This window comes from Miscanthus floridulus, chromosome 14, assembly GCF_019320115.1.
Source record: "Miscanthus floridulus cultivar M001 chromosome 14, ASM1932011v1, whole genome shotgun sequence".
NCBI classification, from domain to species: Eukaryota; Viridiplantae; Streptophyta; class Magnoliopsida; order Poales; family Poaceae; genus Miscanthus; species Miscanthus floridulus.
This window is the reverse complement of record NC_089593.1, coordinates 89,285,717-89,357,805: the sequence shown is the minus strand read 5'-3', so window position 1 is coordinate 89,357,805 and position 72,089 is coordinate 89,285,717. Positions and strand designations below refer to the sequence as shown.

At 47.2% G+C, this 72,089-nt stretch overlaps 3 protein-coding genes and 1 pseudogene across 5 annotated transcripts in view; 2 read left to right on the top strand and 2 right to left on the bottom strand.

Annotated features, from left to right (window-relative positions):
• Positions 1 to 32,590: 32,590 nt before the first annotated feature.
• LOC136505524 (uncharacterized) lies at positions 32,591 to 33,459 on the top strand. Its single transcript, XM_066500689.1, has 3 exons — positions 32,591 to 32,649; positions 32,748 to 33,183; positions 33,275 to 33,459. The coding sequence occupies exons 1-3, from the start codon at positions 32,604 to 32,606 to the stop codon at positions 33,456 to 33,458; spliced, it is 666 nt and encodes a 221-aa protein (XP_066356786.1). The 5' UTR covers positions 32,591 to 32,603; the 3' UTR covers position 33,459.
• Positions 33,460 to 55,547: 22,088 nt separating this feature from the next.
• LOC136503952 (EPIDERMAL PATTERNING FACTOR-like protein 2) lies at positions 55,548 to 56,164 on the bottom strand. The gene is made up of 2 exons (XM_066498865.1): positions 56,051 to 56,164; positions 55,548 to 55,835 (listed from the first exon to the last, which is right to left on the bottom strand). The coding sequence occupies exons 1-2, from the start codon at positions 56,162 to 56,164 to the stop codon at positions 55,548 to 55,550; spliced, it is 402 nt and encodes a 133-aa protein (XP_066354962.1).
• Positions 56,165 to 66,986: 10,822 nt separating this feature from the next.
• The window catches only part of LOC136502561 (STS14 protein-like), a 5,728-nt pseudogene continuing 625 nt past the window's right edge, over positions 66,987 to 72,089 (bottom strand).
• Positions 70,459 to 72,089, top strand: part of LOC136502560 (transcription factor RAX2-like) — a 3,977-nt gene continuing 2,346 nt past the window's right edge. For 2 of the 3 annotated variants that reach the window (XM_066497821.1, XM_066497819.1), the window contains exon 1: positions 70,479 to 70,574. The gene's annotated coding sequence lies outside the window, so the exon portion shown is untranslated. Of the gene's footprint in view, positions 70,580 to 72,089 lie in introns of all 3 variants that reach the window. The other variant, XM_066497820.1, reaches the window with a different exon arrangement.

The window sequence follows — 72,089 nt, the reverse complement described above, 5'->3', positions numbered from 1 at the left end:
CATCTAACATGTTTGCTACCCCCGACATCAGCATCAAAAGCCTCCACCCGTGGTCTCACCACCTCCTCTCTCATACGATGGGCTTCACCATGGTGGACCCACCGGGTGTAGTCCGGCGTAAATCTATTCTTCATAAGATGTTTACCCATTTCCACCTTGTTTACCCTTCTCCCGTTTCCACATTTGCTGTAGGGACACAAAACTAGGCAATGTCCTTTACCAGCCTTGCCAAATGCACTGTTCAAGAAAGCATCGGTCTTGTTCATCCATTCCATGGTGTAATCACTCTGACTTCTCCAGCCTGTGTACATCCACTGACGGTCATCCATCCTCTAACATATGTATCAGCGAGTAATGTAACCATCAATTGCATCTACATGGTGTTCCTACTGTGTAATAGGTGAGGATAGGTCCTAATCCCACCCGTAGATGCGTATATGAGGTTAGTTCCATGCTCTACTCCTATCTGAGACAGAATTTCGGCAGCACCTCCCCGTTGTTCTCCAGATACACGTCTTGCCAAAGAAGAGTGCGTATCCGGAGAACAACAGGGAGGTGATGCCGAAACTCTATCTCGGACCGGAGCAGACTATGGAAACTAACACATCTATGCATCAGTGGGCTGTCCAAAAAACGTGGACAATTCGAAATAGATACGATCATAGATATGCAAAGATCTGCATACCTCTAACCGTATCTCTTTCAAACGGGAGACGCCTAACTAGGTTATGCGATCTACGACCATGATACGGAAAGAGGGGTTATACCTAGGGTGGCGGCGGAGTCAGGCTAGCGGGGTCATGCTGGGTCGGTGCAGTGGCGAGGCGACGCGGTGCAGGCAGACCAGCACGGCGACGGGAACTCCGACTCAGCTCCGACGGGCTATTCTCTACAAAAATGAAACAAAATGCTATTATTTAAAAAAATCGGCAGAACCTCCTCTGCACGGTGAGGTTTCCAAAACCTGCAAAAAAACAATGGCACGATGGCCGACAAGCACATATGTCTCAAGAGAAGTCATGTAGTTTGGATATCAATCCATGCAGAAGAATATATCCAAGTAGTACCTCTACTTCTACTACTACTTCCACTATTGCTACTACTACTACCACTAGTTCTACTACTACTACCACTATTGCTACTACTACTACCACTAGTTCTACTACTACTACTACTACCACTACTTCTACTACTACTACCACTAGTTCTACTACTACTACTACCACTAGTTCTACTACTACTACCACTACCACTACTTCTAATACTACTACTACACTAGCACTACTACTACAACTAATACCACTACAACTATCACTACCATGACAACAACAAGAGAGAGGGCATACCTGACGGGCGTCGGGGGAAGGGGCGGGTGGCATCAGGGTCGGGGTCGGGGTCAGGGTCGCCGAAGTTGGGAACGGGGTCGTGCACGGGCAGCGTCGGGGCGGGCGGTCCACGGGGCGCGGCCGGGGGCAGGGCTGGCTCCTACTGCTACTCCTCCTCCTCCTCGCCTCCTCCCCCTCCTCCTCCTCCTCCACCCGTCGGCGTTGGCGGGCCAGCGTGGGCGAGCTGGCCACGCTCGGCCACACGCGGGCATGGGGGCGGGGGCTGGCGGGGGCAGGCGTCGGCGCGCGGCGCGGGGAGGGGCTGCGGCGCGCGGCGCGCGGCGCGGGGAAGGGCGTCGGCGCACGGCATCAGCAGCGGCCCGGTGGCTGGCGGGCGTGGGGGCGACCGTGGGCGCGGCGCACGGGAGGGGAGGGCGGTGCGCGGAGCGGGGGCGGGCGGCGGTGCAGGGACGGTCGCGAGCGGTGGCGCGGGGCGGCGTTGGTCGGGAGCGGCGCGCGTGGGGGCTGTCTGTCTGTGTGGCTTGGACTTCCTGGCCGAATTCGCCTAAGTGCCCCCACCCGCCCCTTTGCCGAGCGCCGGATCAGGGAGGCACTCGGCAAAGGTGGCAACTTTGCCGAGTGCCCCGATCCGACCGTCGGCATATATTTTTTTTGAAATACCTTTGCCGAGTGTCCCTGTGAAGGCACTCGACAAAGAGAAAATTTCTAAAAAAATTCAAAAAAACTCTTTGCTGAGCGTCTTATTCTTGCCACTCGGCAAAGACCCCCTTTACCGAGTGCCATGCCCCGGCGCTTGGCAAAGATTTTTTTTGTTTTTGGCCTCCAAATTTTTTGTGCAGCCCTTTTAAAGTACCACGAACTCCTCGTTAGAATTTAGGGATTTTTTGTGGCTTTTTGATATATTTAGTTACTTTATTTCGTTTACTTGAATTTTTTTTTTGAAAAATATAAATTTGAACCGCATATGGTACGAATAATGGAATTTAATGATTCAAAAAATGATAGTCATGTTACTGGGTGTAGTGTGAGGCCGTATCTAGGAACGGACCCAAAATTTCGGACATCTTGTTCACGAAACATGACCGTGAACTTGCGTGCGAAGTGTTTTTAAATTCTATAAAAAGCAAATGAAGTCTGTAAATCATGAAACTTGTTGAGATGTCGTGATATCATATGTTGAGGCTATGATAAAAATTTCAGAAGATTTCGTGCACATTGTTACGTACAATGCTTACAAACCAGGACATCTCTACATGTGACACGTCTCAACAAGTTTCATGATTTTCAGACTTCGTTTGCTTTTTATAGAATTTAAAAACACTTCGCACGCAAGTTCACGGTCATGTTTCGTGAACAAGATGTCTGAAATTTCAGGTCCGTTCCTGAATACGGCCTCACACTACACTCAGTAACATGACTATTATTTTTTAAATCATTAAATTCCATTATTCGTACCGCGTGCAGTTCAAAATTATATTTTTCAAAAAAATTCAAGTAAACGAAATAAAGTAACTAAATATATCAAAAAGCCACAAAAAAATCCTCAAATTCTAACGAGGAGTTTCTGGTACTTTAAATGGGCTGCATAAAAAATTTGGAGGCAAAAAAAAACTTTGTCGAGCGTCGGGGCATGGCACTCGGCAAAGGGGGTCTTTCCCCCTTGCCGAGTGTCAAGAATAAGGCGCTCGACAAAGAGGATTTTTGATTTTTTTAGAAATTTCCTCTTTGGCGAGTGCCTTCACAGAGGCACTCGGCAAAGGTATTTCAAAAAAAATGTAATTTTTTTAATTTCTCCCTTTGCCGAGTGCCGAAGCTGTTAGGCACTCGGCAAAGACATTTCAAAAAAAATATTGAATCTTTGTGGAGCGTCGTGTTAGGGGCACTCGGCAAAGTATTTTTCAAAAAAAAATCTTTGCCGAGTGCCTAAGCAGGCACTCAGCAAAGAAGGACGTGGCCGAACACCGTTACGCGGACAGCCTATGTCGAGTGCCGTGCTTTTGCCGAGAGCCTGGCACTCGGCAAAGAATTCCTTTGCCGAGTGCCCTTCTTTGTCGAGTGTCCGGCACTCGGTAAAAAGTTCTTTGCCGAGTGTAATTTTTTACCGAGTGCGAAACTCGACAAAGAAGGTCTTTGCTGAGTGTCCGATTTTTTACGCTCGGCAAAACAGTTGGCAGTGGCTAGCCCCCGCCGCACTTGCATGTCCAGCTGAGAGGCTTGTAGTTGGAGTGGTCGTCGTAGGACGACGTCGACGGCCGCTGCCGCTGCTCGTGCTGATGAGCCGCCGGCGGCCTCGACCCGACCATGCTCCTCATCATGCTCCCGACACCATCGTCGTCCATGCCCTGCTCTCATGTAACAGCGCTAGGATCTTGAAGCCTAGCTAACCATGGAGTGCGAATAGTAGTAGTCAGTGGTCAGTGAAGGTGTACCTGCTGCGTGATGGCACTGGCGCCTCAAGCATGGCCTCCGGCGTGCGCGGTGGCGAAGAGGAGAAGAAGAGCCAGCCCCAGAGAGAGGACGAAGAGATGGCGTTGGCCCATCCGGACCCGACGGACGGAGGAATGGAAGAAAGGGTGGGTGTGGTGTACTGGTGTGGTAGGCTGCTGGTCCAGGCGGAGGCAGGCGAAGAGGGAGCGAGACGGAGAGCGACCGTGAGAGAGCTCTGCTCAGCTCGCTAGTGCTGCAAAGCAAATCTGCCTGCGCCTACGGAACGGCCTGCACACATCTGCATATAAAGGGATTGATTGATTGAATGGATCCTCTTATGAAAAGAAACGGACAGCTGCAGTGCAGGCTACTAAAGTGGTTGCTGATCTTTTTTTACCTTGCGCTGTGCCTACGGGAACGGCCTGCACACATCTGCATATAAAGTGGTTGCTGATCTTTTTTTACCCTGCGCTGCCACTTCACTGCAGCTACGCACAAGGCCACATTCTGTCTTGCAGTGGCCAGTGCTAGTAGGGTGTGGTCTCCCTAGGTCGATTAATTCAAGGGCAACACGGATTGTTTAAGGCACATTTTGGTTAGGGACACGGTTCTTCAGTTTATTTGTTGATACACACTGCTAATCTAATTTTTGTTTTCAGTTCATTATAAAAGCGTGTCCCTTGGTCGAGGACATCATTGAGATAATTATTTATCCAACATTAGGAGAGAGAAAGTAGAGATGAAATGTCTATTATGCCCTTCACGCTATCTTCTTCCATCTCACTACTCTATCTTCTCTCCTCCCTGGCAACTTGTCGGCGACTAGCAACGGTCGCGTGGCACGAGGCCCTAGCTCAGCCTAGGTGTGGGCACGATGACAACCGCCCGCAACACTCTATCTTGTTGCTTCGCTTGTTCACTACCCCAGTTCTTCACACCACTATCGGTTCAAAACCCTACTTCACTGCCGGATCTTGAATCGACAGTGACATTCCGTAGTAATGGGGGTTTCACGTCACTACCGGTTACTACAAACCTCTAGTGATGTCTCTTTATATGACTGACTGTACTTCACCCGGCGCTGATAGACACTGAAAAACAAAAAAAAAGGAATCCAACAACAGTGCTAGAGCATGCTCGTCCACAAATCGTACAAGAAACAATTTATTAGCAACTACAAATTGTGACAGCTTCCTGGCTAGAAGCCCTATCCACGTCGGCTCCATTGCTCTCCACCGTTTGATCTTGAATCCTACGGCCCCGATTGTTTGAAGCCAATTCTTGTCTGGAGCGGCTTCTTCTCGTTCTCTCTGGCTTATTTGTCTTCTCCACTGCTTCTCCGGCTTCTCGTCCGAATCCAGAGAGACAAATATAGACTCAGCTTCCACTTCTCCTTCCAGATTCTTCTCCCAACTTCCTCTCTCCCTCACCCGTCGGTCTCACCCTCTCCCACTCGATCCCCACGCGGACAGGGCTGCGACGGCTGGCGCGGGCGGCCACGACGGCTGCGTCCGGCCTCCTCCTCCTCCTCTCACCCTCGCGTCGCACTGTGCTGGCCATGCCCGCACCGCTGGCTCACAGCGCAGCGGCACCCCAAGGCTGCGGTGCAGCACCGCTCGTGGGTGCCGGCGATGCCCGTCGCTGGCCACGGCGCGGCGCGAGCGGCCACGCTGGTGGCCGCCGGCGTGGCTGCGCCCCGGCGATGCCTCCTCACTCTGCTCCACTTGTGTTCATGTGCTACAGGAAACCCTAGCTGCCTGCCTGTGCTGGAGGTCGCGGCCACCCAGCGCCGACCCCATCCCTGGCGGTGGTGCCCTGCTCCCGCATGGAGACGCTTGCCGACGACAGCGGCTGCGGCTGCGTGGACGACGAGGTAAACTCCCAACTCCCCTCTCTCTTGCCACTCTCTATCTTGATGAACCTCATATCTTACAGCATAGACCTTGCTTGTGCAAATATGGCCCAGGGAAAAAGGTCCAGGGAGTTTGGCTCTACCAAATATGCCTCCATTTTTTTAGCACAAGTTAATACATGATTTCATTTGTTCTGCCTGATCTATGCGACCGTTTTGAGTGCCTCATCTATGTGACTATTTTTAATGCGTGGTCAGGGGTTGTGCTAAATCTCCATTCTTTGGAAACCAATTGGCCTGCAGGTATACATATATGTTTAGCCTTGCTAGAATATGTCCACTTATTGCTGCATGTTAACTCTACCTATTACATTTTTTGGGGGGGATTTTTATACTATACACACTACTAACGAGCTTGCCATGTGAAGAAAAGCTTAAAAAAAGATTGGTTCATAGTAAATTGCCATCCTGTCTGCGGGTTACTCCTTGCATGTCCATCTTCTAAGAGAAAAGCCTCAGATTATTGTTGGCAGGTACCTGGAAGATCCTATCAGCATTTTCAAGTTTTGGGGGGTAAATACAGGCCGGTTGCACAGATGGTGTGGCTATCATTCTATACAATGGTGTACATCAAAGGTTAGTGCGAATGATGGTTCGTTTAACTCCGGTTGCTAATTTCTACTATGTAGTCCCAGAATTTTATAGACCTCTGCCTTCACCAGAACCAGGAAGAAGTGATTCGATCCCTCTCGCCGTTCAAAGATAGAGCCTTGCATTCCTGAATTTGGTAACGTGTACTGTTCTCTCATACAATTAAATACTCATTCTCTGTTCTTTTCAGTTTGCCGATAGCTTCAGCAAATTAATCCTCTGTTTTCTAGGGCATACCAGATGACGCTAATGCTTAATAAACAAATAATTATCGTGACCTAACTTCTTCACGATGAGATTATAAGTGGGTTTGTTCAGGTATCCCTTTATACATTATCAATACAATGCTTTATTCATGTGTTTAAGTAAACAATATCAATACAATGCTTTATCGTGACCTAGGCCTTTTTGTCTCTTTACAATGATTTAAGTAAACAATATTAATTTCATAGGTATGCTTCCTTACTATTCCTGTGTTTGGTTCTTGGTATTTTCTTAAATAATTTGTGATTTGAAGAGTAGGCCTACATTTCAATTGCCTTGTACAGTTGGCTTCTCCAATATACGAGCTTATGTGCATCTTAGAATAGTTTGGGCACAACCTTCTATAGGATTGCTGTGTCCCTGTGCGTTCAAAGGTTCAGGATGTGTTGTGCTTCTCTTACTGCTCCAGGTTGTTTGTGAAGTCATGAAATCTAGCAAAGGTACCAAGCCAAGGATAGCTCACGCAGATCAACCGTTTCGAGGTCAGACAGTTCCATTGCACATACAAATGTTTGGTTTCAGTTTCCTCTATTCCAGCATTCTCCCTGTATGTCCATAAGAGATCCTGAGTTGTTTTCGGTTTGCCTTATTGACAATATCAAAAATGAACTCTCAACAAATGTTACTTCATCCATGTCAGCTCCTCATGTACCAAACGCTACTTCATCTCCTATTCTGCCATCACGGCAGTCTATTGGATGGCGGCTTATGTTGCCTTCAGGTCATTCAGGTACCTTTGTCTACAGATATATTAGCTCAATAGCAAACATGCACAGCTTGTATTCTGTCACTACACTGTGAATAGCAAAGGACAAAGCTACCATGACGGTTTGTTCAAAAAACACATGAATGGCAGCACTCTTGTTTATTATGTGTTTTTAGTTCCAAGTCATGATGACTGCGTCTGATACTCTGTTTTAATTAGATCTATTCTAGGCTGAAGTTGATTTTCTTCGAAATCTTCGGCTTCCCAATTTGGTCATGCCCCCTGTGTAAGTAACAAGAAGACAAGGTACCCACCTAGCTAACTGCCGTGACTGAAGATGTCTCTTCATTTTTTTTTCTCAAATACTCCATTTTTGCTTGTTCATTAATCTGGTGCCTCAAAAGCGCATAAAAAATACTGTCAAAGACAGGAGATTTCAGCACCTCCTATTGGTTATCAAGAATTTGTGCTGGCTCGCCGCTTCTAAATAGCCGCCGATTTGTTTGGATTTGTAGTTTGATTAAAAACATATGTGACAAGCAATGAAATTCACCACATCATAAAAGATATAGTCACTTTAGTCACAGATGCTTAATCTGTCTATGGTCTGACATTCATCATATGTCATGTATGCAAATTCTAAAAAACTATAGCACCACATGAGTTGATTTTTATGATCTTGCCACCTGCAAAGGTGTATGGGTTAAACAATGTTGCCCATTTGATCAGTTGATACTTTAGAGTTTCAGACCATGTGATGTATTATGAATATCTTTTACATTACAGTTTCCTTTTATTTTGTGCTTTGCCACTTAAATTTGATGCCTATGTGGTTTCACATATTTAAAGAGGGATGGAGCCCTGGCATGAGAGGAGGTAGCTTTGAGGCTGAGCAATAGCAAATGCTTTTGAATTTCAGGCCATGTGATTTAGGCTGAATATCTTTACATTATAGTTTCCTTTAATTTTTGTGCTTTGCCATTTAAATTTGATGCCTCTGTCGTTTCACATATTTACAGAGGGATGGGAACCATGGCATCAGAGAAGATGGCTTTGAGACAGAGGAAGAGCATCCGTCCATCTGAGGAGAACAGGAGCAGCAAAACTGAAGTGGAATAGGAGGGATGCACTACCTAATTCTGTACTGCCTAGATGTGGTATTAGCTAGCCTGAACTTGAAATACAGGTTTGTGTTATCACAGTTTTTGGAAACCTCACTAAATCCATTCTTTTCTGATCTCGGTCTGTGCAGTCTCACAAACCTGATAAACATCACAATCTTGCTAACGTAACTTCTTTCAAACTGTATAATTCATGGTTCTTAACCTGCTGAAATAAATTCTTGCCTTGTCTTGGGGATATGTCTATGTCAATGAGTGCATCATCACTGTCTGACTAGGTCAATTCATGGAACCATCATAGTAAGAATGTCCTATTCTAATTTCCATGTTTTATTTTATGAGCCATTAATCTTTTGCACTAGAAATCTGCAAGTGTGCAGATGGGAAACACTTTCCATCGGAGGATTCTCAACGAGCAGCACTGCATCACTACTCAACTACAAGGTCATTTCTTCCGCGTTATAGTTTATCCTGTTGTGCACCATGCTAAATATAAAAAAGGGTGTCATACTCCGAATTTATCAAATTGGGCGTATCCATCGCTCTTTCTCATTTGGGTACATGAGAAATCATGCTACATAAACAATCATATCCGATTTCTCCTTGCTAGGCATGAATTTGGGAACAACCTTAGTTCTTTTGGTTCTTAAGAGTTGTTTTTAGTAGATTAAACCATATACAGCTATAGACCAATTGACCTCTTTTATCTCGCTACATAATATGTTTCGATAGGGTAATAAAATGAGGAGGGGACGCTGCCGTTTGTGTAGGGGTAGGGCTATGTGGATGATGCCCTGCACCTGCATGCTGCAACCGTAATTTCGTCAGAGTTTGTCATTGGGCTACCTTCCCTCCTTTTGGTGTAGCCATTTCTAGGTAGCCAACTAACTAAAATTGGTACGGAAATGAAGTCTACTCATGTTAATCACGTATTAGCACGTGTCTTAGCTATAATGAAATATGGAATTAGCTTCTGTAGTGTTTCTGCAGTATATCAATTAGCACAAATGCCTTGTATTTGTTATATTGATAATATTGCTGCCTCTTGTTTCATCTTCATATGTGTTCAGAATTTTCTTTGCCGATAACTGTGGTGTTTGTTGAATAATCTACTGTTTCCTTGTGAGAACACACAGCAGGGGAAGACGGTGCCAAAAAGGCTCTCTGCATTGGTACTATAGCTGCTGCAGAAGGCAGGCGCCAAACGGCTCACCTACCGCACTGTAGCCACAGCAGGGACAGGAGCAGAAGTCAGTCCTGCTGTGTTATCTAGTCACTGTTACAGCATGGCAACTATACTAGGTCTAGATAAATAGAGTTGTATAAATAGTTTACCACTGCAACTCAGTAAAGAGAGTTCAGATTTACCATCTCCTATATAGGGTTCCAGCCAACGCTGGTGCTTCTACTGTGTGTGTATGCTCTGTCCTCCCTCTCTTCTTCTACCTCTGACCATAGTGTGGTCGGACAACGTCTGTCGTGCTCTGCCATGGTCAGCAAGACTGGTGAGTGGTCGACTCACCTGAGCCAGTGATCCTATGGGCTAACAAGTGGTATAGGAGCCGTACAAGCACCGTCGCCGGAATAACCGCTAGCAATGACGGACGGTTCGGAGATGGGCGACAACAGTGGCACTGCTGTGGCTGCCCAACCACGATAGGAGGTCGTTGTTCGCATGGTGCGGGAGGTCAGCGGCACCAGTTGGCCGACGCTGACTCGCACCAACTATGGAGAGTGGTTGGTGACTATGAAGGTCAAGCTCAGAGCCTGACGGCTCTGGAATGCTGTTGACAAGGGCACCGAGAATGAAGAAGATGACATGTCAGCATTGGAAGCTATCCTTGCTACTGTACCGGTGGAGTATAGGGAGCCATTGGGGGCGAAAAGCTCTGCTAAGGAGGCATGGGAGGCTATTGCAGCGATGCGCGTCAGTTTCGACCACGCAAAGAAGGCGACGGCCCAGCTTCTGAAGCAGGAGTACGCCAACCTCAAGTTCAAGGATGGTGAAATGGTGGAGGATTTCTCCCTCCGCCTGCAGATGCTCATCTACAAGCTGAAGAGCCACGGCGTCACCATTGACGAAGAGGAGGCGGTCTCCAAGTACCTCCACTCACTACCGGACACGGCCGATTTGTCGAGTGCAAAACGCTTTGCCGAGGGCTTTATGTCGGGCACTCGGCAAAGGCAATCTTTGCCGAGAGCCAGACCCAGAGGCACTCGGCAAAGATAGGCCATCGGCAAATATGCCTTTGTCGAGAGCGGCCATTGGCAAAAAAATCTTTGCCGAGTGCCGGGCACTCGGCAAAATTTGGCCGTCGGCAAAGGTGGCCGGCGTGATGGCGGCCACCTACCGTCAGCCTTTGCCGAGTGCCCCGACGTTAGGCTCTCGGCAAAGGGTTTTTTTATTTTTTTATTTTTAAAAATTCTTTGCCAAGTGCCCTATGACCTGGCACTCGGCAAAGGCTTCTTTGCCGAGTGCCAAGGTTGGCACTCGGCAAATTATTTTTTTTGTTTTTTTGGCCCATTTTTTTCTGGGGTCTTGCTACAGTAATTAAAACTCCATTTCAAAATTTGGGACAATTTTGAGTTTTTTACTATATTTCCTTAATTATTTTTGTTTCGTTGAATTTTTCTGACTATTTCAAATTTGAATTGCATGTACATGAAATAATGGAAAATTTGAGAAGCAATATGAAACACATGTGGAGATGTCTGGCTTTTAGGCATCCAACGTCACAACTTGCTTTATACTTTCTCAATTTTTTACCATGGCCTCCATAATGAAATAATGACCAAATTCCATTATTTCATGTACATGCAGTTCAAATTTGAAAGTCAGAAAAATTCAACGAAACAAAAATAATTAAGGAAATATAGTAAAAAAACTCAAAATTGTCCCAAATTTTGAAATGGAGTTTTAATTACTGTAGCAAGGCCCCAGAAAAAAATGGGGCCAAAAAAACAAAAAAAATTAATTTGCCGAGTGCCAACCTTGGCACTCGCAAAGAAGCCTTTGCCGAGTGCCAGGTCACAGGGCACTCGGCAAAGAATTTTTTTTAAAAAAAATAAGAAACCCTTTGCTGAGTGCCGCTGGGTCCGGCACTCGGCAAATCTTTTAACCTAAAGGCCCAGAACAGGCCGGCCCAACCCCACCACCTCCTCACTCCTCTCCCACCCGCCCCCGCGTCCCTGCCGTGCCACCGCCGCCCCCGGTCGCCTGCGCCGCCTCCGTCGTCGTCCCTCTCCGGTGAGGTCCTGCCGGGCCTGCCTCGGCGCCCCCATCCTGCGCCCCCCGCCCCTGTCCCGGCGGCGCTCGCCCCGGCGCCCTGCTGGCGCTCCCGCCTAGCCCTGGCGGCCCAGCGCCCCCGCCCCGGTGGCCCCGCGCCCGCGCCCCGGGTCCCCGGCCGTCGCCCCGAGGTCGCCGACGCCCCGGGCTCCGAGCTCCCCGGGGACAGCAACCCGGCCGGCCCCGAGCTCCACTGGCCCTGCCGTGCCCTGCGGCCAGCCAGCAGAGGGAGAAGGAGAGGAGGAAGAGGAAGAAAGAGAAGGGGAGGAGGAAGAAGAGGAAGAAAGAGAAGGGGGAGGAGGAAGAAGAGGAAGGTGCCGACCCGACCGCCCGTCGATCCTCGTGCCGTTCTGACCGCCTGTTGATCCTCGTGCTGCTACGGTCATCCCCGCCATCGTCACCGGCCCTCGCTCTTGCCGTTCTTGCCGCCAAGGTAAGCCCTACCCTTGTAGGGTCAGTAGTAGTAGTAGTTAGTAGTAGTTAGTTGTAGTGTTAGTAGTAGTAGTTAGTAGTGTTAGTTGTAGTAGTTAGTAGTGTTAGTTGTAGGGTTAGTAGTAGTAGTAGTTAGTAAATAGTAGTAGTTAGTAAGTAGTAGTGGTTAGTAGTATTAGTTAGTAGTGTTAGTTGTAGGGTTAGTAGTAGTAGTAGTTAGTAAATAGTAGTAGTTAGTAAGTAGTAGTGGTTAGTAGTAGTAGTTGTTAGTAGTTAAGTAGTTGTTAGTAGTAGTGTTAGTAGTAGTTGTAGGGTTAGTAGTAATTGTTGTTGTACTACTTCAATACTTTCATCTGCATGGAAAGAGAACTAAAGTACATGGCCCCTATTGATATATTGGTGGTTGTTGGCCTTCGTGCCCATGTTTGGTATATATGTGGTTGTTGGCCTTTGTGCCATATTTTTTGTAGGTTTTGGGAACCTCCCCGTGCAGGGGAGGTGCTGCCGAAATTTTGAGTCGACACTAACCATTTTTGCCCTTTTTTGCAGGAGGACCTGTGGAAGGGACTCGGCGACCCCGATCGTCTTCGTCGGCGCTGCGGGTCTTCCTGCACCGCGTCGACTCGCCACTGCACCGACTCTCCACCGCCCCGCTACCCTGACCTCACCGGTACCCTAGGTATACCCCCTCTATCCATATGTGGTCTTTGGTCGTGTAACCTAGTTAGGTGTCTCCCGTCCGAAAGAGATATGGTTGGAGGTATGCAGATCTTTGTATATCTACGACCGTATCTGTTTCGGATTGTCCACGTTTTTTGGACAGCCCGCGGATGCGTAGATGGGTTAGTTTCCATGGTTCGCTTCGGTCCGAGATGGTGTTTCGGCATTATCCCCTGTTGTTCTCTGGATACACACTCTCCCTTACAAGACGTGTATCGGGAGAACAGTGGGGAGGTGCTACCGAAATTCTGTCTCGGATAGGAGCAGAGCAAGGAAACTAACCTCATCTATGCATCCGTGGGTGGGATTAGGACCTATCCTCACCTATTAGAGAGTAGGGACACCACGTAGATGCAATTGATGGTCACCTGTGGAGATGTTATATATGCTAGAGGATGGAGGACCATCAGTGGATGTACACGGGCCGGACAAGTCAGGGTGATGTCAGCATTGAATGGATGAACAAGACTGATCGTTTCTTGAAGCGTGCATTTGGCAAGGCCGCTAGATACCCAAAAATGACTGTGTCCCTACAGCAAGTGTGGTAACAGGAGAATGCAAAACCAGGAAGTCATGGGTATACATCTGCACAAGAATGGGTTTACGCCGAACTACACCCGGTGGGTCCACCATGGTGAAGCCGATTGTATGAGAGAGGAGGTGGTGAGACCACGCGTCGGGGCTTTCGATGCTGATGCCAGGGTAGCAGACATGGTAGATGATGTTCACCAAGCATAGTTTGCTGAAGGGCATGAGGAGGCAGAGATGCAGATAGCTGTAGATGCGTTCAAGTACATGATGGACTCAGCGGCGAAACCCCTTCACGCTCATTCTGAGGTCTCTCAGCTGGATGCCATTAGTCGCTTGATGGGGTTGAAGTCTAATTTGAACATGAGTCGAGAAGGCTTCGATAAGGTGTTGGCCGTGGTTGGCACCCTGCTTCCAAAGGACCACATGTTGCCGAAGACCATGTACGAGGCACAGAAGCTCCTTAAAGCACTGAAGATGCTGTATGAGCAGATACATGCTTGTCCGAATGGGTGTGTCCTATTTCATGAAGAACACAAGGAGGCAAATAACTAGTCCGAAGTGTAAAGCTTCAGGTTCCTGGAGGTAGAGTCTGGTGATGGTGGTGGCCAGAAGAGGCAGCTTAAGATACCCGCCCGAGTCTTACTGGCACCTTCCCTTCGTGCCGAGGCTTCAAAGGCTATTCATGACCGAGGAAACCGTGAAACTAGATGACTGTGGCACAAGAATGGCAAATGGTACAATCCTAAAAGATGGTACATCCATCTGATGGTGAAGCATGGACCTAGCTTTAATGACAAACATCGTCTAAAATCCGATGAGGCTCATAATGTACGTGTCGCGCTGGCAACAGATGGGTTCAATCCTTATGGCATGATGGCCGCCCCTTACACATGTTGGCCCATGTTTGTTATCCCCCTCAATCTCCCCCCTGGCGTCGCCTTTCAACGACATAACATGATCTTGACTGTTGATAATTCCTAGGACACCCGGGGAAGAATATGGGTGTGTTCATGGAGCCTGTGATTGATGAATTGATCAAAGCTTGGAATGAAGGGGTATGGACATACGACCGAGCTACAAAGCAAAGCTTCAAAATGTATGTCTGGTACCAATACTCCATGCATGACTTCCTGGCGTATGGGTTATTCAGCGCCTGGTGTGTTCAGGGGAAGTTCCCATGCCCAATATGCCAGGAAGCTGTGAGGTTCATTTGGTTGAAGAAGGGTGGCAAGTATTCATCGTCCGATCAACATCGTCAATTCCTAGATTCCAACCATCCATTCCGACAAGACACCAAGAACTTTAGGAAAGGTGTCGCAGTCACGGACCCTAGACCGCACTTGAAGACTGGTGCCAAGGTTCATGCTCAGATAGATGCTCTCGTGCCCAATGAAGAAGATGGTTTTGTGGGATATGGTGAGCAACACATGTGGACTCATAAGTCCGGCTTGATGAGGCTCCCCTATTTCGATGACCTCCTACTGCCCCATAACATTGATGTAATACACACTGAAAAGAATATCGCCGAGGCACTTTGGGAAACACTCATGGACACTGACAAGTCTAAGGACAACCCTAAGGCTAGAGTGGACCTTGGCGACGTTGTGCGATAGACCACATCAAGAGATGTGGCCTCCTGCAAACGGCAAGAACTTGGAAAAGGCCTAAGGCCGATTTCATCTTGAAACCCGAACAAAGGAGGGAAGTACTATGATGGATCAAGGCGTTAATGTTCCCTGATGGGTATGCAGCGAACCTAAGCAGGGGAGTGAACTTAGGCACTATGCGAGTCAACAGGATGAAAAGTCATGACTACCACGTATGGATTGAGCGGCTTCTTCCGGCGATGGTACGAGGCTATGTTCTGAGCATGTCTGGCTAGTGCTTGCAGAGTTGAGCTATTTCTTCCGCCAGCTTTGTGCCAAGGAGCTATCTCGGACCGTGGTTGCAAACTTGGAGAAAGTCGCACCTGAGTTGCTTTGTAAGTTGGAGAAGATCTTTCCACCCGGCTTCTTCTTGTCGATGCAGCATTTGATTGTGCACCTCCCGTATGAGGCACATATGGGGGGGCCCGTGCAGGCCCTGTTGGTGCTATCCAATCGAGAGATGTCTGAAGGCCGTTCGCAAAAAATGTAGAAATAAAGCCAAAATTGAGGCTTCCATTGCAGAGGCTTCCATTCTGGAGGAGGTGACAAACTTCACACAGCTATACTACACAACGAACCTTCCTAGCGTGCATAATCCACTCCCTCGCTACAATGCTGATGAGAATGAATCCAACCTCAGCCTTTTCCAAGGGCAACTCGGAAGCGCAAGTGGATCGACCAATAAGAGGTTGGATAATGAAGAGTGGCGCAGTATCATGCTATATGTGTTGCAGAACCTAACCGAGGTGAAAGCCATTCATTGAGTAAGTTCTCAATGAACTTGTTTCAATACGTCGTCACTATTCTGCATCCAACTGATTCTTTCTTATTTGCATAGGGAATTTATTCGTGTATCTTGGCATCAACCAAGGGGTCCTACCCCATGGCAAACCGATACCCTTCTTTCACAGGGTCTGGGAGCAGGGAGGCTTGATTTCATTTCTTGGTTCAAAACAAAGGTATTATCTAATTTACCTCGTACCTAGTTCGAGATTTTCGAGTTTCACGTACTTAGTTCGGCAATCTTTCATTCTTGCGCTTGCAGGCCCAAACCGATGCAACTATGAGTAAGGAGTTGAGACAGGTTGCAAATGGCTTCGACAATAAGGTGAAAGCTTATTCAGGTTATGATGTGAATGGATATCGCTTTCACACAGCAAGCTACTGAGCGAGCTCGGCCCATCGAAAAAACCACAAACAGCGGAGTTTGTACTCCCGGCACTGATGGACTCGAGTATCATGGCATAATCGAAGAAATCTATGAACTTTCATTTTATGGTTCGAAACCTCTTCGTCTTGTCATGTTCAAATGCCACTGGTTCAATCCTCGACTAATCGAAATGGAGCCCTAATATTGGTCAAGTCGAGATTCGACAAGATTCCAGTCTATCAAGGAAAAGATGTCTTTATTGTGGCTCACCAGGCTAGTGCAGGTTTATTATTTGCCATACACGTGCCAAGGCAACAAGGCTCTTAAGGGTTGGGCTATTGTGCACTAGGTATCGCCACATGGTAGACTAGCTGTCCCAAACAATGAAGATTACAACTTCAACCCAAACACATATGAAGGAGAGTTCTATCAAGAAGATGGGCTACTAGGGAGGTTGGTGATAGACTTAACCAAGGCAATCGGAATGGAAGTAGACAATGAAAGGGTCGATGACGAGGAAGAAGGAGATGAGGTGCAAAATGCCAAGGACATAGAAATGCTTGAGCGATTACATTTAGACGATGACGATGAAGGCAACATTGAACCTTCGGACAGTGTTGTTTATTTGGACAATTTTGATAGTGATGACGAGACATATGATCCAGATAATCCCAATAATGATGGTTACTTCTAATACATGTAATACTATGTTATTTTGTAATCGTGTTTTGTTTATTTATTTAGCATCTATTTTTAACACATGTACTAATATGTCATGTTTGTTTCTTTTTAATTGCAGGTGATTGAACAAAGATGGCGGGTAGTCGTGTGCCAAGGAACGTGAACTCGAGGTTCATGAGGGCATGCGATGCAGATCCGGATGCAGAAGAAGGGTCGTCGGACGGGAGGTGGCAGAGGGCCAGGAGCAGCGGTAGCGGCAGCGGTAGCAAGAGGGGCTGGCCTCCTCTAGTTAGGCTGCGTGACGTGCCAGAGGAGGAGGGCCGTACCCTAGACTCCTCAGACGAGGAGGAGCTGGTTCGACAGATGAATGATGAGGGAGATGAGGCACAGCAGGGCAGCGAGGCTAGAGGCACAGCTGGTTCGGACTCCTCTGCTGTGGCTAGGATCTACTTGCGAGGTCCCTCGAAACTCCTTGGGCCTCCGCTTCTTCCCCTACGCCCAGTGATCCGCCCCCAGGGGGACAGGTAAGTAACTTTTGATTTTATCACAGCTACTTCATATAACCTGTTGAAAATTGTTAGAGAAACTAATAATGTTTGTTAATGACTTGTGCAGGCACTGGCTGGTTGTGTCGCCTGGTGACTCATGCAACCCCAACCACATCCTGGGTCTTGTGTGTAGGCACTTTTTCCCTGGCATTGTCACGCACAAGGGGAACACTAAGCCAGCCAAATCATGGGACCACTACAAAGATGCCCCCGACGCATGTGGAGATAATTAGGAGCGGGTGAGGAGAGAGTTCTGGGTAAGTCTCGCTCGCACAACTTTGATCAATACATTGCATTCATTTGACTTTTTTTGACATAATGAATTGATACATTGTGTCTGTCTGCAGACTTTTTTCAGATGTGAAGAGGGACAGGAGGACAGGGCAGAGAAGGTGATGGTGAAAAGTGCCAGGAAATGAATCACCGACATGCACTACGAGGAGCGCCTCACTTGTATCATCAAGTACTACACCACACACCTTGGTGAGAAGATCACCAAGACACAGGCAAGACAGAGGACGCTGACCTAGGAACAGTACCTTAAGGTAAATGAAGAAGAATAATACTGATTCATTTTGAGATTAAGTAGCTTTAATTTGGTCTTCTTACATCTCAAATTCTTTATGACATGTAGACAATTCCATGGTGGTGCGAGTCGTATCGGGACTGCTGGGAGATGATCGTGGACAGGTGGTTCATGGAGGGTTATATCCAGGACCATGAGGCGGGGCGAGAGCAGCGTATGGCAGCGACAGGCCCCACACACCATCAAGGCAGCCGTAGCCTTGGCGCGTACAAGCAAGCATGGGTACGTGAATTTTTAGTATTCTTACGCTCCATTCTGCATGTTTCTTCTAATCATCTTGTTGTCTTTCTCACAGTCGGCGTCACATGGTGGGCAGTCCATCTCCAATTTCATGGCATATGGTCTGGCCCACAAGGGTAAGGCGACGTCTGCTGTCACCTTCACCCCGGATGACCTGCCCGAGTCCTACAACAACCCAAGCGTCCACACCCGCATCAGTTCATACACGTCGGAGGCAAGGTCGGTCCATGGGCCATACTAGGATTCGAGCACCGACGACATCGATGGGACGATGGTCATTAGGCTCGGACAAGGCAAGAAGCATGGGCGGTACTAGATAGGCGATGGCACCCTCAAGCCCAGCGAGATTCCCTCCCTCTCCCAGATCCAAGCACAGACCCCGAGCGGAGGCCCGGCCATACACCAACGGCCGTCCCCTTCACAGCAGCGGGTCGACGCACTCTAGGTTAGTCCCGTTTAACTCTTTGTACATTGATCTTTAAATAACTTAGTTACCTTTGCATTACTAAAACATTCGATTGAAATGTTGCAGGCCGATAACGAGAGGATGGCTTAGGAGCTGCGGGACCTAGCGGCGAGGACTGAGTAGGCCGAGCAAGAAAGACAGGACGAGCGGGCCAAGCAGGAAAGGTAGGCCAAGCAGCTGGCGAAGATTACGACGATCCTGAAGAACTTTGGGCAAATGCACGGTGTAGCTGTGCCGCAGTTCGCTCCACCGTCGCCGCCAGTTATAGCTAGTGCTGTGAGTATGAAACCAAATTGCTTCGACTAGTGCTTTCATTAGATGACCACTCTAACAGATGCAATCTCTTGTCCTTTATGCAGGCTCCATCGGCGGGTTCGAATAACCCATCTCATGCGCAAGCAGGCGACGACACTTTTCCTTCACCAAGCACTCAGTTTCCTCCCCACCGGTAGTTTGTATCTCTTTTTCACCGCTTGATGGACATGTGATGCACTGTGATCAACTATCGACTTGTTTCGATGGATATTGGACCTATTATGCTTGTGATGTCGTGTATGGAGATATTGTGTGATCGACATGTGATATATATGTGGTATTGCCTTTGTGATGAGATGGATGTGATATATATGTGCTATATTGTGTTTGTGATGTCACAAATGTTATATGTATCTCTTATATGCTGTGTGTTGTGAATATAGAATAAAAAAAATTAGCCTCTTTGACGAGTGCCCTGACCCTGGCACTCGGCAGGGCACTCGGCAAAGAAATTACGAAAAAATAAATAAAAAATATTTGCTGAGCGCCGACCTGGCAGGGCACTCGGCAAAGAAATTATTAAAAAAAAAATCTTTGCTGAGTGCCTCCTCGGTAGGGCACTCGGCAAAGAAATTTTGAAAAAAAATTAAAAAATATTTGCCGAGCGCCTCTGACATGGCACTCGGCAAAGCATGTGCTAACGCAACCGGTGCCGTGATGGTCACTTTTCTTTGCCGGAAGATGCACTCGACAAAGGACTTTGCCGAGTGCCCGATAAAAGGCGCTCGGCAAAGAATTCTTTGCCGATGGATTTTTTACCAGAGGCTCTTTGCCGAGTGCTGCCCTCTGCAATGGCTTTGTCGAGGGCAAAGTAGCCTTTGCTGAGTGCATTAGGCACTCAGCAAAGCACCTGAATCTAGTAGTGACTCCGTGCCGACAAAGTACATCTAGATCGCTCTCTCCATAGAGACGATGCTAGACTTGTCCACCCTCACCATTGAGGATGTGACAGGCCGTCTGTGAGCGGTGGACGAGCGCCTAGAGCAGGCGACAGCAACGAAGGACAGTGGCAAACTGCTGTTGACAGAGGAGTGGGCTGCTCGGAGGAACTCTAGGGTAGCCTCCTCCAACCACGGTGGTGATGACAAGCACCGCGGCAAGGCTTCTTTGGAGAAAAAGAAGCAGGTCGACCCCAACGCCTTCCGGCGCTGCGGGAAGACGAGTCATTGGGCACGAGAGTGCCCAAATCACAAGCAGGAGAAGAAGGCTCAAGCTCATCTAGCGCAAGCTGATGATGAGGCCACTTTCCTGATGGCGACGTTCTATGCACTGCACGACGTCGAGGCCGAGGAGAAGGGAGAGGTGACGATGGTGGAAGGACCTAGGAAGGCCCTGAAAGCTGTCAACCTCGACGAACCGTGCGCCCATGTCCACCTCGGACGTGTGGGCGGTGAGCAGGAGCAGCTGTAGTACCTGGACTCTGGTGCCAGCAACCACATGACGAGCTCCAAGACAGCCTTCTCCGAGCTCGACGATGATGTTACCAGTACTATGAAGTTTGGTGATGGCTCAATGGTGGCTATCTGAGGGCGCGACACCATCATCTTCAGGTGCCAGAACGGGGAGCACCGTGCGCTAACGGATGTATATTACATCCCACAGCTGCGTTCAAGCATCATCAGTATTGGTCAGCTAGATGAGCATGGTAGCAAGGTACTGATCAAGGATGCAGTCCTCAGGATTAGGGACCGGGAACAGCAACTCCTTGCCAAGGTGAAGAGGTCCCTGAATCAGTTGTACCTGCTTGACCTGAAGGTAGAGCAGCCGGTGTGCCTGGCGGCAAGGCACACCGAGGAACCGTGGCTGTGGCATGCCCGGTTTGGACATCTCAGCTTTGACGCGCTTGGTCGACTAGAGAAGATGGTCCGAGGGCTACCCCACATCAAGCATAGAGGCGAGCTGTGTGATAGCTGCTCGGCCGGGAAGCAGAGGAGGCTATCGTTTCCAAAGGCGGCCAAGTAACGCATGGAGAATGCTCTCGAGCTCGTCCACGACGACCTCTATGGGCCGATCACACCAGCCACAAACAGTGGTCGGCAGTACTTCCTCCTGCTCATGGATGATTGCAGTCGCTACATGTGGTTGCAACTCCTGATGAGCAAGGACGAAGCAGCGGCGACGATCAAGAAGTTCAAGATGCGTGCGGAGGCTAAAAGCGGCAAGAAGCTCCGCGTGCTGAGGACTGATTGCAGCAGCAAATTCACTTCGGTAGAGTTCGCTGCGTACTATGCGGATCAAGGTGTGGTGCGCCACCACACCGTGCCGTACTCGCCACAACAGAATGGCGTGGTGGAGAGGCGGAACCAGACGATGGTCGGCATGGCTCGATCTATGATGAAGGCCAAAGGCATACCGATAAGGTTCTGGGGTGAGGCATTGACCACGGCCGTGTTCATCCTCAACCGTGCTCTGACCAAGGCCCTGACGCGTAAGACGTTGTTCGAAGCTTGGTATGGGCGCAAGCCGAGCATGTCCTTCCTCCAGACATTCGGCTGCATTGAACAGTACTTTGCTTCCACATATTCTTTCCTAAATAGGACGCACCCCTTTGGGCAAGCATGTATCTGCTCATACGGCATCTTAAGTGCACAAAGGAGTTTCTATGACTCGTGCATGCTCTTTGGCAGAAGGTGACCCTCCGGAAGCAGGCTGCCAATAACTGTCAACATACCATCGAAGGCGTCTCGGCTCAGTCTATACTGGGACTTTAACGCCATTATGCGTCCAATGGTATCCAGTTGAGAAACCTTTGTCTAGCCATGAAGGGGTTTCTGTGCCGCGGCAAACATGTCGTAGAATGCCTTTGTGGTTGCCTCTGGCTCCTCCTCTATACGTCCTTCAGCGAACTGTGCCTCGTGATAGTTATTTAACATGTCTGCTACCCCGACATCAGCATCATAATCCTCGACGCGTGGTATCACCATCTCCTCTCTCACACGATCGGCTTCACCATGGTAGACCCACCAGGTATAGTCTGCCGTAAATCCATTTTTCTAAAGATGTTCCCCCATGACCTTCTATGTTTGTCTTTTCCTATTTGCACATTTGCTGCAGGGACAACAAATTTTACTCGCTCCTTTAGCAGCCACGCCAAATGCTCGTTCCAAGAAAGCATCGGTCTTGTCGATCCATTCATTGGTGACCTAACCCTAACTTACGTGGCCCGTGTACATCCACTCATGGTCCTCCATCCTCTAACATATATAGCGACGAGTAATACAAACATCAATTGCATCTACACGACGTTCCTACTATCTAATAGGTGAGGATAGGTCCTAATCCCACGCGAGGATGCGTATGTGGGGTTAGTTTCCATGCTCTACTCCTATCCGAGATAGAATTTCAGCAGCACTTTCCCGCTGTTCTCCAAATACACGTCCTGCCAGGGAGAGTGTGTATTCAGAGAACAACAGGGAGATGATGCTGAAACTCTATCTCGGATCGGAGTAGATCATGGAAACTAACCCCACCTACGCATCCGCGGGCTGTCCAAAAAACATGGACAATTCGAAACAGATATGGTTTTAGATATGGAAATATCTGCATATTTCCAACCGTATCTCTTTCGAATGGGAGACGCCTAACTGGGTTACGTGATCTACGACCATGATATGGAAAGAGGGGTTATACCTAGGGTGGTGGTGGAGTCAGGCTAGCGGGGCGTGGCGGGTCGGTGCAGTGGCGAGGCGACGCGATGCAGGCAGACCCGCAGCAGCGAGGAAGGCGATCAGGGTCGCCGAGGTACTCCGGCTCCGCTCCGACGGGCTCTTCTCTACAAAAAAAGAAACATAAAACTGTCAATACAAAATTTTGGCAGCACCTCCCCAGCACGGTGAGGTTTCCAAAACCTGCAAGAAAACTAACGGCACGATGGCCGACATGCACATATATATGAACGACACGATGGCCGACATGCACAAGATTATATCCAATCACATATGTATAACAATGTCACAACCACTCCTACGACTACCACTACTGCTACTCTACCACTACTACTACTACCGCAACTACTAGTAAAACTACGACGACGACGGTAGGGCATACCTAGTGGGCGTCGTAGGGCGACGGTGGTGAAGGGGCCAGGGCGCCGATGGACAAGGCGACGGCTAGAGCAGTGCCGGGGACGGCACGGGCGGTGGCGGTGTGGGCGTAGGCCGGGGCGGCGGCGGGGCTAGCGCCTCCTTCTTCTTCCTCCTTCCTCCTTCCTCCTCCTCCTTCTCTTCCTCCTCTCCTCCTCTCCTCCTCCTCTTCCTCTCTTTCTCCTCCTCCTTCGACGGCGCGGCGCGGGCGGGGCTGGCACGGCAGCGCGAGTGGGGGAGGCAGCGCGGGGATGGCAGCGGTGCTGGCGCGGGCGTGTGTGTGTGCGTGCGTGCGGTGTGTGGGCCGGCTGGGCCGGGAGGTTAAATGCCTTCTTTGCCGAGTGCCCCCGATCTGGCACTCGGCAAAGTTTTTTTTTTAATTCTTTACCGAGTACCACCTGGCCACACACTCGGCAATGAGGTTTTTTTTTATTTTTTTTAAAATCTTTGCTGAGTGCCATAGGTCCTGACACTCGGCAAAGAGACTCCTTTGCCGAGTGTCATTTTTTGACACTCGACAAACCATATTTTTTTTCACTTTTGACCTCCAAACTATTTCTGCAGTCCTCAAACATTACCTGGTACTCCATGTTCCAATGTGGCACATTTCTCGGACTTTTTCTATATTTCTTTAATTTATTTGATTTAATTGAGTTTTCTTGGATAATTCAAATTATAACGGCTAGTCATTCGAATACTCATAAAAAATGAATGGAAAAATGATATTCATGTTATTTTGTATAATATGAGGCCGTATCCAGGAACAGACCACCAATTTCGAACATCTTGTTCACGAAACATGACCACAAACTTGCGGTCGAGTTGTTTTTAAATTCTATAAAAAGCAAACGAAGTCCAAAAATCATGAAACCTCCTCAATTTCGTGAAGAGGCCGACTTCGGTTTGCAAGCATCATATGTGACAACTTGCGCGGAACCTCCTCAATTTTTTATCACAGCCTCCACATATGATATCTTGACATCTTGACAAGTTTCATGATTTTCGAACTTTGTTTACTTTTTATAGAATTTAAAAACAACTCGGCCGCAAGTTCGTGGTCATGTTTCGTGAACAAGATGTTCGGATACGGCCTCACATTATACTAAATAACATGAATGTCATTTTTCCATTCATTTTTTTTAGTATTCGAATGACTAGCAGTTATAATTTGAATTATTCAAGAAAATTCAATTAAATGAAATCAATTAAAGAAATATAGAAAAAGTCCGAGAAATGTGCCACATTGAAACATGGAGTACCAGGTATTGTCTGAGGATTGCAGAAAAAGTTTGGAGGTCAAAAGTGAAAAAAATATGGTTTGCCGAGTGTAAAAAATGACACTCGGCAAAGGAGCCTCTTTGCCGAGTGTCAGGAGAAGACACTCGGCAAAGGATTAACGGTGGCTGCCAGCCGTTAACGGTGGCGTTCCTTTGCCGAGTGTTATTGTTTGACACTTGGCAAAACTGGTATTTGCCGAGTGTTATTCTTTGTCGAGTGTTCGGCACTCGGCAAACCACCTTTTTGCCGAGTGTCATTTGTTTGCCGAGTGCTTTCTATATGGCACTCGACAAACAGCCTCTTTACCGAATGCCCGATAAAAAACACTCAGCAAAGTCTGGGACACTCGGCAAAGAAGCCGTCTCCGGTAGTGATACCCACACAGTAGTAAATTTTCCATGGGATGTCAATTTTTCCCTAAGATAAGATTTCTATTATTTTCATGGCGGACTTATTACTCCTAAATGCTTCTTATTTGTACATCAGTTGGACATGTAAATAACATATTCAATTATGTCCTTTTCAAAACCTTTGCAGGTTCGGTTGATAAGACTGTTAATTTCGGGACCTTGACACTTTTCAGTTCATTGGTTCTTCTAAACCTAAGGTACGATAACTGTTTACAACGACTCACGAGAACAATTGTTCAGGTCCTCAGTTGAATCTATTCTATGTTCAAAAATACTGAATCAATATAGCTCTTGCACCCAAAGTTATATAGTGATCCGGAAAAAGCTATCTTCAAAAAGGCTATAATTTTAAGCAGTTGTATTTAGGTAATAGGTAATTTCATCATACCATGCCGCTGTTTATCACGCTTGCAGCTTTATGCTCAGTCTTGGTTAATGAAATGCTCTTTTTTTTAGACATGTTTCCTTCTGCACTGTAACTCTTAATTTGTGTAGTTGGTTTCAATTTTGAAAGAGGTTGATAGTATAATTTTTTAAACTACATTGCAATCTTTCCTTGCTGTAGGTTCCCTTTTTCAGAAAGAGGTTGATAGTGGATGGTTTTCCATAAAGGTGTGTGGTGGATTGGTGTACCTGATCATATTGCCAGTGGGGATATTGCCAGTCTAAGGTCCCTTAAGATTCAATCGGAATGGTCAGTCTAACATAATGAGATTGTGCTGCAAATTTTCTCCACGCCTTACACCAATGCTAACATAAGCATCACTACTGGAAACGCGTACTTTGCCGAGGACCTGAGGCTTTGCCGAGGGCCAAATATCGGGCACTCGGCAAAGAGACTCTTTGCCGAGGGCCAGACAAAGGAGCCCTCGGCAAATAACGGCCCTCGGCAAAGAGGCCTTTGCCGAGGGTACGACCCTCGGCAAAGACAGGCCCACGGCAAATCAAATCTTTGCCGAGGGCCTCGGCCCTCGGCAAAGATACCCTCGGCAAAGTAGGTCCGTTGGGTCACGGCGGCCATTTCCCGTCAAACTTTGCCGAGGGCCACCCGTTAGGCCCTCGGCAAAGGTTCGGCAAATTTTATTTTAAGTCTTTGCCGAGGGCCCCAGACCAGGCCCTCGGCAAAGATTTTTTAAAAACCAGTTTTCGGCCAAATTTTTTTTTATAAATCGGCTTTGCCGAGGGCCCGAGGCTAGGCCCTCGGCAAAGAGGACCTTTGCCGAGGGCCAGGATAGGCCCTCGGCAAAGATTTTTTATTTTTAATTTTAAAATTCTTTGCCGAGGGCCACAGGTTAGGCCCTCGGCAAAGAGCCCTCGGCAATTTTTTTTTTGGTTTTTTTAGCCTAGTTTTTTTGTGGTGCTACAATACATTGTTTTGAACTCAATTTTAAAATTCAGGCCAATTTTGATTTTTTTTGTATATTTCCTTAATTTATTTCGATTCTTCGATTTTTTTTGAATATGTCAAATTTGAACTGCAGGTGCATGGAATATTGCAATGTAGTGTTTCGAAAAATGTTATTCATGTTAATTGGTGCATGTTGAGTCCCTATCCACGAGCTCGCATCAAATTTTCACGCATCTTGTTCGCGTAACATGGCGACCGACTTGCCGGGAAAGTGTTTTAAAATTATATAAAATCCATACGAAGTCCGAAAATCACGAAACTTGGCGAGATGTCATGTTATCGCATGTGTAGGCTGTGGTAAAAAATTGAGAATGGTTCGAGCGAGTTGTGACATGTGGAGATGTCTGGGTTTCAGGCATCCGACGTCGCAACTCGCTCGAACCATTCTCAATTTTTTACCACAGCCTACACATGCGATAACATGACATCTCGCCAAGTTTCGTGATTTTCGGACTTCGTATGGATTTTATATAATTTTAAAACACTTTCCCGGCAAGTCGGTCGCCATGTTACGCGAACAAGATGCGTGAAAATTTGATGCGAGCTCATGGATAGGGACTCAACATGCACCAATTAACATGAATAACATTTTTCGAAACACTATATTGCAATATTCCATGCACCTGCAGTTCAAATTTGACATATTCAAAAAAAATCGAAGAATCGAAATAAATTAAGGAAATATACAAAACAAAATCAAAATTGGCCTGAATTTTAAAATTGAGTTCAAAACAATGTATTGTAGCACCACAAAAAAACTGGGCTAAAAAAACCAAAAAAAAAATTGCCGAGGGCTCTTTGCCGAGGGCCTGACCTGTGGCCCTCGGCAAAGAATTTTAAAATTAAAAATAAAAAATCTTTGCCGAGGGCCGTGGATCTGGGCCCTCGGCAAAGGACCGAACACAAAAAATTGCTGAGGGCTCTTTGCCGAGGGCCTTCCCCGTGGCCCTCGGCAAAGAATTTTAAAAATAAAAATAAAAAATCTTTGCCGAGGGCCGTGCATCTGGGCCCTCGGCAAAGGACCGAACCCTAAATCGGGACGCAGCCCAAATTCCCGATCGAAAATTTTAAAAAAAAAACGTCGACCGTCGTCTCCCTCCCCACGCGCCCGCTCGAGCCCGGCCCCCGTGCGTCCACCACCGCCGCCGCGCACCCCGCCGCCGCGCGCCCACTGCCTGCGCGCAAAGCCCACGCATCCGTCGCTGCCGCTGGCTGCGCGCGCCTTCCTGCCACCCGCGCCCGTCCGCCCCTCGCGCGCACCCGGGGCTGCCCCGAGCCTCCATCACCGCCGCGCTACCCCGTCGCCGCGCGGCCGCCGCTGCGCGCCTGGCCGCCCCGAGCCCGGCAGCCCCGCGCGCCCACCGCCGCGCGTGCACGCGGGTCGCCCGCGCCTCCACCACCGCCCGCGCGCCCGCTGCCGCGCCTGCGCCGCGGCCGGCCGCGGCGCGCCAGCTGCCGAGCGGCGGCCCGCCTGGCCGCCAGCGCGCCCCGGCGCCCCACAGCGCGCCCGCGCCTGCCGCGCCGCGCGCCCGCGCGCGCGGCACGCGCGCTCGCGCCCGCGCCCGCCGCCCCGCCCGGCCAGCGCGCCCCGGCGCCCCACCAGCGCCCCCGCCGCCCCACCACGCCCAGTGCGGCCGAGGTCGCACCCTGCCTCCGTTCCCCGTCTCCGTCGAGCAAGGGGAGGTCGACCGCCCCGGCCGGCCCTCCGGTGGCTCCCCCTCACCGGCCTTCCCGCCCCGACCCCAGCCCCCAGGCCGCCTCCGTCACCGGCTGCTGTTGGAGGGGAGGAGGCAGAGGGTGAAGTTGGAGGAAGAAGAGAAGGAGAAGAGGAGAAGGAGGAAGGGGAAGAAAAGGAGAAGAAGAGGAGAAGGAGGAAGGGGAAGAGAAGGAGAAGAAGGGGAAAAGGAGAGAAGAAAGGGAAGAGGGGGAGAGGAGTACTCCGACGCCGCTCGACCTCGCCGGAGAAGAAAGTGACCTCCGTACCGCGACGCCCGACTCCACCGCAACCCTAGGTAAAACTCTCGTTGTCGGCCTTCGTGCCGTATGTGGTTGTGTGGGCCTTCGTGCCGTAAGTTGTTATGAGGGCCTTCGTGCCGTTGTGGTTGTCGGCCTTCGTGCCGTTTTGGTTGTGTGGGCCTTTGTGCCGTAAGTTGATATGAGGGCCTTCGTGCCGTTGTGGTTGTCGGCCTTCGTGCCGTTGTGAATGTCGGCCTATCGTGTCGTTTTTTTGCAGGTTTTGGAAATCTCCCCGTGCAGGGGAGGTGCTGCCGAAATTTTGAACAAAAAATAACCTATTGTCTTTTTATGCAGGAGAAGAGTACGTCGGAGGGGACCCGGAGGACCCCGATCGTCTTCATCGACGTCGCGGTTCTGCCGTCACTGCGTCGCCTCGCCACTGCGTCGATTCGCCACTGCCCCGCTAGCCTTACTTCACCGACACCCTAGGTATAAATAACCTCTTTTTGCGCATGTCTGTCGTAGCCCGCGCGTAACCCGGTTAGGCGTCTCCCGTCCGAAAGAGATACGGTCGTAGGTATGCGGATCTTTGCGTATCTGCGACCGTATCTGTTTCGGATTGTCCACGTTTTTTGGACAGCCCGTGGATGCGTTGATGGGTTAGTTTCCATGGTCCGCTCCGGTCCGGGAAGGAGTTTCGGCAACACCTCCCTGTTGTTCTCCGGATACACACTCTCCCTTGCAGGACGTGTATCGGGAGAACAGCGGGGAGGTGCTGCCGAAATTCTATCTCGGAGAGGAGCGGAGCATGGAAACTGACCTCATCTACGCATCCGCGGGTGGGATTAGGACCTATCCTCACCTATTAGATAGTAGGAACACCGCGTAGATGCAATTGATGGTCACGATACTCTATGCTGTAAATGTTAAAGGATGGAGGACCGTTAGTGGATGTACACGGGCTGGAGAAGCGGGAGTGACTACGACTATGAATGGGTGAAGGGGACAGATGGTTTCTTGAAACATGCATTTGGCCCAGGAGCAGGAGGACATTCTCTAGTTTGGTGTCCCTGCAGCAAATGTGACAATAGGAGAAAAGTAGACGAGAAGACCATGGGTAGACATCTTGTGTTCAATGGTTATATGCCTGGCTACCAGCAGTGGATCTACCATGGTGAAGCAGATCGTATAAGAGCGGAGGTGGTGAGAGCACGCCTCGAGGCTTTTGATGATGATGCCGGGGGTAGCAGACATGCTAGATGACGCCCACCAAGCTCACTTCACTGAACGACGTGAGAAGGAGGAGATGGAGGAATCCGCAAAGGACTTCTACAAAATGTTGGACTCGGCACAGAAACCCCTTCACGAGCGTACAATGATTTCTCAGCTAGATGCGATTGGACGCGTAATGGGGTTGAAGGCCGAGTTAAACCTGAGTCGAGAAGGCTTCGATAAGATGTTGGCCGTGTTTGGCACCATGCTACCGGAGAAGCACACTTTGCCGACGAACTTGTATGAGGCAGAGAAACTCCTTCGTATGCTTAAGATGCCGTATGACAAGATACATGTTTGTCCGAAGGGGTGCGTCCTATTCAGGAAAGAACATAAGGATGCAAATTACTGTCCAAAGTGTAAATCCTCCAGGTACCTAGAGGTAGACTCTGGTGATGGTCAGAAGAAGCAGCTTTCGATCCCCGCGAGAGTGCTACGTCACCTTCCTTTCCTACCGAGGATCCAACAGCTATTCATGACTGAGGAATCCGCGAAACAGATGACATGGCACAAAAATGGCAAACGGTACAATCCTGGGAAGATGGTACATCCGTCTGATGCTGAAGCATGGACGTATTTCAATGACAAACATCGTGACAAAGCAGCTGAGGCTCGTAATGTACGTGTTGCGCTGGCAACAGATGGGTTCAATCCTTATGGAATGATGGCTACCCCATACACATGCTGGCCCATTTTTGTTATCCCCCTCAATCTCCCTCCCGGCATCTCCTTTCAACGGCATAACGTATTCTTGTCGTTGATAATTCCTGGACACCCGGGGAGTAATATGGGTGTGTTCATGGAGCCTGTGATTGATGAATTGATCCACGCTTGGGAGAAGGGGGTATGGACATACGATCGAGCTACAAAGACAAGCTTCAAAATGCATGTTTGGTACCACTACTCCCTGCATGACTTCCTGGCGTATGGGTTATTCGCCGCCTGGTGTGTTCACGGGAAGTTCCCATGCCCAGTATGCAAGGAAGCCGTGAGGTTCATTTGGTTGAAGAAGGGTGGCAAGTATTCGTCGTTCGACCAGCATCGTCAGTTCCTCCCTCTAAACCATGAATTTAGAGAAGACATCAACAGCTTTACGAAAGGTGTCAAAGTGACAGACCCTAAACCACACTTGACGACTGGTGCCGAGGTTCATGTTCAGATAGATGCTCTCGTGCCCAATGAAGAAGGTGGTTTTGTGGGATATGGTGAGGAACATATGTGGACTCATAAATCCGGCTTGACGAGGCTCCCCTATTTCGATGACCTTCTTCTGCCACATAACATTGATGTAATGCACACTGAAAAGAATATCGCCGAGGCACTTTGGGGAACTCTCATGGACACTGACAAGTCTAAGGACAACGTTAAGGCTAGAGTGGACCTAGCGATGTTGTGCGATAGACCGAATCAAGCGATGCAGCCTCCTAGTGGCCGAAATAAGAACTGGAAAAGGCCTAAGGTCAATTTCGTCTTGCAGATTGATCAAAGGAGGGAGGTACTAAAATGGATGCAGATGTTAATGTTTCCAGATGGATATGCAGCGAATATTAGCAGGGGAGTGAACTTAGGCACTCTGCGAGTCAACGGGATGAAGAGTCATGACTACCACATATGGATTGAGCGGCTTCTTCCGGCGATGGTCCGAGGCTATGTCCCTGAGCATGTCTGGCAAGTGCTGGCAGAGTTGAGCTTTTTCTTCCGCCAGCTTTGTGCCAAGGAGATATCTCGGACCATCGCTCAGGACTTGGAAAAAGCGGCACCTGTGTTGCTCTGTAAGCTGGAGAAGATCTTTCCACCCGGCTTCTTCTTGCCGATGCAACATCTGATTGTGCACCTCCCGTCCGAGGCACGTTTGGGGGGGCCCGTGCAGGCCCGTTGGTGCTATCCGATCGAGAGATGTCTAAAGACTCTTCGCAAAAAATATACAAATAAAGCCAGAATTGAGGCTTCCATTGCAGAGGCATGCCTTCGGGAGGAGGTGGCAAACTTCACAACGCTATACTACAAGCCGAACCTTCCTAGCAATCATAATCCACCCTCTCATTACAATACTGGCAAAAATGAATCGACCCTGAGCCTTTTCCAAGGCCAACTCGGCAGCGCAAGTGGATCAACCCCAAAGCTATTGGGAAATGAAGAGTGGCGCAGTATCATGCTATATGTGTTGAATAACCTTACCGAGGTGCAGCCGTTCATCAAGTAAGTTCTTAATGAACTTATTTCAATATGCCATCACTATTCTGCATCCAACCCCATTGATTCTCGTTCGGACAGGGAATTTGTTCGTGAATTCTGGCATCAATCAAGGGATCCTATCTCGCATGAACAAGACACCCTTGTTTCGCGGGGTGTGGGAGCGGGGAGGCCTGATTTCATTTCTTGGTTCAAACAAAAGGTAATGTCCAATTTAGCTCGTACGTTCGATCGTCCAAGGTGATCGTATGTTTGATTAATATAACTGATCTATCATGATTCACCTTGCAGGCCCAGACCGATTCGTCCATGAGCGACGAGTTGAAACAGGTTGCAAACGGCTGTGATGTTAGGGTGAAGTCATTTACCGGCTATGACGTGAACGGATATCGCTTCCACACAACAAGTTACGAGCAGATTCGGCCCAAACGAAAAACCACAAATAGCGGAGTTTGTACGTCCGGCACTGATGGCCTCGACTATCATGGTAGAGTTGAGGAAATCTATGAACTCTCATTTTATGGAGACGAACCTCTTAAACCTGTCATGTTCAAATGCCACTGGTTTAATCCTCGATCAACGAGACGAACCCCTCATCTTGGGCTAGTGGAGATTCGAGAAGATTCTATCTATCCTGGAAAAGATGTCTACATTGTGGCTCAATAGGCCGTGCAAGTGTATTATACTCGATACGCCAACCAAGACAAAGAGGATCTTAAGGGTTGGGCTATTGTGCACCAGGTATCTCCACATGGTAAACTACCTACCCCAAACGATGATGATTACAACTTTAACGCAAACACATATGATGGACAGTTCTATCAAGAAGATGGGCTACCAGGCACGTTTGAGATAGTCTTACCCGAAGCAATCGAAATGGATGTAGACAACGAAACGGTTGATGACGAGGTCGATGGAGATGTGGTGGTAAATGCCAAGGACATAGCAATGCTTGAGCGATTACTTCTAGGCAATGACGACGATGACAACATAGAACCTTCGGATAGTGTTGCCCATTTGGACAATTTTGACAGTGATGATGAGACCTATGATCCCAATCATGAAGATTATTCCTAATACATGTAATACTATGGTTTTTTAATTTATGTTTTGTTTATATATTTTGAATCTATTTCTAATATATGTACTAATTAGTCTTGTTCATTCTTTGTGATTGCAGGTGATTGGACAAAGATGGCGAGCAGACGTCCACGCCGTGACACGCCCTCGGTTTACGGGAGAGACCGCCCTCTCCTTCGAGGTGAGGGGTCGTCGTCCGGGGTAGCGTCCGCAGGAGGTGACGAGAGGAGGACCAGGGGCAGCCGCCGCAGGAGGCAGCGGTCTCCTCCCACGACACGTGACGAGGTGCTAGAGGAGGAGCACGTGACGGCCACGGCCTCGTCCTCGTCGGAGGACGAGAGGGGTCAGCAGACGGGCGAGGGAGACGAGGCGCTCGAGGGCGAGGGAGGCGAGGCGCTCGAGGGCGAGGGAGGCGAGGCGCTCGAGGGCGAGGGAGAGGGTACCGCTACCTGGACTCTCTACGAGCGAGGTCCCGTGAGCCTCCCTCCGGTTCCGCTTCCTCACAACCGCTCAGTGATACGGCCTATGGCAAAGAGGTAAGTAACTATGGATGTTATCACAACTACTTCATAAGATATGTTGGAAATCTTAAGAGAAACTGATAAATTTTCTTAATCACTTGTGCAGGGCGTGGTTGGTTTTGTCGGGTACTCCAGCACGCACCCCCGCAAGCATCCTTGGTGTTTTGTGCAGGAAATGGTACCCCGGCATTGTGCAACTGTCCGAAGAGCCGGTGGTGCGGGAGCCGGCCTCCAACTGGGACAGGTACGCGCTGGTCACGGATGACACTTACCGCAACAAGCAGGAGTGAGTATTGGCGGAGTTTTGGGTAAGTCTCTCTCGCACAATATTGCTTAATACATCACATTTATTGGTTAAATCTTTTATTGAAATAATGAATGGATACATTGGTTTTATATGCAGAAATATTTCAAGGCCGAAGAAGGACTTGAGGCCCAGGCGGATCGGGCGGCTGCCGCAGCTTGTAGGAAGTATGTCACCGAGATGCACCACCATGGGCGCGTCCAGGCCCACATAGACTACTACAGGTCGGTACTTAGGCAGTTCCTCCCCAAGCCTCAAGCAAGACGGATTACGCTGACCCGGGACCAGTACCTTGAGGTAGGCGAATAATATTCATAATGATTCGTTCTGATATTAAGTAGGTTCAATTTCTTCTTATATGTCAAATACTCGATGACTTGTAGGTGATTCCCTGGTGGTGCCGATCGTATCCTGAGTGCTGGGCCATGATCGTGGACAAGTGGTTATCACAGGACTTTATTGACACGCACGAGAGGCAGCGGGAACAGCGTCTGATGAGGCAAGGTCCAACTCACCATCAAGGCAGTCGTAGCCTCCCCGGATACAAACAAGCATACGTAAGTGATTTCTTTCATTTATTTTGACGCTCAATTCTATTTGATTTCTCACCATCTTCCCGTCTTTCTCGCAGGAGGCTGCGCACCCGGGCGAGGAGATCTCGGAGTTCTCTGCGTGGGCTATGTCTCACATGGGCAGGGCGTCGTCCTCTGTCTCCTTCGACCCGGCTGCCCCGCCCCAGATGTACTCCGACCCGAACGCGTACACTAAAGTCCAAGAGTACACGTCAACGGTAAGGAGGATCTATGGGGAAGATTATAATGTGCGCACTGAGCCCATTGATGCAGAGGCGATCATGAGGCTCGGAGGAGGCAAGAAGCACGGGCGGCTGTGGATTGCAGACGGCGCCATCGACTCCACCACTGTTCCCTCCCTCGACGCTATCCGAGCACGGAGCACGAGCTCCAGCCAGCCCATACGTCCACGGCCGTCTCCAGCACTGCAGCAGGTCCAAGCACTCCAGGTAATTCATGTTTTACTCATCGTACGTACATATTTAAACACCTAAATTAGATTTGCATTACTGATACATTGGAGTGAAATATTGCAGGCCGAGCTGCAAGAAACAAAAAGGCAAAGTCAAGAGCAGAACGCGGAGCTGACCGCACAGCTGCAGGCCCAGAAGGTCGCGTTCGAGGCCGCGCAGAAGCAGATGGCGGAGATGATGGTGATCATGCAAAGTCTTGGGCAAGCATCGGGTGTACCTGTGCAGTTTTCAGCTCCTCCACCTCCTACTCCTGCAGCTACTCCTGTAAGTATGAAAGTTCACTTTTCGCTTGTGCTTTGCATGTATGTCGGCCTTCGTGCCGTTGTGGATGTCGGCGTTCGTGCCGTTATGGATGTCGGCGTTCGTGCCGTCGTTTCTTGCAGGTTTTGGAAACCTCCCCGTGCAGGGGAGGTGCTGCCGAAATTTTCAATTTAGTCTAATCTTTTTGTATTCCTACAATACTAGATGCAATCTCTAAGTTTCAAAACTGTTTTCCCGGATTACTCACACATGCAATCTCTGCTCCTTTGTGCAGCTTCAGTCCGCGGGTTCCAATCAACCCGCTAGTGCGTCACCGGGTGATCCTGCTTTTCCTTCACCATCGTCTCATAGGCTAGCTTGATGAGGACTCGTGCTAGGTGATGTGGTTGGACTTTAGCGTGATTTGTGATTTATGGTTGTGACTTGTGCTTGGATTTTATTAACTTGTCGTAATAAACATGTGAATGATGATGAACATGTGACTTGTCGTTGTAATATATTGTGATTTGTGGTTCACAATTATGGTTGTCATATATTGTGAGAAAATGGGTTCTGTGTGATATATATATGTATATATATGAAATGCTTGTGTCGATGGAATGCAAAAAACAAAAAAAAAATTTAAATTTCTGCCTCTTTGCCGAGGGCAATGACCAAGGCCCTCGGCAAAGAAGTGCCCTTTGCCGAGGGCCCAAGCAATAGCCCTCGGCAAAGATTTTCTGGAAAAAATCCTGTCAATTTCTTTGCCGAGGGCCAGGGAGTAGGCCCTCGGCAAAGGGTTAAAAAAATTCAAAAAACCATTTCTTTGCCGAGGGCCGGCCCTCGGCAAAGAATTTTTAAAAAATCCTGCCAATTTCTTTGCCGAGGGCCAGGGAGTAGGCCCTCGGCAAAGGGTTAAAAAATTCAAAAAACCATTTCTTTGCCGAGGGCCGGCCCTCGGCAAAGAATTTTTAAAAAATCCTAAAATTTCTTTGCCGAGGGCCAGGGAGTAGGCCCTCGGCAAAGGGTTAAAAATTCAAAAAAACCATTTCTTTGCCGAGGGCCGGCCCTCGGCAAAGAATTTTAAAAAATCCTGAATATTTCTTTGCCGAGGGCCATAGAGGAGGCCCTCGGCAAAGATTTAAAAAAAAATAAAAACTTTTATTTGCCGAGGGTCGGCCCTCGGGAAACAAATTCAAAAAAAAAAACCATTTCTTTGCCGAGGGTCGGCCCTCGGCAAAGAAACCGCCTACGGTGCCGGCATCTGACGGCGTCTTTTCTTTGCCGAGGGTGATCCTGGCCCTCGGCAAAGGCTTTGCCGAGTGCCCGATAAAGGGCCCTCGGCAAAGACCCCTTCGCCGTCTAAAAATTCCCCGAGGGGTCTTTGCCGAGGGCAGCCCTCGGCAAAGCCTTTGCCGAGGGTTTCTAGTCCTTTGCCGAGGGCCAGAGGCCCTCGGCAAAGCATGCGCCTCCAGTAGTGCATAGTCCTTTTGACTATGTGCAGAAACTGTGGAAAGAAGCCACACAATTTAGGTTCCAGTCAGCCATTGTACAAGTAAGTGTCAGTTTTCCCCTCATCTTTTTAGTGCATCCCAAGCAGTTAGGAATTAGGATTACTATTTTGTATAACCTAGCTAATTTAGTGTACAGCATGACCAAATACCAAATATGGAACAGCTTTTAATATGTATATGTGCCACTGTTTTGTATGAGATCACGTATTTGTATGACCTTTGCATATTTTAAATTTTGAATAATGCCATCCCCGCTGCCTGAAAATGCAGGTTACTTCTATGCTTTTCACGTTTTCTAAACATAGCACCGTTGATCCCACGGTTTGCTAATGCAATTGAATCTTTTTCTGTTTTACTGCAATATATGCTTACTGCTTCACAGATTTTTGGACTCCTATTATCTTTTTAGATTTTCACTTGTTCATATAGTGTAGGATTAAATTGATCTAACAAATGGGGAAACAAGCGAGCGACCATAACACTATATGACACAACAGCTACTGATATATGATGAAATGGATTTTGATTTGTGAATATTAACTTCTCTTAGATATCACTCCTTTCCAATTACATATACCTGTTGGTCATGTATTTTTTTTAAACCCATCATTACTCCTTTCCATTCACATACCTATTGGCCATATAGTTTTTCTAGACTCATCATTGAATCAAATTAATCTTTCTTGTTTTCAACGGTCTGGAGTTTCGCGATAAACCTGATGCCTTTTGATTTATTAAGTTGACGCTCATAACCTGATGGCTTTTGATTTATTAAGATTATGTTGATGTCATAATTCTGAATGATAAAATGTTAATTAGGCTGTGCGCATGCAAATGAAACTGTGTACCCTTCTGATAATAATTAAGAAGTCAGAAACGACGATTCCGGTGGTCTAATTAGTTTTAGCTAATACTCATATTTGTATCTCAGAGTACAGGTCCTTTGTGCTCATTGGACAGCAAGCATTGCATAATACAACATGTTCTGAGCCTAGCAAGGTTTGCATATGTTATGCCACAGGATGTGCTGGCGCTCATCGTTATGGAGTACCTAGATTTTTTATGGGTCCTCTATATTTTCCCCACTGCAGCCATTTTGTTATAGCCTGCTCTGTAGATGGCTTGGCTGACTTTCTGTTCTTTGGACCTGAATGATCAGTGCTTCAATTTCTGCTCCACTTTTTTTGACTGTACTAAGACATCAGGGAAAGACAATTGGTAGAAACTGCATTTTTGTATATCTCTTGTTGCTTGTCTATTTCACAGTTTAGGTTCCATGCCTTTGGCCAGTGAAGTGCGAAATTTATTTGCATTGCAAAGTTTCATTCTATTAAACAAATTACTTCCTAAAGTCATCTTGGGGCTAATAATTACACTACTCATTGCAGTTCACTACATTGCCAACCAACCTTTTCTTGTTCGCTTTGATTTTGTGGTGAGTAGTATTTTGCCCATTCTTTTGTATATTAGTATCCCGGTTACTTACACTTACCCATTGCCTTAACAAGGTTGTGTTACTTATCAAACGGATCTGATCCCTTTCATCCTCTTGGTTCACTGGCAATAATTGTAGGCCTTAACAAGACCTTTAACAGCACATCCATATTGAAAATGAAAATAATAATTGGAAGTGATAAGCATATACAACCGCCAACGTACCAGTATATTAACTGAGATTAGTTATTTGTTATTCCACTGTCATCTTGTATAGTTTTATTTTCTACACATCTACATACATCGATACACATTTTGCTGCAGGTTCCAATTACAACTAATCCTCTACTGGTTACCAGCACTAACCACACCATACCGCCAGACATAACCACAAAGAGATGGTCATGAGGCTTCAGTTCGAAAACTATTTGATCCTGAATTAACACATGTCACATATGCCTATGTAGTGCTCTTTATTACCTTTTACGCTGCTATATGTATGTAGGTATAAATTTGTATATTATTGTAGACTGCTTTGCAGTCCATAAATAAAACATGTATATTGTCCGAGAATCCCTGCTTCCACAGCACAGTTTACAGTCGTAAATGTCTTGTCACCAGACCTTATGTTGTCTGTACAACCTATAGACCTGTTATGTAAAGCCATGAAACCAATGGATGGCATCTAATATTCGAAATAAACCTTATAATATGCTAATCTATGGACATCTATGCATCGATTACTGAACTTATATACTCTATGCACATCTATGCCTCAATCACTACCGGAAACAGTCGCTTTGCCGTGTGCCATAGGCACTCAGCAAAGCCCAAAAAACACTCGCTGAGTGTAAAACTCGGCAAATGATTTGCTGAGTGTAAAACTCGGCAAACAGCACATGACATCTACAGTGTCGTCAAACAGCTCTTTGCCGAGTGTTTTCTATCGGGCACTCGGCAAAGACTTTGCCGAGAGCTAAAACCGACGCTCGGCGAAAAAAGTAACGTGACGGAGTGGAGATGGTCACGGCGCGTTTGCCGAGTGTCAAATCTCGGGCACTCGGCAAACTTTCCTAATTTGCCGAGTGTCAAATTCTAGGCACTCGGCAAACTTTGCTTCTTTGCCGGGTGTCAACGTCGAGGCACTCGGCAAACACTTCCTCCTTTGCCGTGTGTCACAGTCCAGGCACTCGGCAAACACTTCCTCCTTTGTCGTGTGTCACATTTCAGGCACTCGACAAACCTTCGTCCTTTGCTGAGTGTCGAATACTAGGCACTCTACAAACATGTCCCAGAATGCACAGAATTTTGGCTTCTTTGCTGAGTGTCATAGCGCAGACACTCGGCAAAGAAGCCATTTTAGTCCCAGAATGCATAGAATTTTGCCACGTGTACACTTTGCCGAGTGTTTTAACCCTGGCACTCGGCAAAAGGCCTCTTTGCCGAGTGTTACACTCGGCAAAGCTGCCACAAATAATTAGTTTATTAGGTTCGATCACAGCCACGTACCACATTCAAATAAACATCACATCCATCACAAATATTTAACAATAGGCATCACATGCAGTTCATATAGATATATCGACAACACACAAATGCAAATAAACTTCAGAATCACAAGTAGGTTCATTCACAACCACAAGTAGTCACAGGTAATCCACAAATGCAAATGCAAATACAAATAAAGTCACAAGTAGTCACTTAGGCCACGAGTTCTACTGCGATAGGGTTGGATCATGAGGCTCATTCAATGCCGTCGATTGATGCTGCACAAAGGAGAGAAGAGATTGCATGTGTGAGACAAGATTAAACAACACGTATGGTCTCTCTGTTGCCTAACTAGTATAACCCTTGTAACTATCAGCAATATCTTCTCAGTTGCATTGTGCTCTAGTATGATTGCTTAAGTACTAGTTGGTAACAAACATATAGCATTAATCACTAAGTTTCTAGTATCTTGGTATTTTTGTAAGATTGATTATGCTTAAACTAGATTATAAGGTTGTAAAGCGACTCATAGTGCCTGAAACAGTATTTGGAGCAGGTTGAGGAGGAGGGACTGGAAACGGTGGTGGAGGTTGAACGATTGCAGCATAAACACCCCTCATATATTCAAACATCTGTAGCTCCATCCTCTGCCGCTCTGCCCCCATCCTCAGCCGCTCTACCTCCATCCTCTACCGCTCTGCCTCCATCTTCGCCTCTAGCTCCTCTTGGCACCTCGTTTCTTGTTCTAGCTGAGCCTACAATATTTTATCCCAATGTCACAATGCAATGCAAAAGTATGTTAAAATCAATGAACGATGAATAAAATAGAAATAACCTAGAGTGCGTTCATCTAGAACCGTGTAGAGTCTGGTCGTGGGCGTATCGCCAGACTGGAACCCGTGCTCCGTGCTCGAATTTAGGAGAGAGTGGGAGTACTCGCCGTGTCGATGGTGCCGTCGCCGATCTAGAACCGGCCATGCTTCTTGCCTCCTCCCGTCCTCATGACCACTTCTCCATCAAGGTCATGGGCGCTTGGATCATACTCTGGGCCATGGACCTGCCTTGCCATCGATGTGTATCCATTGAGACGGCTGTGGACGGACTCGTTGTTGTACGCTGAGGGCGGGTCCTCCGGGTTATAGGCGACGTTAGACGTCGCCTTCCCCTTGTGGGCCAAAGCATATGCCACGAACTGGGAGCAAGGCTCGCCACCATGTGACGCCGACTGCAAAAAAAGCAATATGATTAGAAATTATGCAGAGTTGAACGTTAGAATAAAGAAATGAATTCGCGTACCCATCGAGCCGTGTATTCTGAGAGGTTGAGGTGCACTCGGCATCAGCAAACACCACTCCCAGCAAGCATTGTGATTCTCCTCCCACACGGGTGTCGCACCACCTGTCCACCATCAGGGCCCAGCACTGCAGATTGTAGGCGCATCACCACGGAGGCACCTACGTCATCAAGTATGTGACATATAAGAAGATGAAATTAAGCATAATTAATCTTAGAAAAAATAAGTATTAATGTTCTATATTTACCTTCAGGTATTGTTCCGAGGTCAGGCTCATGGTTCTTGCCGCCCTTTTAGGGATCCTCTCTCTAAGAAATTCCGCGTGGTATTGGATCATGGCCTGGATGCACGCCTCGTAGTGCATGTCCTTAACGAGTTTCTTGGTGGCTTTGTCAGCCACAGCATCCGCCTTGGCCTCGTATCCCTCCTCGCATCTAAAGAAATCCTGCATATATATAGACGTGATGTATCCAGTCATTATTTCAAGAATGTCCAATCAATGCGATGTATTGAGCAATGTATTGCAAGAAAGACTTATCCAAAGCTCGGCCTTGACACGCTGCGCCTTGTCGGCGAATACCCTGCCATCCCGATCAGTGGTGTCGGGGACGGTGACATAGTGGACCCACGTGTAGGCTGGTTGATAGTTCCGCCGAACTGCACCAAGCCAGGGAACTTTTCCTTGATCAAAAGACCTAGGATGCCGTTCACATGGCATGCGTGATCACCCCCACCGACCTTCCCCCAACCCCTGCCAAGTGATTAAGATAAATTATTGGTTTCTATTGTAATTTTGAACATATCAAATGAAAAATTAGTGATAACATATAAAGTTACTTGTCTCCATCGGGGCGAATCAGCGGGCGTCTCTCAAGGGGTATCGGCCGCCTCAGGAGGGTCGAGGGACCTTGCAACCACACACACGACGAACTTGAGGAAGAGGTACCTCCTGTCTCCTCCTCCATCCCTGCCTCCTCCTCCACCCCTGCCTCCTCCTCCACCTATACTTCCCCCTCCTCAGAGGATGAGTGAGCAGAAGGTAACTCAGACGATGATGAAGGTATAGGTGATGGTGGCCTCATCTTGCCTCCACCCTTCCCTCGACCCTTGGGTCTACCCCGAGGTCTCTTCCTGGACCCCTCAGTTGCATCGGACCCTTTACTCGTCGCTGTCGCTTTTGAGTAAAGCGACGTTATCCTCCTCATACCGCCCACCATTGTTCAGTCACCTACAATTAAAAAGAGTAAACCAATTAGCACAGATAATACATCAAAATAGATGCAAAATAAACAAAACATACTTAGAAAATAACATGGTATGACAAATAATAAATCAATTAGCATGGATCATACATGTACTAGAAATAATCATCATCATCAGGATTAGCTGGATCATAGGTCTCATCATCACTATCACGCATGTCGATATAATCATCCCCATGCTCCGAAGGAGGAATGTCATCATCACCGTCGTTGCTTAGATGTAATCTCTAAAGTAATTCTAAGTCCTTCACATTCTGAACCTCGTCTCTGGCGTCCTCATTAGCACCACTTTCATTATCTACTTCCATACCCTGAGCTTCGGTTAAGTCTATCTCAAAACTCCCTTCGAGCCCATCTTCTTGAAAGAACTCTCCATCATATGTGTTGGGGTCTATGTTGTAATCTTGATTGTTTGGGACATGTAGTTTACCGTGTGGTGATACCTTATACACAACATCCCAACCCTTAAGACGGTCAACAGTTGGCACGGGTATGAGAGATAATAAGCTTGCGTTGCCTGTTGAGCCACAATATAGACATCGTCTCCTGGTAAGATGGATGATTGTTGAATTTTGACTAGCCCAAGATTAGGGGTCCGCCTCACTACTCCAGGATCAAACCAATGGCATTTGAATATAACGGGATTAAGAGGTTTGCAACCATGAAACATGACTTCGTATATTTCTTCAATTCTTCTGTAATACTCAACCCCATCTAAGCCTTGAGTAAAAACTCCAGTATTTGTGGTTCTTCGATTGGGCCGACTCTGCTCGTGACTTGTTGTGTGAAAGCGATATCCATTCATGTCATAACCGGTAAATGACCTGACCCTATAGGCACAACCATCGGCAACCTGTCTCAACTCGGCACTCATAGACGCATCAGTTTGTCCCTACAAGTTCAAGCAGGGTAGTTCGTTATATTAGTCGCACGTACGAGCAACTTGTAATGTCAAACTAAGTACGAGCCAAAATGGACAGTACCTTCTGTTTGAACCAAGAAATGAAATCAGGTATTCCATTTCCCACACCCTCTCTAAGAAGGGTCGAAGTTTCCTGCAAGGTAGGTTCCCTTGATTCACGCCAGAATCGTTCATGAAATTCCCTGTACCAACGAGAAACAAGGGAGTTGGACACAGAATTGTGACTACTTGAGAAAAAGTTTGTGGAGAACTTACAGCGTGTATGGCTCTACTTCAGATAGGTTGGTCAACACATATAGCATAATAGTGCGCCACTCTTCATGTTTCAATGTCTTGTTAGTCGCACCACTTGCACTTCCTAGTTGCCCTCGAAAAATGCTAAGGTTAAATTCATCTTCGCTAGCATTGTAACAAGGGGGTAGATTGTGCACGCTAGGAAGGTTGTCAGCATAGTATTTTGTTGTGAAGTTTGACACCTCCTCCAGAATGTATGCCTCTGCTATGGATGCTTTAATTTTGTATTTATTTTTACATTTAGCTCGAAGAACCTTTTGAAATCTCTCAATTGAATAGCACCAACGGCCCTGCACAGCGCCCCCCATTCGTGCCTCATACGGGAGGTGCAAAATCAAATGCTGCATTAGATTAAAGAAGCCAGGTGAAAAGATCTTCTCCAACTTTGCAGAGCAACACAGGGGCCATTCTTTCCATGTCTGCAACCACGGTACGAGATAACTCCTTAGCATAAAGCTGGTGGAAGAAATTGCTCAACTCCACCAGCACTATCCAGACATGCTCAGGGACATAGCCTTGAACCATCATCGACAGTAGCCGCTCAAGCCATATGTGGTAGTCATGACTCTTGAGCCCGTTGATTCGCAAAGTAGCTAAGTTCACTCCCCTCTTCAGATTCGCTGCATACCCATCAGGGAACATTAACGTTTGGAACCATTCTAGTACTTCCCTCCTTTGGGCCCTCATCAGAACGAAATCGGCCTTAGGCTTTCTCCATGACTTCCCGCCTCCGGGAGGCGCCATGTCTAGCTTTGGTCTATTGCATAACCTCGCCTGATCCACTCTTGCCTTAAGATTTTCCTTTGTCTTATCAGGAATGTCCAAGATTGTAACAAAAATTGCCTCGGCGATATTCTTTTCAGTGTGCATTACATCAATGTTATGTGGAAGTAGAAGGTCATCAAAATAGGGGAGGTTTCACAAGCACGACTTGTGAGTCCATGCATGTTCCTCGCCATATCCCAGAAAATGATCTCCTTGGTCATTGACCTCGAGAGCGTCTAACTGATCATGAACTGCGGCACCAATCATCATCTGGGGTGTAGGGCCTTCAACTACTACATCTTTCATAAAGTTCTTTATGTCTCGTTTGAATGGATGGTCAAGAGGGAGGAATTGTCGATGTTTGTCAAATGAAGAATACTTGCCACCCTTCATCAACCAAATGAACATTAGAGACGCCTTGCATACTGGGCATGAGAACTTCCCGTGAACACACCAGCCGCAGAATATACCATACGCTAAAAAGTCATGTAGAGAGTACTGGTACCAAACATACATTTTGAAGTTTGTCTTTGTAGCTCGGTCGTATATCCATACTCCATCCTCCCAAGCATGGACCAAATCATCAATCAGAGGCTCCATGTACACACTCATATTATTCCCTGGGTGTTCAGGAATAATCAACGACAAGAATATGTTCTGTCGTTGAAAGAGGACGCCAGGGGAGAGATTGAGAGGGATAACAAACATGGGCCAACAAGTGTATGCGGCAGCCACCATTCCATAAGGATTGAACTCATCTATTGCCAGCGCACCACGTACATTATGAGCCTCTAGAGCTTTCTCCTGATGAATCATATCAAACCTTGTCCATGCTTCACCATCGGATGGATGCACCAGCTTCTCAGGATTGTATTGACGTCCGTATTTGTGCCATGTCATCTGTTTCGTGGATTCCTCAGTCATATAAAGCCGTTGGATCCTCGGTATGAATGGAAGGTACCGTAGGATCTTCACGGGGACGATGAGCTACCTCTTCTGACCATCACCAGAGTCTACCTCCAGGAACCTAGACGATTTACACTTCACACAGTACTTTGCTTCTGCATGTTCTTTCCTAAATAAGATGCATCCCTTTGGACAAGCTTGTATCTGCTCATATGGCATCTTAAGTGCACGAAGGAGTTTCTGTGCCTCATACATGCTCTTTGGCAGGATGTGACCATCAGGGAGCAGGCTACCAACAACTGTCAGCATAACATCGAAGGCTTCTTGACTCAAGCTAAATTGGGATTTTATGGCCATTAGACGTGCAATGGCATCCAGTTGAGAAACCTTGGCATGCCTGTGAAGGGGTTGCTATGCCGCAAACAACATATCATAATACGCCTTTGTGGTTGGCTCTGGCTCCTCCTCCCTACGTCCTTCATCGAAGTGTGCTTCATGATAGTCATTTAACATGTCTCCTACCCCGGCATCAGATCCTCGATGCGTTGTCTCACGACCTCATCTCTCACACGATCGGATTCACCATGGTAGATCCACCGGGTATAGTCTGCCGTAAATCCATTCTTGCAAAGATGTTTACCCATGACCACCTTTGTTTGTCGATGCATGTTTGCACAAATGCTGCAGGGACACCAAGTGCCACGCGTTCCTTTAACCCTTGCAAATGCTAGTTCCAAGAAAGCATCGGTCTTCTCAATCCATTCATCGGTGAACGAACCCTGATTAGAGCAGCCCGTGTACATCCACTCGCGGTCATTCATCCTCTAACATATCAACAAGTAATATAAAAATCAATTGCATCTACATGTTCCTATACTGTCTAATAGGTGAAGATATGTCCTAATCCCACCCGAGGATGTGTAGATGGGGTTAGTTTCCATGATCTACTCCTATCCGAGACAGAATTTCAGCAGCACCTCTCCATTGTTCTTCAAATACACGTCCAGCAGTGAGATTATGCATCCGGAGAACAATAGGGAGATGTTGAAACTCTGTCTCGGATCCAAGTAGAGCATGGAAACTAATTCCATTTACACATCCTCAAGCTGTCCAAAAAACATGGACAATTCGAAACAGATACAGTTATAGATATGCAAAGATCTACATATTTCTAACTGTATCTCTTTCGAACAGGAAACACCTAGCTAGGTTACGTGATATACGAACATGATATGGAAAGAGGGGTGTAGGATGTCTCACCTTGCTGTCCTGCAAAGTGACGAGTCGAGGACATTGGGGAATGATCCTTGCAATAGCCTCTCTTGCAACAAATGAACATAATAGTGTCAATTGTAAATTTTGGCAGCACCTTCTCTGCACGGTGAGGTAACCAAAACCTGTAACAAACCAACGGCACGATGGCCAACAACCACATACACACCAAATCAACGGCACGATGGCCGACAACCACATACACATCTTATACCTTGCAAAACCACGACAAGTCAAAGGTGTAATAACAGTCTACCCACTGCCTCACTGCATTTTCATGAACATCCAATTGCAGGTAGAGTTACAAGCCTTGTGGCTAAGAAAGCTGTAGCTTTAGCTACATGGATTGAATAGGCAATCAATAAAACGAGAGCCTGCAACCTCTCACTGACTAACAGTATCGTCTCATATTTTCTACCACAATTAGACACTAACACTACCACCTAACAGGAACATGTACAACAGCTTCCATCAGACACACAGAGATGTAATATAGCTACTAATGCAGGTACTCATTGTACAGGCTACTAATGCATCTATTTCATGGGACTAGGGATGAAAACGGATCGGATATGGACGGATATCACCGATATTACATTTGTTTTCATATTTTTGTCCGGATTCGGATTCGAATACGGATAGTGTCAACTATGTCGGATAGGATACGATTGGATATCGACATCATAAATATGTGATTTGAGTATTCGGATACGAATACGGTATCGGATGTTGGATATCCGAACTCGGATATGGACAGATCTCAACCCCTCTAAATGGATTCGGTTTCGAATACGGTCGGAAAATATCTGTACCGTTTTCATCCCTACATGGGACCGATCCGTGTTGTTGGCACAGAGTGTTCTGACTAGTTTTGACAGAGTATGAATATGAATGCAATGAAGCTACATTCTATAGACAGATAAAATGATATTACACCATTTCACTCCAGGGGAACTAGGAATGAGGCAATTCGAAACACCAATGTTCTGCAGCATGAAACCTTTTACCCTATTTCTATCAGACAAAGGGAACATGAAAGAGATGACCAAGGGATTACCTAGGTACTGCATGGGAGGCCGGGTGCCGGAGCCTGCGTCATCAACACGTGGGGGCGGGCGCCAGGTGCGGGATGCCGAGGGCCAGCCATGGGAGCCTGCGTCGTCAGCACGCGGGGATGGGCACCGGGTGCGGGACGCTGGGGCCGGGCGCGGGGCGCCGGGAGCCTGCGTCCTCGGCGCGCGAGGGCGGGCGCCGGGAGCCTGCGTCGTCGGCACGCGGGGGCGGGAGCTGGGAGCCTACGTCGTTGGCATGCTGGGGCGGGCGTCGGGAGCCTGGGTCATCGGCGAGTGAGGGCGATCGCGGGGGCCAGGCGAGGGGCGCCGGGAGCCTGCGTTGTTGACGAGCGGGGGTAGGCGCCGGGTGTGGGAAGCCGAGCGCCGGCGGCTGGTGTGGGCGGGCACGGGCGCGGGGCTGGCGGTGTGGTCTGGTTTGGGTGTGGGGCCGACGGCGTGGTCTAGTTTGGGCGCGGTTGTGTGTTTGAGAGTGAGCGTGTGTGTGAGACCGGGTGTGGGACTGGGGTGGTTGCGAGCGAGGTTTGCTGAGTGCCCATGATCTAGCACTCGGCAAACCCCCGTTTTGTTTTTTTTTCATTTTCAAAAACCTAAACTACTGCGCGTGTGGGGCCCGTAAAGCTGTTTGCCGAGTGTCCCAGTTATGACACTCGGCAAACTACAAAACTACAGGTTTGTCGAGTGCCTTCTCATGGACACTCGGCAAAGTTAGCAAACTTATTTTTTTCATTTTCCATCTTTTCCATAACGTGTTTTCCTCAATTTGTTCCGATATACTTTGAGAATACCTTCTCAAATTCACTGAACAATATATATTTGATTTTTTCTGGAGAGTACAAAAAGTTTCAAGGCCAAAAGTGAAAAAAAAACTTATTATTTCATGCAGTTGTAGCTCAAATTCAATGTGTATCAATTAAAATCCTATAATTGCACGTAACAAATTAAAATTATCGTACGGATCCAAAAATTTACCAAAAGTATACATGAATCAATCTATATTCTCTATTGCCTATACAAAAAGTTTTGAAGTCAAACCCCAATTCGACCGTCGCTTTGACTCCAAATCTTACCGAATCCTTCTCAACGCTACGATTCTTCTTCTGAGATACTTCAGTTTGTAAACATCGTACGTGACAGATTGTACGAAACCTTCTTAAATTTTTACCATGGCCTCCACGTATGATATCATGAGATCTTGATAAATCTCATGATTTTTAGACTTCGTTTGCTTTTTTAGAATTTAAAAACCATTCGGCCACACGTTCGTGGTCGTGTTTCGTGAACAAGATGTTCAAAATTTCTTTTCATTTCCTGGATAAGGCCTCACACCGGACTCAATAACATGAATATCATTTTTCTACTCATTTTATTACATTATTTGAATCACTTGCAGTTCAAATTTGACTTATACCAAAAAAATTCATTGAAATGCAATAAATTAATTAAATATAGCAAACGGATCCAAAAATATACAAAATTCTAACATGGAGTACCACATGTTGTATGTGGAGAGTAGAAAAAATTTCAAGGCCAGAAGTGAAAAAAAACTTATTATTTCATTCAGTTGTAGCTCAAATTCAATGTGTATCAATTAAAATCATATAATTGCACTTAACAAATTATAATTATCGTACGGATCCAAAAATTTACCAAAAGTACACATGAATCAATCCTATGTTCTCTATTGCCTATACAAAAAATTTTGAAGTCAAACCCCAATTTGACCGTCACTTTGACTCCAAATCTTACCGAATCCTTCTCAACGCTACAATTCTTCTTCTGAGATACTTCGGTTTGTAAACATCATACGTGACAGATTGTACGAAACCTTCTTAATTTTTTACCATGGCCTCCACGTATGATATCATGAGATCTTGACAAATCTCATGATTTTTAGACTTCGTTTGCTTTTTTAGAATTTAAAAACCATTCGGCCACACGTTCGTGGTCGTGTTTCATGAACAAGATGTTCAAAATTTCTTTTCAATTCCTAGATAAGGCCTCACACCGGGCTTAATAACATGAATATCATTTTTCTACTCATTTTATTACATTATTTGAATCACTTGCGGTTCAAATTTGACTTATACCAAAAAATTCCTTGAAATGCAATAAATTAATTAAATATATCAAACGGATCCAGAAATATACCAAATCCTAACATGGAGTACCACATGTTGTATGTGGAGAGTAGAAAAAGTTTCAAAGCCATAAGTGAACAAAACTTATTATTTCATGCAGTTGTAGCTCAAATTCAATGCGTATCAATTAAAATCCGATAATTGCACTTAACAAACTAAAATTATCGTACGGATCCAAAAATTTACCAAAAGTACACATGAATCAATCCTATGTTCTCTATTGCCTATACAAAAAGTTTTGAAGTCAAACCCCAATTCGACCGTCACTTTAACTCCAAATCTTACCGAATCCTTCTCAACACTACGATTCTTTTTCTGAGATACTTCGGTTTGTAAACATCTTACATGACAGATTGCGTGAAACCTTCTCAATTTTTTACCACGGCCTCCACATATAATATCACGAGATCTTGACAAATCTCATGATTTTCATACTTCCTTTGCTTTTTTTAGAATTTAAAACCATTCGGCCACACGTTCGTGGTCGTATTTCGTGAATAAGATGTTCGAAATTTCTTTTTATTTCCTGGGTAAGGCCTCACGCCAGACTCAGTAATATGAATATCATTTTTCTACTCATTTTATTACATTATTTGAATCACTTGCGGTTCAAATTTGACTTTTACCAAAAAAATTCTTGAAATGCAATAAATTAATTAAATATAGCAAACGGATCCAAAAATATTCCAAATCCTGACATGGTGTACCACATGTTGTATGTGGAGAGTAGAAAAAGTTTCAAGGCTAGGGGAGGAAAAAAACTTTTTTAATTTATCAGAGTGTCAAAATAAAACACTCGGCAAATGAACCTATTTGTCGAGTGCCAGATAAAAACACTAGGCAAAGATCTTTGCCGAGTATCACTAACCGACACTCGGCAAAGTTCTAACGGCCGGCACCCTGGTTGATGGCCGTTACACGTGGCGGTCTTTTGCCGAGTGTCTATTCTTTGCCGAGTGTCTTGTTGTGCTTTGCCGAGTGTTTTATTTCCTGCACTCTGCAAATCAGTTTTTTTGCCGAGTGTATTTATTTTGCCGAGTTTTTACCTGTAGGCACTGGATAAACATACTATTTGCCGAGTACCCGAAGAAATGCACTCGGCAAACCATCAGGCACTCGACATATATACCGTTTCCGGTAGTGAATTACTAAACTTATACGTGCTTTATATCCTAATAAATTGTCTATGATATTAATATTGTGTCACATTTACCGATTGATGATGCGTGCGAGGGCGCGCACCTTATATCCATCCTGTCTACCTTCACAAACCTCAGCATACACACGTACCGGCGCGTGCGAAGGCGCGCGAACTTCACTAGTACATCACAAACTAGGAGGGATTCATACAAGAAACCCCGCTACCACCGTAGTTCATCGCAGTTGTCCAGGAAACAATTTCAAACATCCCAGAAAAACAAGGAGGGATTCAACACATCACATCAACTTATCCACAAATCAATTTGTACATGACAAATTGGGATTCCACAAATTGATTCTTTCACAAAAAAAAGACAAAGTGGGATTCCACAAATTGATTCATACCACATACATGGAGGCCATAGGGGAGGGGAGGCCAGGAGGAAGAAGAAGCCACCGGGGCGCATCCACGCCAAGCTGTTCGCTCGCGCCAGGAACAAGAAGCCACCGCAGGGTGGATCTGCACCGAGCCACTTGCCATCGCCAGGAGGAAGAAGCCGTCGGGTTGGATCCACGCTGGCGCCGCTCGTCTGCGCTCCCGCCGGGGTGGATCCACACTCGCATCACGCCTAGGTCCCGACCACTCAGTGGCGCATGCAGCGGCCTCGTGCCCGCGCCATGTCGTGGTCCCGACTGCTCACCGCACCGGCGCACGCGCGACCTCATGCCCGCGCTGGGGTGGAGCCATGGAGCGTGCCGGGGTGGATTTAGGGAGGAGATTTGGGAGGAGGAGGTCTAGGAAGATTTGGGAGGAGGAGGAGGTCAGAGGAGATTTGTGGATTCGGTGGAGCCGTGGAGCGCATATTTGTGGATTGGGTTCGCTCTAGGAAAGAGAGCGGACAGAGAGGGGAAGAAAGGTCACAGACGTCAGCCTTGAGTTAACTGGGATGAATAAAAATTTTGGGTCTAGGACCTATGGATCACTATCGGTTTGGTAATATAACCGACAAGCCTTTATTACCAACCGGCAGTGATAATATTTATCACTGTTGGTTTGTTAGAAAATCTGGCATTGATAGGCTTTGTCCTTACAAACCGACAATGATGCATCTATTAGTGTCGGTTTTAAAATTCTGGAAGTGATAGGGCTGGCAGTGATTGTTTATTCTGTAGTAGTGGTTGGCCGCCATCGTGCCAATCGTCGACCAATGCTTAGCCTCAATGCCGAACCTGGCCTTTAACCCCTGCCACATTGCACTCTTCCTCACTCGCTTTGCCTCGCATCTGTCCCTTGATCTGCTCTATCTAGCGCTTGCTACTGCCATGTCCACGTTCTTATGCTTGTTGTTGTTGATCCTCTAGAGCCCAACCAACATTCCCACCGCCTCTGATCCACTATCCTCTCCCTTGTCCTAAGCGCACTCAAGCTAAGCAAATCCATGACTAAGCCCTAAGTTTCGCCACTGTGTTCTACTTCCTGCCCACTATCAGTCACCTAGAAGACACCTCATCGAGCCGCCTCTCCATCCTTCCTCCATCCTAGTAGTCAAGCCCACATACGCCTTGCGCAAGCTCACACGCATCTAATGTGTGCCTCTCTATCCAGCTCTACCGCTTTTCTCTCCACCATTGTTGGTCTGTAGTTGGGTTGTCACACATGGTCGGCCGGCCCACCCCAATCCAACTCGAGCCAAGCCAAGATCACATATATATGGGTTTGAAAGTAGGTGGGGGTACCTCATGGGGTTGCTCCTCGACGCCGATGAGGCCTCTACTTGCCGAATCAGGGCAAGCCCTATGCCGTAGCATTGGTTAGGAAAGAAGAAAGGGAAAAGGGAGAATAGAAGAAATTATGTGGGCCTAAGTAATGAGGACATCACTTCTTTGGATACTAAGGATGGATACACACTACACTCCTCAAGTTGCTATGCAAGGGCCAATCACTGGAGCTCGAGCACGACAATTTAAATTCTATGTAGGCTCATTCCTAAGTACTCATTTTTGTGATTATGATAGTAGATTCCTACCTAATGATATTATTATTCTTGGAACTATGGAGAGGTAAGCAAAGTATATGGAGAGACACATGGAGCTAGAAGAACAATGTGGTTGTCCAAACCAAGTTTGAGACCCAATTCATATAAGCTTAAGGACAACCAGTCCAACCATTCCCAACTACCATAAAAGGCACGGTCATCGTCAGAACTTTCATTTGTAATGGTCGTGGGCTTTTCAAGAGCAATTTCTAAATTTAAATCACAGCACCTAAATGAAACCGAATTTGTTTAGACCAATCATTATAGTTCAGCCTTTTAAACTTAACAATACCATAACTTTGACACATTAAGTTAATATAAATGCTACAAATATTTAAATACGCCCACAAATTTTTAGAAATAAATCTGGACACAACGTTTTTTTTAGGTGGGGAGAGTAATTTCGAACAGGAAGAAAACCATCGAGATACACTATCTCTTGCCTCAGCAAAGTTTGAGGAGGGACTATTCGAGATCTGAAAAGAAAAACACATGGGAGAAAACAAATTAAGAGAAAATAAAAAGAAAAACACATGGGGGACACGGATATACTACAGGCTGGTAGTAACTAGTAACAGCTCCAGCCTCCAAGCTCTCACGTTGGGCTGCACCTGTACGTGCGCCATGCTGAGCCTGCGTGGAGCTGTTCTAGGCGAGGAATCAGCCAATGCATTGATGGTCCGATGTTCCTTTTCCTTTTTTTTAGGAACCGATGTTCGTCTGAAAACGGTACGGATATTTTCTGACCGTATTCGAAACCGAATCCGTTTAAAGGGGTTGAGATCTGTTCGTATCCGAGACCGGATATCCAACATCTGATACCGTATCCATATCCGAATACTCAAATCGCATATTTATGATGTCGATATCCAATCGTATTCTATCCGACATAGTTGACACTATCTGCATTCGAATCCGAATCCGGACAGAAATATGAAAACAAATGTAATATCGGTGATATCCGTACGTATCCGATCTGTTTTCATCCCTACTTCCTAGGATTGATGTAGACTTTTATGGGCCAACGGAGCTACGTCTTGGGCTGTTGTTGGGCCTATAATTACTATGCTTAATATTTGCCTAGTTCATATTTACTGAATTTACCAATTTACATATATAAATATGAACTTTTTTATTATGGTTGGGGAGGCGTCAGGAAGCGTTAGCTGTGTCAATGATTGATGGGCCCATATGAGGGAAGGCGTTGAGAGGCGTCAATGAGCGAGGCGTCGGGAGGCGTTGGATGTGTCTATGGTCGGTGGGCCCATATGCGCCATAACGCCTCCCAACGCCTCCAAAGTTGAGAGAATTAGAACTTAAATAAAAGAGTGACAATTTCTTTTTTGTAGTTATTTATTTTAATCAAGGATAAAACGGTAAATCCATAATTGTAAAAATAATGTTTTGAGTCGATGAATGGGTGCTGCCGCCCGGAGGCCAGACAAGAGTTCTGCCGAATGTAGATGGTGTAGCGTTGGTGCTTCTCGTCCTCGCTCGGGCTGAAAACGCTAGCACGCAACAGCGTCACGCCCCAGCGCGTCGCCATGTCGCCACACTGTGGCCATCGTCGACTTGTACGCGCCGAGGACGCTCCGTTGTAGGGGATCTACGAGGGATGTGGCCGTCCGCCGGCACCCATTAGATACGGCTTCGATTTCCACTGTGTACAGACGAAAGGCATGTGAAGCTTAATCAATAGGGAGCCTGGAGAAATATATGGTTGCTGCTAGCTTGATCTCCATTGGTTGCACAGAACAGGACGAACGTAGGAGTTCTGCCGAATGCAAACGTAAGCGAACTCACCCTGGCAGGCAGGGCCACCGGCGCGACACCGTACGAGGGCGGCGGCACCGGCTTGAGCGAGGGAGAGAGTAGGGCGGTGGCGGCGGCCTAGGGTGAGTGAGAGAGCGAGGTGCGTGCGGTTTTGGGGGAAGAGGATTCACAATGACCATATTGCCCTTGATGAATAAAAATCAACAAAAACAACTATTTTGGGTAGGCATCATGAAGTGTTATGAAGCATTTTCAACCATTGTAAAAGGGCTCATATAAATATATATATTTATATTACTAATAATAAGTTGAACTCCGGAACGGTACACCGGAATGCACTGGTACGTTCCGTTCCAATAGGCTAACCGGAATGGTCACCAGAACAGAATTGACAAGTTTGCTAAAGGGTATGTATATATTGTTGCACTATGGTATGAGCAATATAAATAGTGGAAGCTATGTGCCATCTTGGTATTCTAACACAAAAGAAAATAGTTCCCAGCAAAGAGAACACATGAGAGTTTTATCATCGAATGAACAATAAAAGTAATAATTTTGAGCAAGTTTGATTATCCAATAAATATATCTATTTTAGCATCAATTGCGTGTCAGCCGTGTATCTAAATTTCACCTAAAGATGTTATAGACACATTTGAAGTTTTGTTGTTTGAATCCATTACGCTTACTCAAATTATTCATCATTAAACAACGGTGGTCTTTTTAGAATGGAGGGAGTAGCTTTGATTTCTAGATTTAGATCGCAGACGCAATCGGATTTGGGGATACCCGCCATATATGGCCGGCACTGGCAGTTCCGCCCGGAATGGCCGAGATTGTCCATAACGACTAGAATTGTCCGAGATAGAAGCCGGTACAGGATACAAGATGTTCTGTACCGTTTTAGTCACCCGTACGAGATGTTTCGGCCCATACCGGAACCGAATTGATAACCACGCCCTTTAGTCTAGCGACCATCACACATATAGACATTTTAATAGTCACAGAAAAATATATAGACATTTTAATATAAGAATTATTTACATAATTTTTACAGGTGCCACTTTGAGTTAAAATAATAATCTAACAGTTAGGAAGTATGGATCAATTAGGCTATAGCTGGTAGATTATATATGTGTTTAGCCCCTCCTGTTCAACATTCAAAACCTCAGGCTAATTTTTAGTCCTAGATTCAAACGCGCTCTAAACTCATGAGTAACAAATAGTATGCAGGCAGTAAGGAAACGCACACACATTATTGATGATTGCCATGAAGTGATAGACGATAGACTCAGGAATCAGGAATTCAGGACAAGATTCTTCCTTTATAGCTCACCAATACTATGCTATTGATTCCTCAAAAAAAGAAAAAAACATTTTATATATATATCCACAATGCATGCAAACAAGGCAGAAGAAGGATCATTAGAATCTGATCAACGCATGCCTGCCTGCCTGCTTCCCACATCAACCTCGTAGCCATCAGCTAGCCCCCACACACTTGCATCTCCAGGTGATCGGCTTGTAGTCGGCGTGGTCATCGTCGTCGTACGACGACGGCCGCCGATGATGCTGAGCCGCCGCCGCCGATGCTCTCGAGCCATCGCCGCCGCCACCGCCTCCATGACGGCGGCTCTGCTTGTTGTCCTGCGGCGGCTCGATGGGGACCAGCACGGCCTCGCAGCTGCGGCCCACGCACCACCAGCCGCACATCCCCTTGCAGCTCGGCGGTTCCGACCCGATCATGCTCCCGACGACACCATCAGTGCCCTGTTTTTTTTGACAAAATGCATACAAAAGACGTACGTACAGTTTTTATATATCAGTCCATGCATGTAAACCACAAAGAAATTAAACGTACGTACTACTTCAAGCACGTACAGGTGGGGTTCGTCGATCTTGAAGCCTAACCAACCATGGACTGGGTGCATGCGAGTACGTACGTTAGTTTAGTAGTCAGTAGTGAAGAAGGTGCATGTGCATACCTGCTGGGTCATGGCAGCGGCGGCGGCGGCTTGAGTAGCATGGCCTCCGGCGGCGTGCGTGGTGGCGACGAGGAGAAGAGCCAGCGAGACGAGGAAGACATGGCGGTGGTCCATCGGAACAAGCGATCAAGGGAAGAAGAAGAAGGGACCGAGTTCCGTGCCCCGGTGCCCGCTTGCATGCATGTGTTTATATATGCTAGTGCATGGGAATATATACCTAATATAATACTTTGACGTGACGTGCGTGTTGTTTACAAGTTGTATATACAAAGAAATATTGTTTGACCAGTTATATATGCATGGGAAGTCTAGATCCTATTTTTTACTATACAAGGAAACTATATATCTCTTTCTAAAAGTACAGTGATACTCCTTATATTCTACTATATGTGCAGCGCTCTCTTGTATATATGTAATTTCCTAATAAACGACAGATAAGAATTACATATGTTTTCATGTTTGAAGTAATTGCTCTCCGCATATATGTAATTTCCTAATAAACGACGGATAGGAATTATGTTTTCATGTTTGAGTAATTGCTCTCCGCGCGTCATTGCATGCTGATATTTATGATGTACATAATAAATAAATTAAAGATATGAAGTCACGCCGAATTGGTGGTCTCCCAGGGTGTCCACGTACGTTCTTTTTATTTGGTGCGTTAGATATAGATTCCACGGCTCAGATGAGGCGCGTCACAACCGGCCTTCATCCGTGCATTCCGCAGTGGATAGATGAAGCAACTGGACGCATTAAATGAAGTACGGCTTCCTCTAATAGTAGGCGGCATGCAAATGGACGGTGGCGCGTAGCAGGGAACGGTGGACTCTCGGCATGCATGGTCGGTGCCTAACTCATGGTGGTCGGCACGCATGCGAGCCGCTGGGGCCTGGCTTTGCTTTGCAGAGCTGGGCTCCACCGTGGTCCTCTCCTTCCTCTTTTCTCTCTCGTGTAATAAATGGCAGGCGGCAGCAGCTCCCCTCCTCTCTCTCTCCTCTCCGCACTCTCGCTCTCTCCCTCGCTCCTCGTCGGGACCGCCGAGGCTCCCCGCACCCTGTGCGCGGCGCAGCGACATCCCCCGGCACGGCGCCATGGTGCGTCGTCCAACGCCGGTGGCCGCGGTGGCATCCGAGCCCCTGCTCTCCCCCGGCACTAACCGTCGCCCACTGCCCGTGCAGACGCGACGAACGAGGATCACGACGCGACGGAGGATCAGGACATGGCGCAGCTCGTGCTCAACCTCTGCATCCCGGAGCTCCGGGAGAAGGCTCTCCTCTTCCTCTCCAAGGTGAATGATCACTGGTCCTCTCGCACGCCAACTCCTCCTCTCCCCCACGCGACGATGAGCCGACGTCCACCAGGTCGTGCGCGGCTAGGACAACAGCCCCACTGGCGGCGGCGGCTAGGGTTAGGGTTTCGGGCAACAGTGAGCTAGCACGCGAACAGGGGCGACGGGCGCGACTGGCCGAGCATGGCGGCGGCGGTCGCCCTCCTCCTCCTCCTCCTCCCTCCCTCCCTCCCTCCCTCCCTCGCCTGCCTCTCACCTCCGTTTCTTCATCCCCTTCCTCTCTCTCTATCTCTGTCCCCTTCCCTCCCGATGCCACGGCGGGTGCCAGGCGACGGCGCCCCTGCGGGCGGTCCACCGGCGTGGCAGGGGCTCGGCGGCCCCCTCCCTCTCCCCCATCCTCCATGCGGGCTCTCATTGTCTCCTCCTGCTGGGGAGCTTGTGCTCCTTTGCTCGATGAAACCCTAGGTGCCCGTGCAGCGGCGGCGACGGCGAAGCTCGGCGACTGGATTTGACAGTGACTCACCCTCTTCTCCTCCTTCGTCCCATGGCTCCTCCCCTAGATCCTCTCTCCCTCGCGTTTTTTTGGGAGCGGCAGATCCTCACAATAATTTCTATGGCAGTTGAGAACTGCAGATTCTAAAGCTTTTGCTCATTTTATTCCCTTTAATATTGTATTTTCTATTGCCTGAATTAATTACAGGTACAATCTTGATATATTAGCATTGATTTCTCATCTCCTCGGAGTGGATTGTGTCCATTCATTGAAAGAGCGGCAAGGTCAGTGCCTTTTTAATGCCATTTTTTCCCTTGTGTGATTTACGAAAGTGATTGGTTAATGCATATGTCCATGTGCTCCTTCTAGGAGATTCCTCTTTAACCGAGACCAATGAGTTTCCAGAAAGAATGATGCTCTATTTTTAATGTCATGCCAATTTTATCTGTATCTACACTGATGGACTCCATTTTTAGCATGGGCATCGAGCAGCGATAGCTTCGGGTTGCCGTGTTGTCGGCTGGCCTAGAGCTGCTGTTGCCTGACATGTACTCGAGCGTAGAGCAATTACAGCCATGTCATGCATACACCTTGCCACTCTCTTGTTTTTAAGTGCACAGATCATGTGCAGAGCTGGTAAACTTCATTGTACGGTGATGATTGATTGTTTCATTCTTCATGTTATCTACTGAGGTCTTGGGACTATGCGGTGATGAACTTTTTTTTTGACTGAGACAATGGAATTGTGCAGTGATGATTAATTATTTCATCCTTCCATGATTACTGCTGCCTACATTACTTTCGTGATGACAATATCATTATATCTTCCCAATTCTCTTTTGCATGTGTTCTTTTGTTTTCGTTAGTTCATATTACCACTGAACATAGGTCCATTGTCAATGATGACTTTACTTCATATATACTTCCTAGATTGTTGTGCTACTGAGCACACCCTATTGCCGATGATGTATTTATTCCTATCTCTCTCTCTCCATTTCCTTGTTGCTTAGTATATATTATGTCTTTTCTCCTAAATTCCCTTTAATTCTGCTTAAATTTGTTCGATCCATTTTTTTTTGCCTTCTGCTATCTGCTACAAATGCATAAAAAACAGTTTACTACGCTCCAGCTGAAGCGCCATGTCCTTATGGAGTTTATTATTTTGCTTTCCCCTTCCTGCTCTCAGGTTCAGTGCAGATGGATGAACCTGATGTCTATAATGTTTGCCTTTCTGATTTTATTATTGGAACATGATCTTTCACTTGTGCTCACGCTTGTGCTATTCTAAGTTTCCCTGCTTTCCTACATACATTTTTTGTTTTAATTTCCCTCTTTTTTTTGTCACAAATTTTCTCCTCTGCATGCTGCTGTGTGAGGTATGAACTTGGTAAACAGAGTGAGATTCCTCTCTAGAGATTGGTATCCATAATCAACTCAGATGAAGGTAGTCAACTTGCTACCTACCACTCTATGTCCATATTTAAAGTGACTCCATGATTTATCTAGGTAAATGATATGTAGTTTATTTTTTGTAGAACTGCATATGGATTTTCATTGTCCTATCTATATGACACCATATCTACGGTGCAGGAGCAGGTGGTGCCTCTGTTGCTTCTGCTCGTCCCCATATTTCTGTTGCTTATGCTCATCCCCACGTTTCTCTTGCTTGTGCTCTTCTTTTATGCAGGTTATAGCGACGATGACGGTCCGAGGGAGCTCTTACAAGCCTACGCCCAACGAGACAAGATGACGGGAATTTTGCATAGGCACTGACATCGATCAATACATGTTGAGGAAACATCCCACTCGATTCATACAAGCACATCTGGGGTTGGGGTTGGGTCCATTACATGTGCAAGTAAGTTTCTTTCTTCTCTTAGTGCTTCCCAGAGTTCATGCTTTGCTCATTTTCAATAGAGCTTGATACCGTTTATGATACTGTGCCCCGAACCATAATTATGTATAGAAACTGGTTCCACGGAGTAACCGAAATTGAACTTCTGCCCAATTCTCTCCCCTCATTAAAAATTCCATGGAGTATGAATGTTGATGCACTGTGACATCATTTTTTTGGTGGGGTGTTGTAACGAGGATATCTGCTTGTAGATGTAGTTTGTTGTTAAGCATGAACTAACAGGAGGAGGTGGAGGTTAGCAATTTGCCAATTTGATGCATCCAAGATGTCAATGAATTGACTAAAATGCTTATACTGAATGTGGACTCTGTGTTTCTGCTTCCAATGTTGGATAAATCAGCAATATAAATCTTTAGAATTGGTATTCATATGAAATGACACTTTACATATTGTGGTGTCAAAACCACACAGTTTATCCATAATACTCTAATGAACCTCAACAGTATCTTTTTCTTTTTGAAGCTAGCAATCTATCCATGATACTGACTCCAATTCTTCTCTGTAGTATAAATGAAGTTTTTTTTTGTTTTGTTTTCTGTGTTTTTCCCGTTGTGTCCTTCAGAATATACACATATACATATATGTACAGAACCTATTAACTTTACTGACTTTGCGGATATTATCAGCTACATCACAAAGTACACATCTGTATCTTCTATAGTTCCAAAGGGCAAAGAAAGAGCAAGCATCCTAAGAGAGGTCTTCATCAGGGATATCAGGTATATGTACACGATTGCAAATCCATCTTTACGTTTGGCCGTTATAGCTGCGCATTTTTCCTTATATTATTTTGCAATACCCTCGGTACTTTAAATAGATCACCATAGTCCTCGCATTTTTCCTTATATTATTCTATATATATATAAGCTCACCTTGTTATCCAACACCCATCTAATATGTCGCCGCTGGGTAAGTGACAATACCATGTCACAAATAATCGATCAAGCATAGCAGCATTACTATTTCAAAATTATTTGTTTCCAAATTTCATGTTTGTCCAATCTGAGCCAGATCATCAGCAGCAGCAGCTGTTGTTCAGACACCTGCTCCACGAGTTGATCCTGATGAAACATCCCTAAAAGATCTCACCACTGGGTAAGCAACACTGCCATGTCATAATTAGTCAACCAAGTATGCCAACTTTATTATTTCAAAAAACTATTTGTCTACGTATTTAATATTAGTTTACCTTAATCCAGACCGTCACCAACATCGCTGCATGCACACTCGCAGGCAACTGTTGACTGACAACGCTGATGCTTCCAAGGTGACTTCAGACACTTCTCCACGATTGTGATTCCTAGGAGTACGCCTGACAACTTGTCAGCTTAGCATTGACATGTTATTCTGCATCTTTCAGTCTGCTGAATTGCTTTGCATCCATTTGGCAGCGACCAGTCGAGAATGACAATTTGGCGCATACCACCACTATGCAGTCTCCCGAAGACATTTTACCTGCATCGTCGCTGGGGCATAAAGCCAAGAGGTTGAATTGCCGACCTAACCATGCCTCATTCTTTATGCACACACCCACGGTTTATAACAATCATCTGTATGCAAATTACAGGGGTAAATCTACCACTTCGAAGCATCAGCTGAAGGATACTACTCACAGGGCTTCTTCACCTGCGAGCCCAAAATAGGTAAACATGATACAACTAATCGGCGATCAACTTAGTCTTATCATCAATCATCAATCTACATGCTTTGTATAAGTACTTTAGTTAATATTCTGGAATCTGTATCATCCCGCCTGCATTTGGTCTTGTCGTTTCCTCCATACCTATAAAACCCGATATGTTAAATAACCTTTCACTTAGATTTACACCATTGATAAAACAACTAACATTACCAGTATTCATTGGCTACAAAATTGAACTTTCTTTTGTTTCCATACAATTGATCTAAACACAGAAAATCTCTAATTGATTCAACATTTGCTTTGTCACAATAGGCCAGCACGATCAAGGAGGCCATCCCACCACCACATTTTGAGACGTGCACAAACATATTCTGCTGTTGTGGCATGAATTCTATTTCCTGGCCATGTCGAACCTTTTGAACCCTTTAATATGGCACATCGCGTTCCCAACAAGGTCATTATGTACAAAGATGCAGCAGACGTATCCCCTGGCCTGTTGATTGAGTAGTTGCCAGGCCACTTTACATAGAAGTACTAGTCACTGCAGCCCGCGTTTCGCTGCGGGTGATGTGCTTGGTATAGGAAAAAATTTGAGAAATATGGCTCATATGTCTAATATGTTTTGTCATCGTGTTGGTACGGGAGGTTGGTCTCAATATTGTAAACGAACATAGAGTTTGGTTGTCATTAAATGGCGCCTATTCTAGGCCAGCAAATCAATGACATGTTAGTGGAAAAAAGTATTTGATGGAGTTGGGCTCAAGCAACTAACACATTGATATGTTTACCGTCACCGCGTTCAGATCACCTTGTACCCACCTTGTAATTGCGTTTACAATACAAAATAATTATTTTACTTGTAGAAAACGAAGAGAGAACATCCAATCGTGCAACCCAAATGTTAAATGACTACTAGAATTGCTCAAAAAGAGTTGACCACTGCTCCCTCCAATCCAAATTATAGTTTATTTTGTTTTTTTTCTAAGTCAAACTTCTCTACCGTGAACAAATTTATTTTGCTTTTTTTCTAAGTCAAACTTCTCTACCGTGAACAAATTTATTTTGCTTTTTTTTCTAAGTCAAACTTCTCTACCGCTACAAATAGTTATGCATGCATAGGTTCATGCAGCGGGCGAGGTGATTGATGGCAGCGGGTGACCCTGGTCTGGTCTACCACACCACAGCACGCCATGCATGCACCTGCAACTGGTCGGTGCAGAGGCGGACCAGACCATGCACCTCGGGGTGATGCGCGTGGGACTCCGAAGCACGCGTCGTGCACAGGCGTGGGCGACTGTCCGTGCTGGATCGGTTCTGGATCATACCCGTAGAAAATCGAGTGCTCACCGCTCGAGAAACACTCGAGTACGGTATAGTTTTACCGGGAAAAAGGTAAAAAAAAAGATGTGGGTATCACGGTGTGGTATAGATAGACAATAGAGCAAAGCAAAGGGAGCCATGCCTAAACAGAGGTCACTGGCATCCTCATGGTTCAGATAATTCTGAAAAGATGTTGCGATCTCACTTCATACAAAGGTTGACGCATATTGTGGACAAGGAAAGGAAGGAAAGAAGAACACCTAGAAAAAGTTAGCCTTGGGTAGTAGGGAGTGCTTAGAAAAGCCTGAGTGGATGTCAAGTCCCAAGCACTGTGCCTAGCTCGACCACACTACGCACGTCGGGTCACTATCACCGCGTGCCCCGCGGACACCGTCGGTGTCGGGCCCATTAGCACCTTCTCCTCGCATGGCCACGACATCATGCCGCACTCGCCGTCCTCGTGCGTTGTGCGCCTCTACTTTTCCCGTCCTCCGGTCCGCTTTTGATACTCGCCCTCGTCCCCATACTAGACTCCCCTCCCTTCTTTCTTCTTTTGGGGACAAGGCCGCCCGCACGCCTCCCTCATCGAGCGAACCCTCTCTCCTCTCCTTTATCCCCCCCTCCGCTCGCTTGCGCAGGAAGCACGCCTTGGCCAGCTGTATCCCCACAGTGTGAACCAGCAGTGTATCCCATCCATGCCATCTTCACTTTCGGTGCGTTGTGCCCTATCTACGTTCGCCACTATAAGATGCCCTTGGTCCTTCCTCTTCTCCTTCATCCTCATCCCTCTCGTATCCGAAGCAGAGCTAAGAGATCTAGTCATCATTGTGGAACTAGGTTCGTTTGATAGAGATGATGGTGTAATCTGAGAAGAAAGGATCTGGTTTTCAAAGAAGTTCAAGTCTACCATTGGTTAGTTTGGTCTTAGGGTTAACAATGTTTTACTTCTCAGTCTCCTATTTTTGGATTTGTTGGTCATACGCCATGTTTTGGATAATCATTATCTTGTTGTTTCTCCATTGCCCTCGTCTATCTCGACTTCTGGACTAAGCCTTGGTTGTACTAGGTTGCTCTTAACCATGTCACTTTAAATCCTGGTGTAATTTAGTGTTCAACGCCGTGTAGTCTTTCGTGTGATTCTAAATTTATAAAATGTGTTGTAGTTTTGCCTGAGAAGAGTGGATCCTAATTCACTCTTTTGTAAACCCTCACGTTAAGAGACATACTTTTGTTGTAGTTTTTGCTCTTTCCAACAATAATGCAATCCTAGACAATGTTGTGCTTTGAATCTAAGTGTCTTAGTTGCTTGAGCCCAACTCCATCAAATACTTATTTCCACTAACATGTCATTGATTTGCTGGCCTACAATAGGCACCATGTAATGACAACCAACCTCTATGTTCGTTTACAACATTGTAATGAAAAAAGCTATGTTACATTTCCTTCCCATATTTACCCGTTTAATGTACCAAATAGACCAACCTTTCGTACCAACGCGATGAGGAACATATTAAACGTATGAGCCACCTATACCAAGCACATCACCCGCAGCGAAGCGCGGGCAGCAATGGCTAGTATATATAATTGATGGATTGAATGGATCCTCTCCACCTCATGAAACGAAACCGACAACAAGCTGCCGGAAGTGTGGGGTTCGGTACTTCGGTGGTTGCCCATCTTTTTTTACCCTGCATGCACGCCTACGTACTGTACAACGCCACATTTTGTCTGTGGGGCCAGGTGGCTTACCGTTTGCCCAGATTGCTCAAATATATATATATATATATATATATATATATATATATATATATATATATATGCTTACCCGTTACAAGGGAAAGCAATTAAACAAAACCATTGCATGGCACTTTGTTTAATTCTTTAATTTCCTTTAGCTTATTATTAGTACTACACACCTCTATATTTCGAAACATTTTTGTTGGGAAAGCGGTTCCGAACAGGTGTAGGAGAGGAGAGTGAAAGGGAGCGGCTAGGGTCTATCAACAAGAGTCGGAAGGGAGAGGCCCCCTTGCCCTCAGCCTCTTGGCTATATATATGGACAATGGCAATTTACAAGCGACCCCCCAGTGGGGTGAAATTGACAAGTCACTACACTAGTCCCTATTGGGCCTCTTCTAGGGGGAGTTGGCCCATATGAATATGGGCTCCCCCAAGAGTAGTCCCTCAGCTACTAGGTTATGGCCGGTACTACATGACATAGGAGCTGCTCTCGTACAAAAAGAGGCACAATACAACTCAAAATCTGGTTGCGAGGATTGCCCCTCACAACCTACACGTGCGCACCTCACTAAAAACTCCATCCCAAAAACCCCGTGGGAGAAAAGGACATGGAGAAAAGAGCACGCGCACGACTCTAGCATGCACATGTTCTAATCCCCGAGGCTTCAAGCTCCAAGTGCCTTCATCTTTCGGATGTCTTCATCTTCGGGCTTCGGCTCCTTCTGCTCGACGCACAGGTCTTCATCTCTAGGGCCTTCTCGATGCGTGGCTCTTCATCTACATCTTCTCAAGGTGCAAGTCTTTGTCTCCTAGGCCTTCACGACACGTAGGCCTTTGTCTCTAAGGTCTTCTTGATGTGTAAGCCTTCATTTTTGGTATCTTCTCAACACTCATGTCTGCATCTCCAGGACCTTCACACCGGGAGCTTCACTTGATGATGCATCTTCTTTTCAGAAATGGATGTAGCTATCATGGTTGGAGTAGTCGATGTAGTTGAAGTAGTCGTGGTCAAAGGTTGTGAGGCCTCCAATCTTCGCTCAGGAGCGTTGGGCAAAAAAGACTTCACGCCTCGGAGTGGCTAGTCCTTCCGGTGTGATCCCCTAGCCCCTCTTGGTTGATGCTCATGACTAAATCCTCCGCTGCTCTTAGTGTGGTCGACGTAGTCATACTAGTCGAAGTAGATGTTTAGACCCAAGTTGCCGATGTAGATGCCGATGAAGGCGTTGTAGATCATGGTGTCGAAGGAGTTGATGTGGCCCTTCGAACTTGGTGACGTAGGCAAGTCGTTGTAGTGTTGATGTCAAAGGTGTCGACGGAGGCTCTCGAGCTGTTGTAGTTGGTGAAGATGGTGGCAAATCCCCTCTTGACGAAGAGGTTGGTGGAGGCATGTTTGGCGAAGGTGTGTCGTGGAAGTTCGTTGAAGATGTTGGTGAAGCCCCACCTGCTGAAGAGGTTGGTGGAGGCATGTTGTTGTGGTTCGCCGAAGATGTTTGGAAAGGCCCTCCTGTAAAAGGTGTTGACGGAGGCAATGCTGGTGTAGACAGCGAAGGTGTCGGCAAAGCCCCCTTGTGCTAACGTGTTAGCGGAGGCGAGTCATCATGGTTTTGTCGAAGGCCCTCCTGCAAAGCTGTTTGGCGAAAGCCCTCATGAAAAAAGTTGTTTTGGCAGAGGCGATGCTGGTGTAGACAACGAAGGTGTCGGCGAAGCCCCTCGGGCGAAGGTCTTGGAGAAGGCAATGCCGATGTAGATGCCGATGCCGTGTGCCGAAGGCTGGAGAAGTCACGTGAAAATGCACCTGAGTTGATCTCCTGCATTTTTTAGGAACTTAAGTTGGGCGTTATAGCTTCGTCGAATATCGACTTGCTTGCAAGTCTTTCGACACTGACTTTCTACTCGCTGCAAAAGATGATTAGTCATTTATATGATACGTAAGGGTGGCACGAAAGCCTTAGCTTTGTGACCGGATGCCCGTGTAGGTTCAGGACTTCTTCCAGGATTTTGATGCATAGAGTCCTGGTGCCCGTGTATTTTCGAGACTTCTTCCAGGTGGCCCGGGCCATGCGATGCAATGTATTTATGTAATGTATGTATGTATGTATGTATGTATGTATGTGATGATGAGACTGAATGCATTTGCGTGAAAACGTTAGAAGGGGTAAACATATTATGCGTCCCGCAAAAAAGATGGTTGAGCTTGAGCAAAAGTTATGCTCTGTGCACGAAGAATGATGCCCTCGAATGAGGGACAGTTTCGGATGGCTAGCGAAGGCTGCAATTTAAGAACCTGCACGGGTATAGATCAATATAACTAGTAGTTTGAATGTAAAAAGTATTAGTTCCCTGCGAAGGTTAGATCAAGTAATATTGATGCATATTATAAAAAATTAAACAGGAAGATTGAACGACATGATCCACAAAAAAGAGGAAAAATGTTAGCGTTAGAGGGTTTAAAAGTTTAGTCACTGCTGAAGGTCTATTGTTGATGGAGGCCGCTGACTGATGAGGGCTGCTGATTGACGAAAGTAAATGACTGACTAAGGCTGCTGACTGACAAAGGTCGCTGACTGACGAAGGCCAATGACTGATGAAAACCAATCATAGTTGAAGTCCTCTGACTGATGAAGACCATGACTGACGAAAGCCAATAAGCGACAAAGGCTGCCGACTGATGATAGCCAATTATTGATAAAGTCAACTGACCGATGAAGATCACTAACTGTTGAAGGTCAATAACTGACTAAGGCCACCGACTAATGAAAGCCAATGCCATCCTTGGTGTGCAGGAAGATGGTGGCGAGTACAGAGTGGTAAGATGGTGGTGATGCCACAGACTGACAGACACCTCATTTTCAGGTTGAACTCAGGTAAATCATAGCAAACAAGAAACTTTAGAAATGAATGAGCAATTGTACTATAGAAAAAAAATACTATAGGCAGATGAGGCGCAAGTGAGACGAGAGAGACCAATATATTTATGGGAGCTTGGTGAAAATTATTAGTCAAAACAAAAGCAGATTAATGCTGCATGCATGCATGGAGAATGGATATGCGTGCAGCTAGTAATGGAGTACTAGAATAGATTAGTATGGCTTGACGCCGTCGTAGTTCCCCGGCGGCCAGTAGCTGCACATGATGATGGTGTCGCCGCTGTTGCACTTGATGCGCCCGCAGCCGACGCTGGTGGTGGTCTTCCAGACGACGGCCTTGTAGTGCCCGCACATCTTCCCCGGGTCGCAGGCGTCGTTGTCGTAGTGGTAGTTCTTCTTCTCTTCGCTCCAGCCGTCGACGGTGATCTTCCAGGTGAGCCCCGGGGTGCCCTCCATGAGGTTCTCCCCGTACGGCGACGACGAGTGGATCTGCTGGCAGTTGCCCTTGAGCGTCTCCGCATACTGCTGCGAGAACTTGGCCAGCGTCGCGTTCCACACCAGCGGCGGCAAACCTGCGTTCTCCTTGGCGCGGAACAAGTTGTGCTCGTCCACGATCTCGTTGATCGCCGTCGGGGTCCAGCCCGCCGCCAGCCTTGCCGGCGGGTGCACCGTAACCACCCCCGCCGCCCGACGAAGCCGCCGGGGTCGTCTCCTCAGCGGCAGGCGTGGATGGCTGTTAGAATAAACCACGACAGTGCCATGGTGTGTGCGTTAGTGTGCTGCGCCGTGGTGGTGTCATGTTAATTTGGTATATCCAGGTTCGTGCCATGCAGGCTAGCTGCGGTGCGAGTTAGTGTCCAGGATCAAGTCATAGTTTGTTAGGAGACTAGTTCGTTGCATGATGACATGCAAGAGTGAGTGGTATGCGTGTGTTGCCGGTTTGCATGGAGAAGCCGTGATGCTTGGATGAGCGAGTGGCTCTCAGACGTCGCTGAGCAAGTCATGCGGATCATGGCATGATGGCCGGACGTGGAGGTTAGCTCCTTGCCAGTCCGTGGCCTATTTGTAGCCCCTGTACTTCTTTGTGTTCATTTACCAAGTCCAGTGAATAAGAAAGCCAACATACAGGCCGTCCGTCGGCCGGGGCGTTCGTCGCCGAGCTTCTTGTTCTTTGCGTTTGTGTGAGTGTTCCTGGGCAGAGCCAACACTTGGTATCGGAGCCGGCGTATGTACTACGGAGGTTCCATCAGTCCACCACGACAACCGCCGAAGAAGAAGCGTGTGATCCCACGCAGACGGCCGACGGCAACGGCGATGGCCGGTGGTGATGAGAAGGGTGAAGCCAGCTCGCCGCGTACGGTTGTGGTGGAGCGCGGTTTTGGTGGCGTCGAGATCCCGAAGCTGACGAAGACGAACTACCGCGAGTGGGCACTTGAAGTGCAGTGCAACCTGGAGGGCATGGAGCTCTGGGATGCCGTGGAGGGCGGCAACGCCGAGCGCGGCAAGGATCGACGGGCACTGGCTGTCATTCTCCGCGGTGTGCCGCCGGAGATGAAGTCTGGGCTCGTCGCGAAGAAGACGGTCAAGGAGGCTTGGGAGGCGATCAAGTCGCTGCGTGTGGGAGACACGCGTGTGCAGGAAGCCAAGGCGCAGCACCTCCTCAAGCAGTTCGAGAACGCGGCGTTCAAGGACGGCGAGGCGATCGACGACTTCGCCGTGAGGATCGGCTCCATTGCCGCGGAGCTGCGCGAGTTGGGCGAGGACATGGAGGACGAGCGCGTCGTCAAGAAGATGCTGCGGGTTGTGCCGTCGAGGTTCAACCAAGTTGCATGCTCCATCGAGATGTTCGCCGACTTCAAGAAGATGTCGCTCGAGGAGCTCGTCGGCAGGCTGCGCGTGGCCGAGGAGCGTTGTGGCGGCGGCGAGCTTGGAGGCGAGCGCACCGGGCAGCTGCTGCTCACGGAGGAGCAGTGGGAGGCACGTCGTCGTCAGCGACGCAACAAGAATCGTGCACGTGCGGGAGATGCGCAGAACGGCCGTGGCGGTGGCCGCGACGACGACGACGACGACGCTCGCAGCACCATGAGCTCAGGAAGCGGGCGTGGCGGGAGCCGCTTCCGTGGGCGATGCTATGAGTGCGGCGAGCGCGGCCACATGGGCAAGGACTGCCGTGGGAAAAAGAAGGAAACAGCTCTCCTCGCTGATGTCGACAACGAGCAGACGCTCATGTAGGCTGGGCGTAGGGGGTGTTGTGGTTTAGGGGGTGATTGTTAGAATAAACCACGACAGTGCCATGGTGTGTGCGTTAGTGTGCTGCGCCGTGGTGGTGTCATGTTAATTTGGTATGTCCAGGTTCGTGCCATGCAGGCTAGCTGCGGTGCGAGTTAGTGTCCAGGATCAAGTCATAGTTTGTTAGGAGACTAGTTCGTTGCATGATGACATGCAAGAGTGAGTGGTGTGCGTGTGTTGCCGGTTTGCATGGAGAAGCCGTGATGCTTGGATGAGCGAGTGGCTCTCAGACGCCACTGAGCAAGTCATGCGGATCATGGCATGATGGCCGGACGTGGAGGTTAGCTCCTTGCCAGTCCGTGGCCTATTCGTAGCCCCTGTACTTCTTTGTGTTCATTTGCCAAGTCCAGTGAATAAGAAAGCCAATATACAGGCCGTCCGTCGGCCGGGGCGTTCGTCGCCGAGCTTCTTGTTCTTTGCGTTTGTGTGAGTGTTCCTGGGCAGAGCCAACAATGGCGCCGCCTCGCTCGGGGTGGAGTAGCCGCCTCCACCCGCGGATGCTTCGCCGCCTGACGAATCCGCCGCCGGAGTCGTCGTCGTATCCTCAGCGGCAGGCGTGGATGGCGTCGCCTCGCTCGGGGTGGAGTAGCCACCTGCGCCTCCACCCACCTCCGGCTGCGGCGTGGCCGTGGCCTCCGCCTGCGGCTGCTGGCCACCACCGGCCTCCAACCCGCCGTAACCTCCACCGCCGCCTCCGCCGAAGGACTTCTCCGCCGCGGCGAGGCGGCCGGAGAAGAGGAGCAGGCAGAGCACGGCGGCTATCATCGTCGTGGCGTGGCGTCGCATCTTGCCGGCAGATATGCATTCGCCTCTGCTCCAGATGCTCTTTGTAGCAGGGCATCGCTGCTATTCTTGGCATGCATGGCAGGGACAGCCGGACAGGTGTTGCGCGCGGAGGGGACCGACGAGTGCTGCTTTTCTTCGACGGCCACGCGACCCATGCCGTCAACCGCGCGCCGGAACAGACACGGTAAGGTGGGTGTCCTTGCTCGGCTGGGCCCAAACGTCTTCTCGGCCTCGATGCTGCCTTGGATTATTGGGCCTCAAATGTAGCAGTATATCAAAATGGCCCATGTTAATTTCCAGCATCCTGAAAAGTGAAAATAAATAAACTACTTCCCCTAAAAAAATGAAAATAAATAAACTACTGCATTAACCAGGTACGACAACATCTGGTTTCTCTGTCGTATTCAGTAGTACTACCTCCGTCCCAAAAAAAATACAATTCTAGCACAGTGTCATGTTTTAGTACCTTAAATTTAACGAATTATAGATAAAAAAAGTATCCATGTTTATGATACTAAATAAATATTATTAGATTAATTACGAAATGTATTTTTATAATAAATTAATTTAAAGACATAACTGTGAATATTATTCACTAAAAACTTGACTAAATATGAACTACTTTTCGTGGCACGTATCTCATAGTTACATTCTTTTCGGGACGGAGGCAGTATTTCATAACTTCATAGATATAGAGTACCAAACTTGTTTAGCTCAGGAAGCTGCTGCCTGCTTCAGATCAGGCTTGCCGTATAGTATAGGGAGCCTAACAATTCTCTTCCTGTTCAATCGGTCCAAGACACAGGCGGCGGCAACTGTGCTTGCGTAAGTGAACTTTCAACTTGATGAATAGTTAAACTTGTTTTCAACACATTAGCTAGGGTCTATCGTCATGCAGCGTTGCATATATAATATGGTTTTTGTAGGTCATGCCAATGCTTCGTTCAATCCAAGAAAAAACTCATACAACAAATCAGAGGCCATTCATAATTAAGATTAGTCCAGTAAAAAAGTTACTGCCACAACACGCAGGTTGGGCCCTGTTTAGTTCGTAACCATAATTTAGCACGCCATGGATTAGTCATGCCACAGTTTTTCCTGTGCAACTGTTTGATTCACTGCCACAACTATGATGCGTCAACTTTCTTATTAGCACCCGTCCTACATTCCATAGACTCATTTTTTTTTACAAACTTTGCCACAATTGTGGCTTCTACAACCAAAATCTGCAACTTCTAGTGAGGTGGGATTATCTTAGCGGTTAATAATCATGCGGCTTTAAGCATTTAAGAAGAGCACTTCTCGACCAATTGCCTCACCATTTCCATGTGCCTTGCACAGTTGGTACGCCGATCTTTACTGCACTAGGAGATCCTGTTTGATTTTGCTCGCCATACTTTATGTGCCAGCCACGGTTTGCCAAAGGTTAATTAAGTGTGACAGACTACGATACCAACCAAACAGGCATTCATATTGGCACATGTGTGTGCTCATATGGATTCAATAATTGAGGATTCTTCCATGCGTTGCTACGGATTCAATGGCGCTCAATGATGAGCTCTGCAATGATGGCTTTTTGCGATGCCGCGGAGATGTGAACAGATACGATAGACTAGAATTACCTAGTTACTTTTTATTTGACAACGAAAAAACATAGGTATTGGTTCCACATCTTTTGGACTGTTCTACCTATCATATC

Excerpts from the sequence above, each read along its gene's own strand:
- LOC136505524 (XM_066500689.1), top strand. The coding sequence starts at position 32,604 with ATGATGAGACCTATGATCCCAATCATGAAGATTATTCCTAATACAT. Across the intron at positions 32,650-32,747 it reads GAAGATTATTCCTAATACAT|GTGATTGGACAAAGATGGCG; the intron begins GTAATACTATGG and ends TTGTGATTGCAG. Across the intron at positions 33,184-33,274 it reads ATACGGCCTATGGCAAAGAG|GGCGTGGTTGGTTTTGTCGG; the intron begins GTAAGTAACTAT and ends TCACTTGTGCAG.
- LOC136503952 (XM_066498865.1), bottom strand. The coding sequence starts at position 56,164 with ATGGACCACCGCCATGTCTTCCTCGTCTCGCTGGCTCTTCTCCTCGTC. Across the intron at positions 55,836-56,050 it reads CCGCTGCCATGACCCAGCAG|GGCACTGATGGTGTCGTCGG; the intron begins GTATGCACATGC and ends CAAAAAAAACAG.